Below are 70,470 nucleotides of genomic sequence, written 5' to 3'. Positions count from 1 at the left end.
CACTTGGTTTTCCCTTATCCTTATCACTTGATTCACTTTCTCAATTTCTTTCTTTAACAAAATGTCAAGAGCATAAAACTTGTCATGTGTAATCTTTACTTTAACATCATTTCTATACTTTTCTAGCAACTTGAAAACATGATAAAACCTTGGTATACATACATTTTTCTCTTGATTTCAAACCTTAGTTTGATTTTGTCTCTCCTTTAACTTGAACAAACATTTTCTTCACTTAAAATCACCTTGCTATGATGTTGTATTCTTGATTTCGCCAAGGATTTCTATGGAAATTTGGTGGTTTCTAACTTGGATTTGATGATTATGGTGGAAAAAGACCAAATTGAAAGAAAATGAAAACCTTTCCTTTCATGTATGATAGTGGTGTGAGATGGAGAAGAAGATGAATAAGTGTTCTACACATTTCCATCAAAATATCTATTAATTAAATAATTAAAATATCAAAATATAATAAAATAATCCCAGCATCATCATTATAACACCCTCACCCGGCCTAGTCGCCAGACCCGAGTTATGGGGTGCTACTATTATTATTGGAGAAATCATATGTAATTTTCAACAATAATTCATTCAACCATCAATTCTTATCATAAATGCATGCATGTTATAGTATACAATCAAAACCAAAACCCATTCGAGCTTATGAAAGCTCTTAAGTTAACCTAAGCATGAAGAATGATCAATCTGAAAACTTTGCAAAGTTTCAAAATAGGTATCGATGCCAATATTAGGTATCGATACCACTTTCAGCTTCATTATTTCATAAATCAAGTTAAATACACAAGTATCAATACTTGGAAGAAGGTGTCAATACCCTTATTATGAAGGTATCGATACTGTTTTGGCATTCTACCATTTTTAAAATTTTGAACAGAAGTCAATTTGTATCGATACCTTTATAAAGTATCGATTCTTGAGAAGTAAGTATCGATACTTTATATTGGCATCATTACCAAATTGGCATTCTGTCGTTTTAAAATCTTATTCATTTGGTAAAGTATCTGTAAGAGCTCGTTTTTGAGTCAAACTAGAACAGTGGTTTTGGAACCACTTAACTGAGTCAAAATATTTATTTTATAATTTTAATAAGTTCTACATCATGATAGATTAATTATGTGAAAGTTTCGTAAATGAATTTTATTGTTTAAATGCTTAATTCGGTAAAAAGGACTTAATCGCGTAACGCGTAAAACTTGTGCACTATTAATTAAAAGTGATTAGAAGCTATAGAACCTTAAAGTTTAAGTCCTTATGTGGTTATTAGTCCATTATTAAGTTAGTGGATTAGTTGGCTTGGTAGTTTTGTAAATAGAATTATTTTTAAAGCTCAAAATGGTAAATAGATTATTAAGTTAAATTAATAAAACCAAAATCATATTTTTGGCTATTCATCTTCTCCAAGCTGAATTTGAGAAAGAAAACCAACCATTTTAGGGCTAGACTTTCGGCCAAGCTCTCCTTGTCAATTAAGGTACGATTTTTGTCCCGTTTTTAATGATTTCTACGTTTTTGAGCTCTTGTAGCTTAATCTAGCTAGTCCATACCTTTATTTTTAAAACTGTTAAAGATTTTGAGATCTACCATTGTTGAATACTTAGGTATCTTGAATTTTCTTGTTAGATTATTGATGGTTGTTAATAGATATATAAGTTTTATAAAGTGATTTTTGACAAAAATGTAAAATAGGGATTTATCTGTGAAAATGTAAAATGTTGTGGTTAATAGTGAGAATATGATGAAATTATGGGCTGCTAGTGTTGTACAATAAATTCGGCTAGACATGGGTTTCATAAGAATTTATCGAATTTGCATTTTTACGAGCTGAGGACTAATTTGTAAACAATGTGAAAGTATAGGGTTAATTGTGTGATTTGCCAAAAATATGAATTATTAACTAATTTGAATAGATTGAATACTGATTATGTTGAATTTGATAATATATAGACCAAAATAAGCTGAGTTCGGGTTTAGATCAGGGAAAGGAAAAGATTAACGAGTAGCTGTTAGTTGATATCCAAGCAACTCGAGGTAAGTTCGTATAATTAGAATCGAAATTTAAACAAATTGTGTTTATTTGAAATAGATGAATAAGGATTGAATATATGTAATTAATGAAATTTGAATGCCTATATTAATGTTTACCGTGAAATATCGAGTCCCGTTTGAACCATAGAAAGTCGTAGGATACAAGTGACATGTCACTAGGGTTACCGTTTGGTCGAGCTCTAGCATTTGTTGTGGACTCACCATAGCTTATATGAGCTTACTGTTTCAGCTCTTCGGGGCTTACCGTTTAGCTCTTCGGAGCTTACTGTTTATCAGCTCAGGAGGAGCTTACTGATCATGGCTCGAAAGAGAGGAAATAATGATAAATTGACGGATTACCGATTTATACACTTAATGTGTATCACCCTAGTATCCCTTGATATTTCAGTAGGTTCAACGGGCATTATACCGATATGATTTATGAAGATTATATGATATAAGAGCTATATGATTTACATGAATTATAAGTTTCATGAATTACATAGATTTTATGATATATGAATACATAAATTATGTGAATAATATGATACATGAGATACTTATATAATTAGTATTTGATGTTATATGAATGTCATTTGTTTGGTTTCATCATTATGAAGGAATGAATATATGAATGTTAGATGACTAACTTGTGAATGGTGATGTGATTAGGCATTATGAGCAAATGGGTTGAATTTTAATTTGTTATAATGCTTATTGTCATTTGGTAAGTTTAATTCTATATTATACGTGCTTACTAAGCTTAATGCTTACTTTGTTTATTTTTTCATGTTTTATAGATTCGAAAGCTTGCTCGATTCGGATAAAGTCAGAGATTACTATCACACTATCCAAACAACTTTTTGGTACTTTTGGAACTCATGGAAGATATGTAAATATGGCATGTATAAGCTAGTTTATAGGTTGTGAAGTATGACCATCTTATGTTAATGACTTTAATGTGAACTTGGTATATGAACAAGCTATGTGATATGGCTTGAAGTAGTTATAGTTGTTTTGGTTGTATATATGTGATTCTATATGATATGTTTTGGTTTATAAAAGATGGAATGGAAAGATGCAAATGTTGTTTTGAGATGTGGTTTATACATGCTTGGTCCATGAATGCAAAATTGGTATATTTGAATGGTACCAAATGAGGTATGTGTGCATGAATATGTTTAGTAATAACTTGATATAGTAAGTTGATATGAATTGTTTGGAATGCCTATTATGATATTGAATTGGTTGAGATTTGGAGCATGTTTGGAATTGGTATTATAGGTTTATGTAATGTATATGAAATGGTTGCCTATTAAGGTGTAAATATGGTATAAATTGCTTATGTAAGGATGCTTAAATTGGGTGGCAAAAGTGGCTTGGTAAATAGCCTACTTCTGTCCACATGGCCTAGCACACGAGCATGTGGCTTGGCCGTGTAACACCTAGTTTTCACACAGGCTAATCACACGAGCATGTGGTTGGTCGTGTGTGCAAGTCAGTATGTATGCCCAGTTTTCACACGGCCTGAGACACAGGCATGTCTATGAGTCGTGTGTACCAAACGGGCGTGTGGTCTGGCCGTGTGAGCAAGTCAGATAGTTACACGAGGTTAGACACGGGCTGGGACAGGGCCATGTGATCCCATTTTGAATGTCCACACGGCCGGAGACACGGGCGTGTCACTTAGCTGTGCGAGGGACACGGTTGGGGCACGCGGGCGTCACAGATTTGAAAATTTTCTAAGTTTATGAAATTTGTATATGTTATCGATTTAGTCTCGAATGTATGTTTTAAGTATTGTATGCTCAATTTAAGTTTATATTGAATATGAATGAATGATATTTACCAAAATGATGTTATACTTGATTAATGATTGTTCTGAACTGATTTACAAGTCCGGTAATGCCTCTTAACCTATTCCGACGATGGTTACGGGTTAGGGGTGTTACATTTTATCGATACTTCAACCTATATAGTATTGATACTTTTTTCTAGAAGGTCTAAATATCACATTTTGATACCATTTTCATGCTTAAACCAAAAACTAATTCAAATAGTGCATTAAAGCATACTTAGAACCTGTTCAAAAATATTTTAAAGTATATTTCAACATCCATTAAGCAATCTTAATATCAACCGAACCAACATGTCACATTTTGGCATTATTTCTCATCAATACATACCAATTTTATAACAAAAGCACAACATCAACTTACTTTCCGTTCAACTAACCAATGTACCCTAATATGGTACCCAAATCATACCAAATCAATTTATGCCAATCCATTTAATACCATGACAATTACTTCTTACCATTAGCCAATTACTATTTAATCAATATCTATTTCATACATGGATACTTTATAACATCAAACATTACTATTTCTCAAAATTATGCATAACATATACTACAATTCATATATCATTCAAATAGACACAATCCGTCACACCTATATACATGCCACAAAATTAGAATTAAAACAATCAAAGTCTATCAAATCACTGATAGGATAGTGTGAGCTTTGTGGTGATCCAACCGACGTGTTCCCCAAATCGAAGATTTACAAGGAAAAGGAGACTACGAGTAAGCATTTTGAATGCTTAGTAAGTCCATAAATGCTTAGTAAGTTCATACGAAATTTACTTACCTTAACATTACAACAATTTATACAATTGTAATAGATTGATATTTAACATGGCATCTTTGGCAACCTTACACTTTCATAATCATTTCAACAAATATATCAAATGGGTTAGTTCGATTACAAGTCATGAACTCATAATACAATCATATAAACATTTAACATTCCATCATATGACATATACCACTAGTTCAATTTCAACTTATAACATATGCATATATTCATATATATATTTTCATTCCAACCATTTCGTTTTCATATAGTACCATTTCCATTTCTTTCTTTCACTTAGAGAACTGAAGTAGATTGTACTCGGATACTCGAGGTTCATTGGATTACATATGTGACAGCCCTAATTTGACCCTAGTCGGGAAGTGGTTTTGGGACCACAAAACCGAGTTATAAGAATAATTAATTGTTATATTCTATGCTTATTATATGTGTACATGCATATGTGAAAGTTTCATGCTCTAATTTTGTCATTTGTATGTGAAATTATTAAATAGGACTTATGTGAAATAATTGTGGAAGGTGATAGGTAATTTTAAAAAGGGGTCTATTAATGCATGTCACAAAAAGTTTGGACTTGCATGTCAAATATCCAATTTTTGATTATGGTGGCCGGCCATAATGATTGTTGATGGGCAAGATATATGTTTAATTAAATATTATAATAGGAATTTGCATTATTTTGAAATAAAAAAAATATTAATTGAAATAAGAAAAGAAGAACAAAAGGTTTGGTTCATCTTCTTCCTTGCTTAGCCGAACCTTAAAGAAGAAAGGGGAGATAGCCATTCGGTCACTTTTGAGCTAGAATTAAGGTATGAAATTTATGTTCATTTTTGAAATTATAGCATATATTAAGTTAGTTACTAAGTCCCTAACTTAGCCATGTCAAAATTTTGATTTTTTTAGTAGTGATATGAGTAATCGGCTATGTAAGATTTTTGAAGAGAAAAAGATTAAGGATGTCACCTGATTCTGGTTACTGTTAAATTTTGCATATCTTGTATTGTGGGTAAAATGCACAAAATAAATATGGTTAGAACTAACATGCATTGCTGTTCGGTTTATGCTTGAGGAGTTTAAAAATTTGGGAGCTTAAAACTGTTTAAATTGCTATTTATATTGCTGTCCAAAAGTTTCAATTTTAGTAATGTCCCATTATTAATAGTTGAAACTAAGAAACAAGTATTTGATGAAAGGATGTAGGTGGCTAAATTGTCTGAAAATTTAATTGTTGTTAGCTCGAAAAGTATTCGAATGCGTGCTGGAAATTAATATCTAAAGGCATGCTAGAGTTTAATATGCCGAATATGAACAATTATAAGTTAAATTAAGGATGAATTTGAGTTGGCTATTAGTGATTTGTGTGAATCATTTAGCTAAGTGAGGTATTCGGCTAGGTCCATTTGAACAAATGTTTTGGTGTTGGCTGTTTAAATGATATTATTTTTGTATTAAGTTGAATTGGAAGATTGATAAATGTGTTAAAGATGACTCAAGACTTATATAACCATACGGCAATAGCTAAGGAGTGAGAATTTTTTTTTAGTTGATGTATATGTGTAATGAGTAGTGTTATATATATGTGATTTATTTGGTAATAGAAAATTTGTTAAAATGCTTAGTAAATGGATATTTGGCTAATGTTGTGTATATAAATTACTTAAAATATTAACTTTAAATGAGTACTAAAGATTGTATATGAATTCGGCCTTGGGAGATATGTTAGTATATAAATGCTTGAAAGTTAAATAGGTGATTGCTTTAATGACCAAATGTGCCAAAGAATAATGCATGATCTAGTTGACCAATATGTGTTAAGGGAACATGAATAAATATATTTTGATGAGCTATACATTCGGTTATAGTATGAAATGCAATGTTAATACTTAGTTGCTAGTATGTATATGTGTGCTAGCCGAATTTGAACTTGAATAATGATTTGAACACGATGTATTGTATTGAGTTTAATTGGAAGATTGATAAATGTGTTAAAGATGATATTATTTTTGTATTAAGTTGAATTGGAAGATTGATAAATGTGTTAAAGATGACTCAAGACTTATATAACCATACGGCAATAGCTAAGGAGTGAGAATTTTTTTTTAGTTGATGTATATGTGTAATGAGTAGTGTTATATATATGTGATTTATTTGGTAATAGAAAATTTGTTAAAATGCTTAGTAAATGGATATTTGGCTAATGTTGTGTATATAAATTACTTAAAATATTAACTTTAAATGAGTACTAAAGATTGTATATGAATTCGGCCTTGGGAGATATGTTAGTATAAAAATGCTTGAAAGTTAAATAGGTGATTGCTTTAATGACCAAATGTGCCAAAGAATAATGCATGATCTAGTTGACCAATATGTGTTAAGGGAACATGAATAAATATATTTTGATGAGCTATACATTCGGTTATAGTATGAAATGCAATGTTAATACTTAGTTGCTAGTATGTATATGTGTGCTAGCCGAATTTGAACTTGAATAATGATTTGAACACGATGTATTGTATTGAGTTTAATTGGAAGATTGATAAATGTGTTAAAGATGATATTATTTTTGTATTAAGTTGAATTGGAAGATTGATAAATGTGTTAAAGATGACTCAAGACTTATATAACCATACGGCAATAGCTAAGGAGTGAGAATTTTTTTTTTAGTTGATGTATATGTGTAATGAGTAGTGTTATATATATGTGATTTATTTGGTAATAGAAAATTTGTTAAAATGCTTAGTAAATGGATATTTGGCTAATGTTGTGTATATAAATTACTTAAAATATTAACTTTAAATGAGTACTAAAGATTGTATATGAATTCGGCCTTGGGAGATATGTTAGTATAAAAATGCTTGAAAATTAAATAGGTGATTGCTTTAATGACCAAATGTGCCAAAGAATAATGCATGATCTAGTTGACCAATATGTGTTAAGGGAACATGAATAAATATATTTTGATGAGCTATACATTCGGTTATAGTATGAAATGCAATGTTAATACTTAGTTGCTAGTATGTATATGTGTGCTAGCCGAATTTGAACTTGAATAATGATTTGAACACGATGTATTGTATTGAGATTATGCTTAAGTGAAATTATAGAATTGTGATGAAATTGATTGGTGATATACATGTTTAAATAATATGAATGCAAAGAGTTGTGAAAGAGTAAATTGTAGTAAATCTGCTTGGGACAGCAGCTGTAACGTGAATTTGGAAAATCACCATAAATTGTGGGAGTGGAGTTAGAAGCTGAATAAATTATGTAATTAAATCTTAATGAGTCTAGTTTCTAATGAAATCAACGAGAACATATTTTGACTTCTGTACAATTAGAAATTTGATTCGTAGTAAAGGGTGGTCAGACTAGTCAAACAGTGAAACAGGGAAAACTTTAAGAAAAATCTGGTATTGATTGGCCAAACTAAAAATTCTGAAAATTTTATGGATAAAATATATATGAGTCTATTTTCAGGGAAATTTTACGGTAATTGATTTGGAGTTTCGTAGCTCCAATTATAAATAATTTAGCGACTGTTGCTTAGGAAGACAGCTTATTGTGAATTTGTGATTATGTGGTAATCATTGATAAACATTTGTTAAGGAGTTGCTTAATGTTTTCTTATAAACTTACTATGATCTATGTGTGTGAAAGTCGAATATATATATTATATTTCTAAAGAAATGCTTGAATAGTCAAATAATGACTAGTTTAAAATTTTTGAATTTAAGCTCAAGAGCAAATAGGGTCGAAGTTGGATAGGGGAAAAGAGAAAGTAATTGAGTAGCCTTTCCGCAACCGTTCAAGTATATCCGAGGTAAGTTTTGAGTAGTCACATTTAGTACGTAATTGATAATGTCTTGATATGTGTATGATAACTGTACTGTGATCTATTGATTATATTTGAATATAGTTGAGTGACAAATAATTTAGGTTTAAGGCTTAAAGCCGAATAGACATTAGAAGTTAAGCTTGGAAAGTAAAATGGACATATATTCTTATGTATGCTATTGAGCCAAAAGTTATATGAATGGTGCCCATGTTATGCTATTATTCGAATGGAATAAATGAACTATGATTGTGAGATGTTATGTGAATTGAATTTTCTTGCGAATAAGTATGCATGACATTCAGTGATGTATATCCGAACTTAGGGTCCGCAGGCTATGTGCTGGAATTATATCCGGACTTAGGGTCCGCAGGCTATGTGCTGGAATTATATCCGGACTTAAGGTCCGCAGGCTACGTGCTGGAAATATGTCTGGGCTAAAGTCCCGCAGGCTTCGAGCTAGTATTATACTGAGTTTAAATTCCCGCAGGCCTGTGCTGGTAATTGGTTTCAAGTCCTAAGACCTGACAGGCTTAAAGCCAGTATGTTGAGTAAGATTACGATATTGAATGTTCGCAGTAAACCATCGTAGAGTAAGGACTATACATTTAAAATGTTCAGGTACGTATTACTTACTCATCGGTGAATTGATTTCGAAGTGAATCATTAGCATCAAAGAAGAATATATATAAATATGATTGATGGTTATATTTGCGAATATGAGAATGATTTAATCGGACATGGTATATTTGTATATGAATTATATGTTAAAATTTCTTTATGTACTCATGTACATTCAGTCAATGATTTTGTGAATTATTAGTATTAAAGAATGATACTTAAGTGTGAATGATTGTTATATCTACGAGTAAAACAATGACCTATTCGGTCAAATGTTGTTAATATATGAGATTATTTAATTTAAATGCATCTTATGAATTTTAAGTAGAAGAAAAATATGTGCTGAGAAATCTATGTATATGTTTATGTGTATTCGGCCATGAAGCAATTTGAATTGAGAATAAGTCTGTTTAAATGAATGTTTCGATTTTCGATAAGTTTTTAATTGTTTGTGATGCTTAAAACTTACTAAGCTTTGAAAGCTTACTCTATTCTTTATTTCTCTGTTTTATAGATTGTTGATTTTGGCCACCGACTCGGGGATCGTTAGTAGTTCATCACACTATCGATCTTTTTGGTACAGTTATATTTTGCACTCGAAATGACATGTATAGGTTAGGCTGATGATAACTATGTTTTGAAATTGTAAATATTTTGGCCATACGAAAATGGCGTATAACTTAAATATCAGTATGTATTTCAGCTTGATCTCTGTTTATATTTATTGAAACTGTGAATGAGATAATTAAATGTTTAGTTCGGTAATACCTCTTAGCCTTAATCCGGCGATTGGATTTGGGTTAGGGGTGTTACAACATATGCTGACATTATCGGGCTGCTAACACTAGCTTCGGATCAAGGTTGCTAACACTATCTTGGTTCGATGCTGCTAATACTAGCTTTAGAGAACCCGCAACATATGCTGGGCTTCAAGCCATTGAATTAATCCCTGATCACAACACCTGTTTTCCTTTTTGGAACCCTAATGACATGTCATTCGTATCCCAATTGTTTATTAAGTTTACAAGGGCTTTAATACCATTTCCGTATCAATTCAATCTCTCCGTAACAGTTTATATATATCGTATAACCTATATCATCATATCTTTGCTATTCTATACCTCGTATAAATTCATGGTTGCCATATAATTCATACTTTACAATTTAGTCCTTTAGATGCCAAAATCGTCGATATTACCCATATTTATAAATTTTTTTGTATAATCATATAATTCAAACATAATATAAAAGAAAAATAGTAAGTTTCATATTAACTTATATGAGAAAACAACAACAAACAAGGTGCAGGGACTAATCCCCAATTTCTCCTTTTTTTTCAATTATTTTCTGGTTGATTCAAGTTCCAATTTATAATAATTCATTAAAATTTATCAATTCTAAACATCTTTTAACAACCTATTATAACCATGTATCATTTCAATTTCATTCCTCTACAACCCTATATTACCATAAAATATAGCTTATTATAACCAATTTAAACATCTTTTTCTTCAATTCTAAACACCTTTTTCTTCAATTATCTTCTAGTTGATTCAAGTTCCGATTTATAATAATTCATTACAATTTATCAATTTTAAACATCTTTTAACAACTTATTATAACCATATATCATTTCAGTTTCATCCCTCTAAAACCCTATATTACCATAAATTATAGAAATTTAACATCAATTTTGAAATTCATGCATTTTAGTCCCTATGTTCAAAAACTAGCAATTAAACTTACAAAGTAGTCATATTTCATATCTAAGCTTCAAATTTAACCAAATAATATCAATAACTTCAAGTATTCATCAATGACAACATTCTGAAAATTTGACAGTTTTGAAAGATAACACACGGGTTAGTTAAACTGAACTTCTACGATTTCAAAAACATAAAATTTACGAAAAACAAACTAATCTAAACTTACCATGCAAGTGGCCGAAAATTTTACTTTAAAAGAAATGACTTCTCTTGTTTTCTTGGTCTCTAAATGGTGAAGAAAAGAAAGAAAGATGAATATGACAACTTATTTATGTTCTATTCATTTATTATATTATAATATACTTAAAATTTAATAATACTATAACAAATTAATCATCAACCGTCCACTCGCTTTTGAAAATGGCTTATTTTTGATATTAGACCCTTAATTAAAACTCTTTTAGTCCTTTGACAAAGAAAAATCTATAGCGAATAAATTTTACCACTCTTATGATTTAGTCTTTATACCTTAATTAATCACTAATTCGGCAAAATTTCCTATCCAAAATTCAATTCACCTATACAATAACTCAGATTATTAAAACGAAGTCCCGATACCTCATTTTCCAACATCATTGATTTTAGAATGAAACACTTGTACTTAAACTAACTATTCAATTAACAAATTCGTTAGACCAAAATTCAATATAATATCATAATTAACTCAAAAATATTAAACAATAATATTTATAGACCCGATCATTAGAGAACGGGGTTCTAAAACTACCGTTTTCTGTACCACTCGGGTTGTTAGAATCATTATTATCTAATGGTCACCATTCTTTCTTAAATTCCAAATTCATCCTAGGGCTCAAAATTTTCCACCAACTTATGAAATTTTTTCTTATAAATATCTAATTATAAAATGACCATTTTACCGTTAAACTTTCTCTACAATTCCAGCCTTGATTCATTGTTCACTTTTAGTAAAATTGCACTTCTAATCCTTCTTCTTTCTCATTTTACTTCAATTTAATCGTTCTTATTTTTTAATTTTCACATTTTTTCCCCAGCACTTTTCACTTTCTTACAATTTAGTAATACCTTGGATTTATTTTTCTCAATACTTGAGTCTTTTTAGTTCCTCCCAATATCCAACTACCTACCTATTTAACATTGATAATTCCTATTTTAATTATTCTAAAAATTCTAACAGGTGTGGTCTCGTATAAACACTATTTTTGACTTAAGGGGTTTTAAGGATGGCACACAATAATTAAGACTCATGCTAAGTTAATCCCCTCGATAAATACTTCTTATCAACACCAGAACAAAAGACGTGAGATATATCCTACATAGCTAACATAGCCTATACTCTTTTCAAATATGATCTCAACACATTAAACCATCATTTTCAATTGCTTTTAGCACTGTGAATCACCTTTATTTTAATAATTGTGTACAATTTATGTAACTTAATTGTTATGATAAATATATATATCTTTGAAGAATCAGATGAGTTTATATCAATACTTATGATGCCTTCCGGGTCTAGTTTACAGCAAACACATTTATATGTAGTTCAGTATTTGAAGTTACACTTTCATATGTATATATTATCTATTCTTGGCATTTCTTGTTGTTTAATTAGGATTAGCTTTTATTTTGCTTATTTAAATTGGCATGTATTATAATCATATTTTTATTCGTTGTATAATATTATTGATGATTAAGTTTAATGTCTCAAATTAAAAACATTAATTTAGTTAAAGCCTATTATGAAAAAAGTCGATATTTCTAAATAAAATATAATAAAGAGTGCTTATGTCTTTTAATTTTTAATAACATCTACATATTGAAGATAACTACTCATTTAAAAACTACACTTTAAAATTTTATTTTTGTCCTAAAAAACTATTTATCTAACATTTAAATTCATTTTTAGTTAAATATACATATTAATATATATTTTTTATCACATAGACTTCAAGCTCTTAAATTGAAAATAATATATACTTAAATTTGTAAAAATCACATTTTCTCAATTATTGCAATAGCAACAACGTCACTAAAATTGAAGCAATAAATATAAATATATATTAAATTACAATTATTTTCACCCTAATTAAATTATAGTGTTTTATAGTGGTGCATCAAATTTAATAGCATTCCAAATAAAATCAAACTGTTCATGACTCTTAAAATATTTATGTAAGCTAATTTTTTTAGTGTTTCAAGGGCTGCAAAGTCTTTTTATCATTAAAATGGTTAAGTCTTAGAGAGATTGTTAGCTTGTTAGTAGGAATTGTTAGCTAGTTAGTAGGAGTAGGAAGTTAAGTTTGTTAGCTTGAGTTAGGTATATAAATATTAGCGGATATATCTGCCCCTAATTTTTTAGAAATTTATATAGCATCCCCTTTAAGATGAATTTTATTACATTAAACCCTTTAAAAATTTAAATTCTAAAAACCATCCCCTTTTAAAGTTTAAAAAATATATATATTTATCCAATTACAATGGAGCATTACTTTCGTGTAGATATATTTTATGCTACAATTGACTCTCAATTGCAAGAATTGAATGAGAAGTTTAAAGAAGATATGGTGGAATTACTTATACTTTGTTCAGCTTTGGATCCTCAGGATGACTACAAATCTTTCAATATTGATAAAATTTGTAAGCTTGCAGAGAGATTCTATCCTGAAGACTTTTCAAAACAAGAGAAGTTGCATTTGAGGTGTCAACTAGAACACTTTGATCTTAATATTCGTCAACATTCATCTTTGTGGAGTTATCCTCAATTCCTAAATTATGCCAAGAGTTGACTAAGATAGGAAAGTTAGTCATTTACTCGCTTGTTGATAAATTAATTCGACTTGTGTTGACTCTTCCTATTTCAATAGTTACTATTGAGCGTGCATTTTTTGCTATTAAAATTGTGAAGAAAAAAGATTGAAATAAAATGGAAGATTATTTAGGAAGTTACTTGTTCACATACATTGAAAAAGAAATTGCACAAACCTTTGACTATGATTTAATTATTGATGATTTCTGTGACATGAAAGAAAGGAAATTACAATTCAAAATGCCCAACTTGTTTAAATAGGTGAGTGATTTTTTTTTTTGTATTTTAGATCATATGATTTCTATATGTAAAAATTAAATTTTGATTTTGATTTTTTTTTCACAAATAGTAAAAGGTCATATTAAATTTTAAATTTTGATATGTTAGTATTACTTATTAGAAATTGGAAGTATAGTGTAATTATTAAAGTTAAAATGTTAAACTTTAATTTTTTTTCATATTTCAAATCATAAATATATATATATACTTTAATTATTGAATAATTATACACTAAAAATAATAGTAAAAAAATATATATAGTCAATAATATTAATATAGATTTACCCCTAAGTACTATATATAAGCATAGCTTATAGTTACTGAATTTGATCACCCTTCCCCATTTTTGCTTTCTGTGCTTCAATTAGTTGTCTGTTAAATTAACAAACCTCAATATTATAGTAGTTTGCACTTTGCAGGAATAAACTTGTTGCAATTTGATTTTGTCGTAGGTGTTTTAATCATTTTATTCATTTATTACAAATATGACACTGGGTTACGAAATAAGAAGAAATCTTCTTGTATCCCATAATTTCGAAACCTTCGAGATTCGTAGAGTTTTAAGCTCTTCTGTGTTTTTCAAAAAAAAAAAAGAAAAAAAAAGAACTAGAACAGGCTTCATTTGCCTTTGGATAAAGACAATTCCTGGGAATATTAATGGGAAAACAAAGCAAAAAACATATGCAACAATTTTATATATATGAACTAAACTTGTCTAAGGATTGGGGGTTATGAGCTCCTTAACAGCTTCACTGGTATCGTCGGGGTTGAGTACGAAAGCAGTAACGAAGTCAACAAATTTGAAGGCCTTGTAAATTGCAGGATTGCTTGCATTAACCAAATCTTTGGCCGGTTCTATGAGGCTCTCATCCCTTGGATACACGAAGAAACAAATTGTCGTCCTAGCATATCTCGAGTTCGTCACCACTCGATGTTCAGCTCCTTTTAGTTTCCCGTTGCTGATAATCTATCTCCTCCACCCAAATAAAAAATAGTATGAGAAAATTTTTAAAAAGTGAAAGTTTATGAGGAATGATATGATGGGGGGGGGGGTTACCTGTAAAAGGTAGCCTATATTAACGACCAAGGCATGAGGAAGAGGTTGGACGCCAATCCATCGGCCATCTTTGAAGACTTGGAGGCCATTTATTTGACCTTGAAGAAGAATGGTAATGATGGTAGGATCGCAATGTTTAGATAATCCCAGTGTTAAACTAGGTGCAGGGCATGGAGGGTAGTGATTAATCATGATTTTGGGAACTTGAGTGAGATCGTTGCTGAAATAATCGACGCTAAGCCCTAATCCTTCACATATAAACTCTAGGATCCTACAACTCAACTTCCACATTTCAACCGAATACGTCCCAACCACTTCTCTGAAATTAATTAATGAACCAAAAGACGAATGGAAGGGTCAAACTATGGAAAGTCAATAACCACGAATATTTCATGCAGATTACATTTAAAGCTGGAAGTTTAAGACATATCACATACTATATATAAAGTTTTGATTAGAAATGACGTGATAGTTTACCTGTATCTAGTTGGTTTTTCAGGCCAATATTGAATGCGTTCATCTAAAGGACGACAAGGGTGCGTCACGGCATCCCTCCAATAGTGAAAATCCTCCCTGGAATAAGCGTAGCTGCTCGTGTACAGTTTGCAGCTTCCGTTGGCGCCCTTGCCGCATTCCCTTTCTTTGTCCAGCCCAGGCATAGCATGGAATTCTTCTGCAACATTCATCGTTTCATCCATTAACTCCTCCGAAACTCCATGATTGATTACCTGATGTTTTCCAAAAATATATTACTGTATAAAAAAAAGGATGTTAATTAATCTTATATCATGTGATCATATACATATGTTTGTACCTGGAAAAATCCGTAATCTTGACTAGCTTTCAGGATTTGTTGAATGGTATCTTTTGGATCATGACACTGAAGATCAATCACGGGGATGGATTTTTCCAATGGAACAACGAGATTTCCGGGTCTTCTCTCTGGTGGCATCACATAACTTTCTGGTAAAGATCCATCATAACACCAGCTCGAAAGTAGTTCCATGGTTTCAATCTCAACGCCAAAGTTTCGAAACTATAGAAGATGTAGGTTGTTTTTCTTCGAAGCTGTGTAAGCCATAGAGGAAGTAAACGGGGGCATTAAAATCCTAGTCCCATAGAAAGTTGACCCATAAATAAACAAATAAAATCCCTTTCGCAAGTCATATGCACCGCATCATCCAATTTTCTAATTATATAGCAATGATAAAGATGCTGATGATATTGAATTGGCAAGTTGACATTATTTTTTTTCCCAGGAAATTAAATTAGTTCACATTGTTTTTCCACCTTTCTTTATTAATCCAAGGTGGTGGGATGATGTATGATTTGTTATTCAATTCTTGCTTGCGCTGAAATGCACGTAATTATGTAGTAAAAAAAAAATATTGGAGCCATAGTATAGTAGCATCTTAGGTAGTACTCCATGGCAGCCTTTAAACCAAGAAAGTTTGAATCATGGAAAAGATTTGTAGTTTTAATAAAAGGTTGAGATAAATTTTAAAATTACACATGAATTTTAATGATACATGAATTTTAATTTTATACAATTAGACATATCAAACTTTGATTATGGCTTAAATGTATACATATAAAATTAATTTTAATTTAATTGTACACATAAATAGATCAATTTATTTTTATATTAGATAAGTGTAATTGTTTGTGTATGCAATATATAAATGTAAAATGATATTATATCAATAATGGTGCTGGTCGTTTGTAAAAACTAAATTATGTCACATATAAAATTACACAAAATCAAAATTTATATAAAGTTAAAATTCATGTGACCGTAAAAAAAATAGAAAGGTTGTTGATTGATTGGCATGATATCATTTTTGGTTAGAAGGACACAGCAGTTGGGGGCAAAGAGAGTAATAAAGGAGTAGCTAGCCCACGGTGAAGCCGAACTTTTAACATTATTGCTAGCTGGGAATTCATGTTTAGTAATACGTAGGTAGTTTTAAGATGAATGAGAAATAAAAGGAGCAAATGGTGAAAGTGAGGGTTTACCCTCAAGTTGCAAAAGATGTGAGTCGGAAATGCAAGCATGGAGAGAATGATATTTTGTTTTGGGGGTATTGGAAAAAGATTAGAAAATGTCCAAGTTTTGTTGCTTACTTCACGGAATACAAAATAATAATAAAGGGAGGTTAGGTTAATAGGAAACAATAGATTTGTGTTATGGATAATAGTTTTTAATCATAGAATTCCCGACAATCACGTATTGGTAAACCACTACATGATGAAAATCAACATGGGTGATTGGAGCACGTAAAGTACTAAAGCAACCCTATCAACAAACGGAAGCAACTCAATCCAATGTTCTTCCACTTTCAAAAACAACTAAACCTTATCATTTTATAATTTTGTACCCTCAAATTTGAATTTTAAAGTTTTATTTTATGTTTAACCCCATTTTTTAAATTTAAATTTAATATTGGGTTAAAGTTCAATTTTAATATTAATTTTAAGTGATTGAAACATAATAAAAAAAATTTTAAAAAGTGTGTTTGGGTGAAGGATTTTAAATTTTTTGACATTTTTTAAATGCTAGTACTTTTAATTCTTTTGTTTTAATAAATAATTGATTTGAAAAAAAATAGGTTATTAGAATTTCACAAATTAAACAATAATTATATTAAAAATAAATAATATAAAATATTCAATATAAATATCGTTATATTTGTTTATATTTGTTTAAAAGTTATAAATAGTTTTAAATACAAAATTAAAAAATATATATTAAAATTAAATAAAATGATTTTTTAAAGAGATAAAAATGATTTTTGAAATTTAAGTTTTCTTTTATACTCGAATCATGTGAATTAAATCATATAAAATTTTGAGGAATTTTGAAAAACTAAATTGTAATTTGAAAAAAAAAATTGAGATATTGAAATTCCCTCTTAAAATTAATCACAAGTTTTAAAATTCTCCAATATATTTACTCAAAAAAATAATATCTTTTTAAGTTTTTTTTAAAAAATACAAATAAAATCCCTCTTACAAATTTCTTACCCAAATCTGCTGAGTCCACTTGCTTCAAAAATTTGCTTCAACTTCCTCTTCAACAAATTTTGAATCAATTACTAATCCACTATTGACACCACACCATTTTGTTATTGGGTTTTTTTTTTTAAATTGGGTTTATTTGCTTCTTAATTTTTATATTTTTTAATTATTTAAAATATGTTTCTAACAAATAAATTACTCTTTGACAGTATTAAAGCAATACATTTGAAAATTTGTAGAGATTAACTTAAGGTATTTAGAACTTTATTTTGAAATCATTCTTTTAATTTTGTATGTGATTGAACAAAGTAGTAAATTTGAATGGTGGCTCCCCAAATACCAAAGCTTTTAAAATATATATACAAACACTAAACCCTAAAACCTTAAAATCCAAAATCCTACATCCTAAACCCTAAACTCATAAACCCTACAACCCTAAATATTAAAAATTTAACCTATTTGGTATTGGAATGGTAGGAACTAGTATACTTGGCCCCTGATGTTTTATCCAAATATATTTCACTTATCCAGAAAGTTTAGGCCTCACCACTACAAAAACATTGACTTGAAGCAATAATGTTTGGAGTGTTTGGCATATGGTTACTTCATTTGTTTTTGAGAATTGATGAGTTATGGTAGAAAAACATCCACTCTCTTTTATTTACAAAAGAGTTGCTGACATTTGGGGAATATATGACTCTGGATCTCAGAACTTCAAATTTGTTAATTATACTCTGACTTTGAGGCTATATTTGTTTTCAGCAAATTGCTCTATACTTGTTGTTTCGTTGCTGAGAATAAATTACAGTTGACTTATAGCGGCATATCACCAATTGACATGGCTGATGGAAGAGTTGCACCAATCTCTTTTTCAGTATAGTAGTTCAATATTTATATATTTGCATTGAAGAAATGGAGAACAGGGATGATAGCGTGACCATTGAAACAAGGCAGTATGAAATCTTGGGACAGGTGAGCTGATGATATGATTGAAATGTTTAAGCACTATTGTACCTCTTTTTTAGGGCCAATCTTATTAAGACAACTGAACTTTCCATTATTATCTCACTAAGCTAGATAAGTCTTGTATTCATGCGGTATCTTTTATTTTCTCGTTATGCCATATAGATTTTGACATATTCATATTATTCGTATCGTGTTTTGTATACTTTTTCTCATCATCATGTATGTGTTTTACTATATTTGCATTCAAAATGTAGTCTAAGCCTTAGCTTCCCGGCTCCAGCATATTAATAGGTAGGCACATGTGTGCCTGTCCCAGCCTGCACTGAATTGGGTTCTTTTTTTAAGTAATCAAAATCTATGGCTTTGGCTCTTTAATCCCACCCCTCATTATCCCAGTATTATTTGGTATTTTCCTTCAAATCCCTTCTCTCTTCACTCTTTAATTCCTTCCCAGGATATTCTTTATGTGATATTCACCTTATACTTTGTCATTCAGCTCATGATCTAGTTTTCTGCATTTTTCAAACAGGTCAGTGAGACTTCGATCATATTTGCTTATGGCACCAGACCACAGCCTGAGATTTCAAGCTCTTTCCTTCATCAAATATCAGCAGAATCTAACTTATCAGCCTCCCTTGCCTACTTCAGACCCTGCATTTCCTATACTAACCATTGTTGTGCTAAGCATCATGGGTACAGCTTTCTTGCTAGTTGGCTATTTTATTTTTGTGAGTAAATGTTGCAGCTCTAACTGGTACCAACTTAATCTGCTAAGCCGAATATCTTTATTTCGAGGTAGACAAGAGGAAGATACGTTCATTGCCTTGTATCCGGTAATGTGGAATCGCGGTCTCGACGAGTCTGTCATTCGAGAAATTCCAACTTTTCAGTTCAAAAGAGAAGGCGATGATGAAACAAGTGTGTACGGTTGTGTGGTTTGTCTGAATGAGTTTCAACAGCATGACATGCTTAGAGTTCTTCCCAAATGCAGCCATGCTTTCCACTTGGATTGCATTGATATATGGCTCCAAAGCAACGCCAATTGTCCTCTTTGTAGAACAAGCATTTCAGGCGATACCCGCTATCCGATCAATCAAATCATTGCACCGAGCTCTTCACCTCAAGACCCACTGCCGTACACTGATAGCCTGATGGGTGGAGATGAGGACTTTGTAGTGATAGAACTTGGAGAAGACGATGGAGATGCTCTACTGCCGTATAGACAACAAGAAAGAGACAATTCGAGAGAGTCGTTGATGCAGTTTCAGCCTAGGGGTCAATCACCAAGAAAGGTGGAGCAGAAGCCTGGGAAACTAAAATCAAGAAGACGCCACCATCTCTCAGTTGTGGGAGATGAGTGCATTGATGTTAGACAGAAAGATGAAGACTTCTCAATTCAACCTATCAGGAGATCTTTCTCATTAGATTCTGCTGTAGATAGACAGCTTTACCAATCTGTTCAAGCCATTGTTCAACAAAACAGGCATCCTGGAGGGATTACCACTACTGAAGAATGCAGTAATAGAGGTCGTACATCTTTATTTCCATTTGAACATGGTCCAAGACCCAGAAAGGCGGTACTTCCTGTCTGAATTTTGATTATATAATTAGAGATTGCTTAAAGTTAGTTTTTGTTGTTTTGCTTGCTTTAAGATGGAAATTTTTGTGAGGCAAAAAAAGAGAGGAGAGATTTCAGACGAGTGTAGAGTGACTTTTCAGTGATATTGTACATAGTGAGAAAAACAAAATGAGTTCTTACCAAAAAAGAAAAAAAAATTGGAGGCATGGGTGTGGGAATCATTGCTTAAGGCACTTTGTGGGGATGAGATTGATTTCATTCTATTTTGCGGACTTAATTCTTTATGACTGACAATCATTGCAAACATGACATTCTAGCTTAGAGTTGCAGAGAGAGACAGAGGAGGTAAGAAGGGAATTTAATGGAGTCCAGAGAGAAGGGTACCCAACATTGAGTAACTACAACTCTACCAATTTAGAGAAACGGAGGTCCTTTAAGCAATGATCACCAACTTCTTTTGTCTTGTAGTAATTATTTGCTGCTGCTAAACAGCATAGGGAATGATTCTGTTCAATTGTAATTAATCTTAATTTGTTCTCACATCATCCATTATGCCATTATTTTGAGCTAAACAAAATGCTGCAAATGCTACCGGCGGGGGAGTGTGGCTATATGCTCCAACAGGATCATGCCGTTCTACTCGTGGCTAAAATGAGCTCACATTACTTGGACCGACTCCTTTTCTTAAAGTATTAATGTCTGACATCTATGTCAAATACATATTTAGATTTTGGACATATTCTCTGTCTAACGTATACTCTTATCCCATACTAAAACCCGAGCTTGAATAACATAACCATGATGACAGAGAAAACATATTACTGTGCTCCTTCTTACTTGCATTGAACTCAATATTGTAAAAGCAAGGATGAGAAAGTTCTAAAGGGCAATCATGGCATTAAGAATAATATATCTTCTCTGCTTGACCTAATTTTTTATAGCATAAAGAAGACATACTAGTACTCCTTTTCAGACAATCTCATTTGCAAAGAAAGCAAAAAGCTTATTTCATTAAAGAGAGAGCCTGCTGCTTTGGAGAAAAATGAAACACAAACATTACCTCACTTTCCTACACAAAACTTGTTTGTTAATTAGCAACAAATTCATGTCTAAACTTGTTTTCAAGGAGGGTGGGGGAAAGAAAGTAGTTCTATATGGGTGCTTAAAATGACCATCTGAACATGATGTATAATAATAAAGAACAAAAGTGTTCCTAACCATATCAATGACAAAGTCAAGCTCAATGAGACATTTCACAAACATTGTGATCACAAAACCTACTAATACTATAAGTCTACCGCATTGAGCTGGCTGAGTTCTGGTTAAAAGGAACATTAGGGTGCGAATTTCTGGAAGCAAGACTATGTTGTGGCAAAGGCAAGGCCTTTGTAGGAAACTGGTTGGTAGATGTACCACGGGCCTTTGTCTTTAACTCTTCAAGGATATGTTGAGCTTCTCGGAGTTCATCTTCTGCACTTGCTCCATGACCTTCCCATGCATCAACTACTCGCTGCTGGAATTCAATTGCAAGGGGGTAGCTGCAACATCCAAAAATTAAATTTTCAGATCCAATTTTAACCCTCAAAAGCTAATACACATTGTAAAGCAGATTCATTTCAGTTGATGTGTACTTGCAGCCCAGGCAAGGGCTATGCTTTTATGCATCTACATGAGCATAATTTCTAAAGTACTCAACAAGTATCAGTGCAGCAAGCATGGATGTTTTGTGAACGTACAGGAACACAGAATATCCTGTCGTCTTATTACAGTATGACCTTTGATAATTTCACCTTTAGACCACCTTCATATCTGTTTACCCTTAAAAGTTCCATTTCACTCTCTTTCTCTAATAGCCGAGAACAGATTTCACTTCAGCACTTCCCCCGGTTACCTAATGTCTTGGCACTCTTAATCGCAACTCCGAATAATTTCCATTTATTTATTTCAACTCACAAATCAAAAACTAATTAAAATGTGATCAAACATTAGAAAACAACATATCAACAAGATGGAACTATCTAGTCTTACGGTAAAATACTAAAATGCAATACTGGTGCTTTTACTCATTTAACAATCAGGGATGGTAAACCATTTTTTGATGCAAGAAGTTTAGGTGAATATGTTCAAAGAAAATACGTTGACTGGCCCAAAGATAAAGGCTTCAGAGTTCAGATAAGGACATAATTATTTACATAGCAGGAACTAAGTCATCACATTACTAGTGTAACAGAAGTATATTTGCAAAGCAACAGTAGTAAGAGCGTCATAAACAGAGAATAAAAAAGAAAAAGAAAAAGAGCAAAACATCTTACCTTCCCATTGCACTATATGCCTTAGAAAGATTCTGGCAAGTTTCTATTGAATCCACATGATGAGGACCAAGTGAGACATCCATGATGTCCTTTGCAACTGCAAACATCTGTGCTGCTGACTGAGGTCTATCTAATTCCAAATATGCTGCTCCCAAATTATTATAGATATAGCCGACCCCAAAATGCTTGGAACCAAAGCTCTCTTTCAATATCTCTGCTGCACTCTCCAAGTAAGGAATTGATTGTGGCACCTCACCTTTCAAAAGGAGTAACCACCCTATTCTAGCAGAAACACTTCCCTCAGAGTGCTGCTCTTGAGGTTGCTGCTCTAGTAAAGCCAATGATCTCTTTAACAACGAAATTGCAATCTCAAACTCGTTCATAGTCTCATATTGCATTGATATCTCTGAGTATGCTTCGGCAACTTCAATTGGAGAAACAGTCTCTTTCTTGTCAAGAATTCCACAAGCAATCTCCAAACACCTCTTTGAGTCTGCAAATCTTTCTTGATTGCAAAGAGCCTTTCCCATCGATATAAACACCAGAGCTCGGTTCTCACTATCTTTGTCTGTCTGTTGAACTATACCTTTCAAAGTATTAATAGCCTCATCATACTTCCCCAAAGCAATCTGCATATTAGCAGCATCAATTTCTGAACGGAGCAACTCCGAACTAAGACCCCAATTCTTCAAAATCTTTTGTGACAACTCATTTTGCTCCAATGCCTTCTCATGCTCCTCCATACCGGTATAAATAACCCCAAGGATCCTCCTATCATGAGCAACCTCCACTGAATTATTGCCCAGCTCCTTTCTATGAATCTCCAGCGCTTTCAAACCAAAAGGCAAAGCCTCCTTAAAATTTAGAACTGAAGCATAAGCTTCAGCCAAATCCCTATAAGCCAACCCCAATTCCTTACTATCCTTCTCCAATGTCATCTCCTTAATCTCCAAAGCCTTCTTAAGATTTCCAAGGGCCTCCTCTCTCCTCCCCATAGCTGTCTTCACATTTCCCAACTCAAGCTGCACCGCATGCATCACTGGCCTAATATCCTCGACACTAGCAACCCTATCTTCCTCTAACCTACCAAGCAACTTATTAGCCCTATTAAGATACCTTAAACTATCATTAAACCTTTTCAAACTATAATTAACAGAACCCATCAGTTGTAAAGCCATGGCAACTAGTATCGAGGGTTTACCATCTTGATCCAACGCTTTCAATGCTTTGTCAGCAAAAGATAGAGCCTTTTCAGGGTCTTCACCTTCTTGGTCTAGTTTGAGTCCAATTTTCAATGAAGCTAACCCCAGCTCTCTCTCATCAAAACAAGATTCCATATCTTTAAATGCTCTGAGCATTTCTTCAGAGGTTTTAGCGGACTCAAAAGCTTCCTCAAGATCAGATTTTTCTTTCAGTTTTCTCTGTCTAGAGGGCAATTGGTTCGGTTTTTCCACAAGGGTACCGAGGTTGCGACATGGGTAGACTAAGCCAGGGGTTTTGGCACAGAACTGGATACGACGGTCCATTGAGTGAAGCGGTGATGATGATGATGGAGAATTAACAGAAATGTAATATATGGATAGGAGAGGGGAAATTCCCCTGAATCTTTGGCGGTTGAACTTCGAAATAAGTGAAAGTGAAGCCTTCTTCATGGCGGAACTTTGATTAGTTTCGAGGGATTTTGGCAAGTTTGGAGTTTCTAAGGATTTATTTCTTCGGCTTTTTGTTAAACCCTTGCAAAAGCCCTAAACTGCATAGTGGTGACCTCTTCTTACTTGTAGTTTAAAGTGTAAACTCTAGCTTATTTAATTATTACTATTTCTTTCGTTTAATTATAAAAATAAAAAATATCATTTAACTATTTAATTTTATCTTTCTTTCTTATTATTATTTAACTGATATAGTTTTAAAAATGGATATAATAATAAAAACATTACATATTATAAAATTTAGGTGAAAATTTAGGTCACCGAAAAAGGATAAAATTGACTTACTAATAGTTGGGATTCGTTTCATTTCTAGAGTTCTAAAAAATTAATGATGCTTGATTAAGAATTCAAGACCAAAGTATGTACAAAGGAATACATGGAATTGATCAATGGCTAGTAATTGTTTGTTTATACACAGATCACAAAGTTAACAGTGAATCATTTTTCTGAGTATGGTCCTTGTAAATCAAGATTTGAGGCCTTAAAGAAATAACCTCATAACGAATCTATATACAACAAAGAATACAGGGTTTCTTCCATCGACACGATAAAACTTAGTCCAGCATTAGAAACCTCGTTTCAATTTCATTCATCTGAAGGAAACTACCACATCACAAACTAAGTGATTATAGATCAATTGAAGCTCGGGGGCCTTAAATTTAGAGTGGGAGTTTCTGGGGGTCCACTGTAAATATCATCAAAATGAAGATTTACATCCTCTCCGGCTTCAAGATCATCCAAGTAAGTCGTTCGGGATAACCTCCAAGAATCCCTCCAATCAAGAAATTGGTCTTCATCTTCCACATTCCTCTCAGAGAAGTTATCGTATGGGTGGTTTGAAGAATGACGGTTGAAATCAGGAGGCTCAAGAAAGCTTGTTTGAGGCTGTGCACCGTCTGAACCATCTCTAAGCCACCAACAGCTCCGTGTATGGTGCACCGATACATTTGTATCATGATGCTGAAGTACACTCTCATGGAAGAAAGGAGCTGATGTTGAAGCTTCAAGATGCGACAGGGACCCATCATCAAAATGGTGTGGCCGGTATTCTTTATCTCTTGCTTCATCATGCGTTGTGTTGATCGGACCCCAGTAATTCTTATGCTGCTCCTCAGCTGGTTCAAATGGCCTTGCTGCAGTGTCTCTTCTATAACTAGGCATCTGTTGCGCTCGAGAGGTATAGTACCAATCTAGAAGATATGGGTGATTCTTTTGATTAGCCTCAATTAGCCATAAAGAATCCATATTGTAGCCGCCTGGAATATTCTGCTGCATTTCCTTTGATAAAAAGTCATTTCTATCACTGTAAGCTCTCAGCGGGCTACCTCGCCACAGTCTATCAGAAGAATATACATGTCTAGCTCCCTGCCCTTGCAACATTTGATCCCGGAAAGTTCGAATATTTGACAAGAAATGCTTTCCTTGAGAATCTGGTTCCCATGAAGGATAGCTACTCTTGAAACTGCAATCGGAATAAAAAATTAGTCGAGCTGAAATTATACATCAGAAGAGATTCAACACAATATAAAAAGCAGAGATTAATCATGAATAATCGTAAGTTGTATGTAAATGAAATTTGTTACAAAGCATTAGCATATTATGCCTCATCAGATAGTATATTCAAAGGATGCTGTAAGCTTTTTATCGCATAGAATACTGTAACATTAGATTCCCAAACTATATTCAACAAGCAATGGAGTATACCACAAGAAAGATTTCTCCATTTTCCCCTGAGAACTCCTCTGTGCACAAGGTGCATTATGTGGAGAGCCATAATTACCATTGCCATGACTTTGGAAATCAAAGACACTAAAACTGCAAATGAGAAAGAGAATGATTAGACAAGTTATGTTGATTAACTGGTGCGTGAATTAGCTTGTAATAATCTGGTTTCAGAAAAAAGTCACTCTACCTGCAAATGTGACCAACACCTTCAACATCCACTGTAAAATCTGCAATGAACTGTAAAATGTCATCCACCCGCTGCAAAATGAACACGGCATTTTAGTTCAAAAACTAAGACATGGGGTATTTAAAAGAAATGAGAATAGAAATAATTTCAAAAGAAAATAAAAACCTTCGGTACAATAAATAGAAGCAAGAATGGAGTGAGGAAAATTGAGGCCATCTCCTCCAGCAACATCATTCCAGTATACTGCATCATAACAAAAAGAGAAGTACATTGAACCAAAAAAAAAAAATCAGAAGTCTAAGGAGAAAAGAGTACAAAACACTTCTCAAGTAAAAATGCCCAGAGAATTGATATATTATTACTAGAAAATCCATTGACTTTTGGGAGTTGCAAAACTAAATGCTAAAGCATCTCTGACATCATCCAAACTGAGCTTAAAAACACCTAGGAAAAGCGATAAATGAAAACTATCCATATAGTTATATGGAAGTTAAAACATCTTATCATGCAAGATTTTTACAATCAAACAAGCATGCTACTCCTAGATTACAGGTAAAACAAAGATAGGAACCAAGCAGGATTACCTGAAACAGAGTTTCAAACTCTATCCGGACTACTTCAGTATTTTCTTTACGACGCCATCTCTTTGGCATGTAATGTGTATGTTGCACCACCATAGACATTGCTCCTTCTGGATCAAGGACCAAAAGTTCATCTGTTATAGCAGCCCGGCTAATAGCTGTTATGGTTCCAAAAACAGCTGCATACCAAAACAAGTTCCGACCAAATATCTACAAATTTAAAAACAAATAATTAAATAATTAAAAGAAAATATAGAAGAAAGTGGAAGACTCTGAAAAGATGGAAGTTCAAAATCATTACATGGCCCTCTAACAATGATTCCTCCAGAAAGGCAATGATGATCAAGATAGCAGCAAAGCCACCAGATACAAAAGAGATAAACTTTGCAATGATAGAAATAATTGGTGAGGGGAATTGCTTTAGGTACTCAGAAGCATGCATTACACTGCTATTAATTCGATGCTTGAATAAATGGTCAACCTGTATGTCAAAGACAACCGCGTATTAAAAAAACAGTATTACAGAATGTAAAAACAAGAGAATCTGGAAGTGTAAAGTATCCAACAGAAGAAACAACTATTGTCATCTTATTTTCATGGTAGGTTCTAAACAACTTTTTCTTCTTTATGGTATATAGTTTTTGGATTTGTAAAAATTAAAGCTTTCACACAGAACACATGAATGTAACGTAAAGAAAAATTACAAACCCTAAAGAGTACTAGTTCATAATAACAAAAGCTTGTGAGGATATGTAGTGCATCAATACTCAGAAGTGGGGAGGACAATACCTCATTGAATTCCCTAAACATCCACTTTGCCAAATTTGACCATCTCCGGGATGAAGCTGTGCTTGGGTGATTATAGAATTGTTCAGCATGCTTTAAGAAAAGGTAAACCAGCATGAATATAACAAGGAATGGGGAGAGAAGAAGCATTGCAAGCCCGACAACCATGAGCCTCTTCTTCAATGTTCTAGGATTAGAAATGAAGTCCCTTCTAACACAGAAGTTTCTGCAAAAAAGAAATGCATTCCCCAAAAAGGTGGTCATAAACCCCTTTTAAATGTTTTTTGTTTTCTTCAAAAAGCAAAAAAGAAAAGAAAAAAACACTAATAGCAACTATTTTTGGCTATTAAAATCAACAAAACCTCATAAAACTTGCCAAGGTTAATTTCAGCGTTACATTTTGAAAGTTGAAGTACTTCATAAATATGTTTCTCCCTAAACATAGAAAGAAAATGAATCAATTAAAGCTTTTCAGAATTTTGACAAATTTCAAATAGGTGCAAGTCGAGGAATCAAAAAAGCAGCAATAAAAAAAACCAATGGAAAATTATTTTAACCAACTCTTTTCTAGCTACTTCATGAAATGATATCAACAACTAAAGACCCATCTAATCAGAACTACCAAAAGTTAAAAGACTTTCTAGGAAAAATGAAATCAGCCGTTAGCGGGAAAACCATGTAGATGAGGCAAAGAATAAAAATACTTCCTTGTCTGTAAAAGTTAATGTAAAACTGACATAGACTAAGACCATTTTACTTGGTCATATCCACAACAGCTCCTTTAAACACCAAAAACGCATCTTGTAAAACCTCTTTGCACAAAAAGGATTAAATAATATTCTTGAAAATGAAATATTACACGTTAAAAGAATCAACAAATAAGTCATTTCTCATTAGTCTGAAAATAGAAGTCATGATACTTCCATAGATTGCTTTGTAAAACAACAACTGTGAGAGGAAGTACCATAAAGCAGAAAATCAAATGCTCGTTAAAAGCTGGACATACCGGTCAAACATGCTCTGCAGTATACACCAATTTAAGGTCCATTCAAGTGTCTTTGTTAGTATTAGACAATGTTGCATTCCATCAGGCCCAAATTTGACAGTTGGACCAGCACCTGGAACCCAGGGTGAAAGAGGAAAGGCAAGCACTCCTTTATTAAGCATTCCAATCAAGTAGTTCTCCTTCCGCATCAATCGCATAACCACATCATGAGCAGAAAGATCCTTGACTACACAGAGTTGCTGTGAGATTTGTAAGCGGACAACCCTTTCAAGGATTTCTGCCCATGGCATTGTCTGAATTTCATTGTCAGTAACATGTAGGCTGCAAAATTAAAATTCAAAACATAATAAAATCATTAAGCATTTATAAGATGCCACTAATGTACCAAATGCAGAACTAAAACTTCCAGTGTATGTTTTTGACTTATCAAATATGAACTTACCTGTTATAATAGAAATGACGTATTCCAAGAGTATCCTTTAATTGTGCAAAAAACCTTAAAAAACAGAATATCCAATAGATGGAAAATAGCCCCAGATATCCAACAATAATAGCTTTTGAAAGTGTTAAAGGGGTTAATGGGTGCTGGTGAAGAGCTTCCTTAGAAAGATCACATTGCTTAGTTCCAGACTCAAACGCATCCATCCCACACTTTGCATTTCGGAGACCATTCCAATCAACAAACAATAAGAAAAACCCAGAGAAACATATGGTAAAGCCTAGGCTAAGAAGTTCAACTATCCATTTTATGATGATGCACCAAAGGCCTTTCTCACAATAGTAGCTATAGAGCCGTTCAAAGAACAAGTCCAAGTCAGCAATCGGTTCCGCATTCAGAGTCTCACCATTAAGAAGCCCTGAAGGGCTCTCACTACCAGGGCTTGGTGGTACTCTTCCATAGCCAGACAACTCAATTTCAGGAGGAACATCACCTAATAAGCCTGTTGACAAAGAGGATTCACCACCCCATCTCCACTTAAATATGCCAAGAGAATTTGCAGCCTTTTTCCCCGTGAACATCATTTATAAATCTTGATGGCAGGGAAAAACAGCCAGTCCATCCCCAAATTCAACTGTTTATTACAAACTTCTGTAAACAAGAAGAAAATCAGACAAGTTCCTTTTTACGCTGTATGTATGCATATGCTCAGATGCATTGAGAGTGGGGGAAATAGAAGAAAAACAGAAAGCTAATCCCCTGTAACGTCCATTGGAACTGTGAAGAGACTGACCAAACAACATTATGGACGTATCATTTCAATATAAGCTTCAATTATTGAAAAAAAAAAAAACCTAATTCTTACCGTAATCAATTAAGTTCAACTACCTGCAAATCATAAGATGCAGCAATTTGATCCAAGAAAATTAACTGCGATCCTGAACACAAATTGTAACGACTAAATACACAACCATTATAAATAAACCATAAAACATAAATAAATGAATAATATATGGAAGAAATACACCAAACTGAGATCAAATTTCACCAGATAAATTGGTTCTCATTCTTAGTTCAAATAAGTTTTATTAAATAACGCCCCACCCAAGAAGAAAACTTAGCAGGGGAAAAATGCTAAAAAGAACTTAGCAGGGGAAAAATGCTAAAAAGAAGGTAGTTCTTGGTGAATTTTAAGTCAAACAGAGACTCTAATATCAAATACAAAAAAAAAGGCTTAAAAAACAAAACTTCAACCAAATTATATCCATAAATTCTACAAAAGATAAGAAAGTAGACAAATACCAAGGCAAGATTATCCATTCATGAAAATAAACAACAAAAGGTATTGGAATTTACCTCCGACCCACCGACGAGCAGCTCCAATAACACCCGAAAGAACAAAAGAGGCCAACACCCGCTACGGATTATTCCGGAATAATCAAGAAAAAAAAGAAGCTTGACCGTTATCCGCAGCACTCAAATAAAATAAGAAAGAAAAAGAAGGGAAGGGAAGGGCTTGTTGCGTGGAAGAAAATAAAAAATTAAAAAAAAAGATTTAATTTGTGAGTTAATCAATTCAACAAGTTAAAGCAAAGGGGGTCCTTGAGCTTCTTCTTCTCCTGCTCTTCCTCCTCCTCGTCTGTGAAAATTAAAGAAAATAAATAAAAATGAAAGGAGACGTGAAGGTGAGTAATACCTCTTATTGTTTTGTTTGAGCAGCCGAAGGAAGGAAGGAAAAGGAGGACTTTTTGTTTTTCGTTTCTTTGTTTCGGTGATGGCAATAACTTTTTGCTGTAATGAATACAATCTCGGCCTGCAACAAAGTCCAAACATGTTTTAGTTGCTCTATTTCCCTTTTTGTTCTAAGTTGTAATTTGGTTTATACCGAATGTTAAGGTAACACAAAAGACCAAAGGCCCTTTCCAATAAATTTGGAACTCTTTTTAACTTGTTGGGCCTCTTTTGGTTACTGGATAATTTCCTTTTGGGTCCTATGGGCTGATTTTAATAAATGAAAACCGGTGCCGAATATCATATCCCTTCTTTACTTTACACCCGTTTACTCATCTAACCGTTTACGCTACTCGCCAAACAAGCCTTAAAGGAAGCCGCGGGACGCAACGAATCAATTTGGCGGGAATACACGTGTCAAGCTTCGGTAGGTGCTCCATCTATGGTTTCCCGCCAGGACAAAAACCCTCTTATATACTCCCATCTTCATTTCCTCCGCCGTAAAGTCCACTCTCAACGCTCCCCTCTTTTTTTTATTTCTCTGTAAATTTTCAGCTATGAGCTCCTCCGATTCTCTCAAATCCACGCCTCTGAAACCGAAAGCTTCTCTCAGTCTATCCTCGAAATCGCCCGTTTCCAGAACCCCGGAAAAGCACTCCTCCCAGCTCCCCAACCGTGCTTGTAACCGTGGGGTCGCCCTCTCCATCAAGGAGATCCGGCAAGTGGCTCAGAGCCGGCCTAAACCTCCGACCGACCAGATCAAATCTGCCCGAAAACAGATTTTATCCTGGCCCAACGAATCTCCTCCACCCAAAACCTCCGGTGGCCGTCCTGATAAACTCCCTGAAAAGTAAGTCAGTCTCTCACTACACCCTGTTTATTTCTTTTTAAAAGCATGATTATTGATTGACAAGTTTTGGAACAGGTACGAGATGTTGTGCGAATTTTTCAATAGCTTAGATTCTGCAATCCGGCTACTGAGATCGAAGGGGTCAATGCCAACTTTTACTAATATCAGCCCCAAAATAGAATGCTTAACTGATAGGTAAGTTCACCTAAATCATGTCAGTTAGTGCTGGTTAATGGCTTTGTCCTTTTCAAGTTCCGTGCGATTTGTTTTATTTGGGTCTTTATCTTTTGGGGTTTTATGTTGTTTAATAGGAGGTTTACATACTGTCACTTAGCCCAATTGAAGCATGTTTTGCCAGAGGCGATTGAGATAAAGAGGATGCTTGTCTTCGATGAGAAGACTAGTTGTATGAAACCAGATCTCCATGTTAGCATCATTATGGATGCGATTGACTGTGGGGATAACTCAAAATCTGAGACTAAGAATATGAAGTTAAGGAAGGTTTTTCGAGATCAGCTTGCAGACTATATCAAGGCTCATCCCGAGGTTGTTTTTTATTTTTTTTATTTTTTTTTCAGTTTAGTAATCTTTGATTGTGCATAGAAGTAGTTTGCTGTTATGCAAGCTTATATATCAATTGACTGTGTTAAAAAATTTGGAGCATAGAGTTGGTTTTAGTTCTGAAACATCTAGTTGGGTTTCAAACCTATAAGCCTGAGGTTTGCTAGCTATAAGATTAAGTTGTGGAACTTTATTGTTCCCTATGTGAAGCTTTACACTCTGTTGAGGATTGTGGGAAGCTCTTAATGAAAGGACCAATGATTGGTTCTAAGCAACTGCAAGTATTAATACCTGATTGTAATAGGCCTTAAATTGAAACAAACATATGTTGTCCTTTTGTTAGAAAGATTACCTGTCGAATCTGTTCTAGGGTTCTAGATCTTAAACTTACCCAATGATCTTCTTACTAAAAAGCACAAACTACCAGAAAAAAAAATGAAGAAAATTCAAGAAAGGTTAGGGATTATGAAGCTGTTCATTTAGAAATGTCAGAGATTGGTTCTAAGCAACTGCAAGTATTAATACCTGATTGTAATAGGCCTTAAATTGAAACAAACATATGTTGTCCTTTTGTTAGAAAGATTACCTGTCGAATCTGTTCTAGGCTTCTAGATCTTAAACTTACCCAATGATCTTCTTACTAAAAAGCACAAACTACCAGAAAAAAAATTGAAGAAAATTCAAGAAAGGTTAGGGATTATGAAGCTGTTCATTTAGAAATGTCAGAGACTGGTTTTTTTGTAGCAGTGACCACCTGTTAGGAATGGTGCTTAATCTGTGCATTTCTCTTTATTGGATGAAAGCCTTATTTGTATAGAGAAGTGAAGGCCTTTTTATCAGACTAGTCATTCTGAAGCTATTCATTTGTAGCATTGACTGCTTCCTAATTAGAATGAAACCTAAACCACTTTATGTTGCTCCCAGATGAAAGCTTTTACTTAAAAAATAAAAGCTCGTAGTAAAGTCCAACGGCTAGTTTTATTCAGCAATTTAACAAATTAATATGTTCACATAGACTTAAGTTAAAAGTAAACATGCAGTACCCTTGGGAACCCACATTTTAAATATCCGGTGCTCTGGAAGCTAAAAATCTAATGCTGTTCTAACCCCTCTTTTTTTCAATTATCGTGTTGGGTTGACTTAAATTATTGTGCTTCCAGGGTGATGAAATTCCAGAAGAAGATCTCCCAGAGCCATTCAATCGGTTGAAGAAGAATATACAAAAGAATATGATCAAAGGACCTATTTCATTGTCATCTGATGCGTCATTAACTGATACAATCATGGATCAACAATCTGTGGCTGCAAACAATGAAGTTGTTCAAGAGGAAGCACAGCCACAACCATCGAATCACACAAAACCCAATTCAAAACTAGCTTTGGAGACTTTACGTGGTTTAGTTAATGGTCTGCAGCCTGTGGTAGCATCTCATGTATCTCAGTCGTTTAGAAAGCGCTTCTCCCTGAAAACCACAAGCAAAGTTCAAGAAACTGTCCAAAAATGTTCAAATTTTCAAGGTCCGGAGATATGTGCCTACAGATCTGCCTCCAGTGATGAAACTACCTTTGCTCCAACTCCTTCACCAACTAAATTTATATCTAAACCAACTACCAGCAAGACACATCCTAAAAATTGCCTCCCTGCAACTCCAGTCAAAGAGTTTACTCCATTTAAAACGGAAGATGATTCCCCGATAAAATCTGGCTGTATTCAGTCCACTCCTGTGAAACTTGCTTCAACTCCTTCTAGGCTGATGACTGCCACACCTACCATACAACCACAGAAGAGATGTTATATGAGCCCAGATGAAGTTTCTGCTACTTCATCAAACAAGTTGGTACGCCGAACACCACGTACCAGGTCCTTGAAATTTGACACTCCTATGAAGGAAGAGATGGATGTTGATGAAGTGCAAGAGATGGCAGGCAAACCAGTTGATAATAACAAAGATGATATTCTTTCCATTTTGCCTGAAAGCCTTCGACATTCAGTAAGTCCACTATGAATTCTTTTTGCTATCATCATTTTTAGATCATGAATTCTGCATGCTTTAGTAACTACTCTCAAGTAAATAGTCACCTACTCATGACTTGCGGGATAAATGTCATTTAGCTATTTTCTACTAGATATAGTAATTCCATCTGAAATGAGCCATCAGCCTTGGTTGCAAGAGTAAAATGCTTAGGTAACCGTTTATTATCCTTGCAGATAAGGGAGAAAGAGAGGAAAGCATTGGAGGAGCAAGATCCAGCAATCTCACAAGCAAAGCGACGGCAGCGTATGATTGCTTGCCTACCTAAGCTCTTCAACATGATTCACTACCTATTCCAGTCCATAAAGCGCTCTGTTATAACTAAAGAGGAGCTTATGCACAAAATAATTGCTGGCCATTGTGATATTGTTGATAGAGGTAAGCCTTTTTACTATGATATTTGTCTGGATTATGAAACGTTAGCTGAATTATGTCTTGGCTATGCTTTCACAGGAGAAGTGGAAGCGCAGTTAAAACTGTTACAAGAGCTAGCTCCAGAATGGATATGTGAAAAGATGGCCTCTGCTGGGGATTTACTTGTTTGGTGAGTCTTGTAACTCATTTGACATGGTGATGATTGTTCACGTGTTTTATTACAAAAATCCATGATAAAAAATGCTTCTAATCCATCAAACTTGTGTTATCTAAATATTTGCAGCATCAATAAAGTATCAAGTCCCGAGTCAATACGAATGCGTATCCAGGAGGCAAAATGAGTGGAGAATCAGTGCTCTGTTTCATTAAATTATTCATATTGACAACTGGAGGTTGAAGTTCCTGTCTAGGTTTTTAGCTTTTTGTACACTAGTTATGTGTATGTATAACCGTATTTGTATTTGTAGAAAGATCAAAAGAAGCTACAAATTGACTTCGATCCACCGTGTCTATAACCAAGTTTATCCATTTCTTTTTTAATATAAAAATATTTAAAAATAATGAATGATATAAAATAAATTTCAAATATAAAAAATTCATGGGCTTCAATAATATTTTTATTATTTATTGTAATGATAAAATTTTTGAAATTTTATAATTTTCAAATGTAGCATATCTATCTATTATAGTGGAGACAAAACATGGTGAAATTGAAACAAAATAATTTTTTGTTGATTCCGTATGGACAACATATCTAAATAAATAAAATACTTGATTAGATTATGTTCTGTTATTATGTTTGAAATTGAAAAAAAACTAATCAGCTGATGTATATAATTGGAGTACAAAACCAACTAGATTGAAGAAAATGGCAATAAAACAGAGTGAAGTGCCTTGTGTTAAAAAAATGAAGTTGTTTGAATAAAATTGGACATATCTCTTAGCCAATCTTACACTGCCTCCTTTCCTCTTCCAATTCTGAAGCAGATTGCTGTTCCTGGCCTTGAGTCTTGATGTTAATCTGATCTCTTTCCTTTCCCCAAAATGGTATCTTGAGTGCTTCTGTAGACATTTGTGGTTGGGATGTAAGTATGAAAGGAACTATGGGTTATTTTTTTTACCTGCCCGCACTTAGATTTTCACCCAGAATAAAGTATGCTGAAAAAGCAACCATAACTTTGGAAAGGGGAATAAACAGTGACAAAGACTGGCTTTTGCTTTCATGCACCAAAACTGAAGGAAAATAAATATACCAGAGCATACAATACCCTGGAATATTCAAATTTCAAACTACCAGGCTCAGAACAATGTTTGGAACAAGTATACCAACACGTTTAAAATATTGGATTAGCCACGAAATCAAATTACATACAGAATATGTAACCGCCCACATCTTCATTTGTGCTGTAATAACAGTGCCCCTCCGATACGATTCATCCATGCTGTTGTGCAGGATATTTCTTCAAAGTAACTGCCTACAACGTTCACATGCTTTTTCTTTTGTTGAGGAGAATTTCCAACATCATCTTTTAAGTTTCTAGTCACTTCATTTTTGGGCTTCTTAAATTTCAAAATATTCTAATTACTCAAACTATATCACCCATCCTCACCTCACATGTCACATTTTAGTATTCTTTTTCCCACCCTTTTTTTATTCTTTCTTTCATTTTCTTTTCTTTTCTTTTTACAATAATAAATAACATAAACGTAAAAAAAAACAATTGATGTATTACCTTTTTTTTGTATTTACTAATAAATAGATAAAAAAGGAAAAAATATAAGAAATATAATATGAAAAATACGAAATATATATCATAAGTATTTTTATGAGCCAATAAAATTTATTTGTTTTTGTTTGTAGTTTAAAGAAGAAATTATTGCAAAAAAAAATAAAGAAGAAAGAAAAAAATATTATTAAAATATAAAATATAAATTAGTTCAATATTTTAAAAATATATATTTTTATTAAAATATTAGTTTAAATTATTATTCCTTTTTAAGTATTTATTCATATAAAATAAAAAGGGGAAAAGGACATTGTTGTGCAATTATTATTATTATTGTAAAACAACTTAATTTTTTTTTATTTGTATTACTTTTTTAAAAGTAAAAGAACAACAAAAAAATTAAAGTATAAAAAATACATATTACAGCTTAACTGACATCTAATAGAAAAATAGAAAGTTAACGAAATGGCCAGTGGCAGTGCATCAAACGGTAGAGATAATTCGAAGACTCAATTAGAATGTTGGAAAGTTTAGAGATGAATTTAAAATTTGATCATAGTTGAAGGACATATGGTGCAACTAATCCTTTTCTCCTACACAGTAAAAAGGAGCTACTAGTTTTCTTCCGGGCAAAGAAGAGGCCACTTAGAACTGGTTAAAAAGCGATCACCTGCATTATGTACCATAGAGCCCATGATATGCAGCTAGCAACAGTCAAAATTGACCCTTTAACCCAATTCTCATGAACAGAGGAAAGTCTTTTCAGGTGAAGCGGGGCAGACCACAAGCTGTGGAATGCAGATCCTTTATACAAAGTGATGATGGTGACCCCAGTCTACGATGACAGCTTCTTACATCGACTACCTCCATCCTGTGTCAAATACATGAAGAAATTTAAAATAATAATAATAATAATAATAAAGCATTGGTGATATGGAATAAAGAGTCTTATCTACCTGAGTATGATTGCAATCACAAAAGTCAAAGAAGACACAGTGTTGACCACAGATGCAACGAATGTTGGAGAACTGTATCTCAAACTTGCAAAGTAGATGTTCATGGTTAAGCCGACGCTGTCCTTCCAGCCAGGAGGGGAGGGGGAATAAGAACCAAATCCGTGAGTGTTTCTAGTTTTATGGAAATAAATCTCTTTAAGTCAATATTGGAATTATCAAAAAGCATAACAGCCTACTCTACCCTATGAGAGAGAGCAAAAATAACTCTAGAACCAGTGCTCGTGTCATCTTTGGCCTTGATTTTCTGGAGGACAAAAAGAAAGATATCAGTTTGACAATGAACAGTGAAGGAAAATGACAGATTTCATGGTGGAGGAATATTTTGCACCCTCCTTTCCAGGAAATAGGCAAAAGTAGACATGACCAAGTCGGCGATGATAAACCGATAAGTTACATAAAGATGAGAATTTAGGCCTTCACTGCACAATGAAGTAGGAGTTGTATAACTTATCTGAGCTGCAACCATACTCAGGTGAGGCATATATCTTGCAAACCTCAGCTTTAATGCCCAATATGCCATATTACTGTGTGTTAACTCAAAAACTCTCTTTTCTCCGTTCTCTTTGCTTATAGGTGGAACAGACATATACAATTGACCCAACCACCAAAGGTTTTATTCTTATAGAATTATAAGCTTATTATATCACATCAAGTTTCTGGGGGCCCGTTATGATATATATGTTTGAATATATGAGTGTGAGGGGTTTTTAATAGGATAAAACATAAAGTTTTTTAGCCCCAAACAAATAATAACTCAAATTGAGTATGAGTTTTACAAATTTGTAAAACTTTAATCTCGTATCAATAAACTCTAAAAATTGATTATGATACATATGTAAAAATCTAAATTCTTATTTATGAAATTTTTGAATCAAAACAGACAACATGTTAAATACGAGTCACTATATGTAACCCATGTGTGTAGAGCATCATGTTCTTATGAAATTCTTATATAGAAAACTAATAGTCGACTCAACAAAAGTGGAATGGAGAATATTGAAAGAGCATATATGTTTCTTTTTTATAAGACATTCGGGATTTCTTAGTATGTTTTCCTTTTTATATTATTAGGTCTCCATTTCGAATATTGTCAAAAGCTTTGAATATGAGGAATAATAAACCAAATTTACAAGTTGTAGAATGTGCATTGAAGTGTAAGCTGCCAAATTAAGTTATTTCAATTTAGGATTGTGACCCTAAACTCCATTGAAATAAACCAAACAAGGGAACATAGCATCTTAGCATCTTTTCATATATAGCTATGAGCACTGATATCTCATCTTAGTGTCAGAATAATTTTGTGTAGGAAAGTAAGAAAAAAAGGAATAAGTGAATGATTTTAGCAACTTGGAGAACTATATTAGTAAATGATAACCATTCTTTTTTAATAGGAATTGAAATGGTTTTACATAGATTGCTGTTGCCCTAAACCCCACAAAACACTAAATTCTAATTCAATTTGTGATTACTGAAAATGACAAATCAATTTATTTTTCTATGCCAATTCTAATATTCTCTGATGTCCTTCATGGTTCCTCTTTTACTGCCGAAGCTACCTCCTCCTTGTCGGCTACCTTTATCTCCTCTAGCTCTTGGCCCTTGATGTAAGATTCATCTTTTTCTTTGCCCCACAATAGCAAGTATAAGCCTATGATAACAGTGACTCCACCTAGTATGCTGAGCAATGAAGTCAAAGAGAATTAATGAGCATATGATCCATAGTGCTTTGCTTTTACAACCTTTAACTTGTTGAATTGCCATTTCTATTTTTTATTCACTTCTTACCTGCCTGTATACAGTTTTTCACCGAAAACAAAGTATGCTAGAACCGCCACTATAAGTGTTTGAAGAGGATTAAACATTGAGACAAAGACTGGCCCTTTCTCCTTCATGCACCATAGTTGAATGAAGATGACAAGCCCCGAGCCAATAATTCCCTGCCATATTCATTTTTATCCTAGCAGGCCTTAGACTTGAATTTGGAATATATATATATGTATGTATGTACATAAACTGTGGTAATGGCTATGAAGTTACTTACACAATATGTAATGGCCCAAAAATCAATTCCGAACATTTTGACAGACCAAACACCCGGTTCATGTTGTACTAAAAATGCAAAAACAGCTGATTGTGCTCCCCCGATGAAGCTAATCCATGCTGTGAGTGACATTTGTGCTGGATATTTCCTCATAGTAAATGTCTACAAGGAATAAATACAATTTTTTTTAAGATAAAAGTTAAGAGATAACTATTACAATCACCTTTTAGTTTTTAGAGAATATATAACCCGTTACCTGCATAATGTACCATGCAGACAATGTTATGCAGCTAGCAATAGTAAGGATTGACCCTTTAACCCAATTCTCATGAATAGAAAGTCTTTTCATGTGAATCGGAGTACCCCACAAGTTCTGCAGTGCAGGTCCTTTGTATAAAGTGATGATGGTGACCCCTACCAATGATATGAAGGTTCCAAGGATTTTGGCCATCCCACGATGACTCCTTACATCAACCACCTCCATCCTGCATCAAGATTATGAAGAATATTGTTCCATGAAATCTCCTTTTTTTCAACTGTTATAAACTTTTAAGAATACTTATGGATTCCTAGTCTCAAACCTGAACAAGATGGCAATTAGAAAAGTCAAAGATGAAACAGTGTTGAACACTGCTGCCACGAACGTTGGAGAAGTGCACCTCATGCTTATAAAGAACATGATGAAGGTTAAACATATCCTGTTTTCCATCATTACGAAAAATATGATAAGAAAAATTGTAGTGCTTTTAATTTTATGTACAAAACCTTTGAATTTCATTAGCATTACGTAAAAGTGAAAGAGTCGTGATATAGTGCCTACCCCATAAGAGAAACCAAAAATATCTCCAAAAACATTGCTACTGTCAGCTTTGGCCTGGATTTTCTGCACAAGAAAGTTAAATCAATTACGCAGTGTCTAACCGACTTGTTTAAAACAAGTGTGTTCATAACTTAAAAAGGTACAACAAGGTAAAATTATGGGTAAGTGTTTGCAAAGCCAACCTTTCAAGAAAATAGGCCAAAGGAAACATAAGCAAGCCGGCTAGTATAAATCGATAACTGACATAAACATAAGTGTTTAGCCCTTGATTGAAGGCAGCTTCTGTAATGAAATACACAATTGCAGACAAAATTTGCACTAGAACCATGCCTAGATGGTGCTTATAGCTAGCAAAATTTGTCATGAATGTGCCTGCCATATTTTTTGGTTGGGTTACGATGTCCATGCTGCTCCGTTCTCTTCGCTTATAAATAAAGCTCCAAAGGCATCTAGAAACTGTTGCTGAAAATGATATAAAATTCTGTTGCACTGCATATAGATATGCTCGGGATATATAATATACATATGCTTGGGTGTTTTATCTTGTAAGAATAATTTTTCTCCGTGAAATTTTGTGGTGCAGAACGCCATATGCAGTTTTTAATTAATGGCTGCGCCAATGTACAAGGATTAAAATTAATAATAGAGTATCCTTGTTTTTTTTTTAAAAAAAAAACTGGGATTTGTATTATTTTAGCTAACACTGAAAGGTACAAATATGTAAAGAAAAAAAACTTATGAACAAGCAAGAATTAACTTTCCCATTAGAGCAAGTGTAGTGAAAAGCATATCATAAAAAAACTTCCAAGAATTTGAGCTAAACCAAACAAAGTAAAAAAAAAAAAAAACAAACTGTTACATCAGGAGGATTAGTCTGTAGTAAAAGGGACACCAGAAGATGTTAGTATCATTCATTGTTATAGCCTTTTAGTCACACTCGTCATCTTGCAAAGTGAATTCTGAAGTGCTTAGAATAATACCGTGTACAGCAGGCCTTTTTTTTTGGTGGGTTTTTTTTTGACAATCTATGTATCCTCTTCAAAGGATTTGAAAAGTTAGAGCACTACTTAGGTAATGATTATTAAAATGTTAATAATGTTAATATTCTTCAAATCTCTTCCTTTTCTTCCCCACCATTTTTCTCTTTTTTAGGAGTAGAACTTCTCGGTGCTCTCTCAAACCTCAAATGTTGCTTTTGATTGTATTAGCAATTTTAATAAGTTGTATCTTTTGACTAGTTACGTTTGTCCATTTCTTTTCATTAAAGAATGAAATGGAAATCTAGGTCTAAAACATTATGCGATTGTGTAGTGAATTCTGTAATACCCTCTATTTGACCTTACTTGAATCGCTGAGTTTGAATATTGGATATTATGACATATAAACATTTAGTATAAAATTTAAGTAATCTACCTATGATCCTTTTTCAACATATTTATTTTTGTATTATTAAATATTTTCTAAATAAAATTAATAAAGAAAACATTTAAGAATACAATAGACTCTTAAAATAATGTAACACATTACAACACAAAAGTTCATTTAAGATAGACTATTCTTAGCGTAGTATACTATATATCTTACTCCTAAGATATCCTTTGTATGCATAAAAACTCAACTCGTCATTTCCTTGATGCATTCCTAACTTGGTCCCTCTAGGCAAACTCAATCTCACAACAGGACCTGAAACAAAAACAAACATTTTGTAAGTTTACGCGAACTTAGTGAGTTTTTAGCACAGAATACCTTGGAACCTTTCTAGTTGAATTCATATCTTAAAAATTCTGGATCACATCTCTGTCCTTGGCGGATACTTTCATAATATCTTATATATACCTATACGCCAGCTACCATACTTAACGTGCTAACTTCCGCTTCACCTATTGGCTAACTCTAGATCTTACCGGATGATACATATCTTATTCCTTCCTAGTACAACAAAAGTATCTTCCAGAAGAATATTTATACAAAGTCCACTTTCGACGGATTTATCTTCAAACAAACACTTAACATTTTTTCCAGAATGGTTATTCATAGATGCTACTCTTTGGCAGATAACTACAAACTGATCTTACATTTGGTGGATTCTCATACTGAATTTGATAACTATCAGATTATCAATTAGATTATATCTTGAATCAAACCCAAATCAAACTCATATTTATGATGAAACATTCCAGACCATCCAAACGAACTCCAAACATCTATGTTACATAACACAAGAACGCCTAAATTGACAAACAACTCAAGTTCCAGATAACCTTAGAACGAGACATGAAACTATTCAAATATGACGAATGCTAGATAACTCAGATTTCATCTCTACATAGTGTAGACAAACTTAGACCAACAAACACTTATACCTTTCATAACTATAGATATTGCAATACCTTATACTAACAGACTACTATGGTGGATTCTCTCTTTAGAAATATTGATACATACTTTCTTTCAAGAAATGCCTCTTTAAAACTTATTCAATTTCATCTCTAGACTAACCAACCAAGTTAGCTTTAGACATATCAGATCATTATCATAGAATTATCTATCGAAAAATCTTGAAACCTACTCGAATCTTGCCATAATGGCAGATAACCAGATTCTTTCATACAAACATCATTGAATAAGCCACTGCGTTATGGGATTGGCCATATAGGCAATACAGAATACGTCACTAAGGCTTAGCAAATCATGCCACACAGAGTCACATGTTTACTGTCCCGACGGATTTTCACAGAAGGTGTCATGATTTTCTCCCTCATGGACTTATACATATTTTCATGCCGTGATCTTCTAGTCCGGTTTACATTTCACCGAAGGCATCACCATGAATACTATCATTATTATATTATGTCATGGGTCTCAACCACATGGACTTACACATACTCGTGTCACAATCTGACAGTCCAATCTTCATTTCACTGGAGACATCACCGTGAGTGTTTTCGTAATCATACTATACCATAAGTCTCAACTACATGGACTTATACATATCTTTTTATCGTGATTTGCCAGTCTGGTTAACAATATGATTGCCATATTAGAAGAATCACAAACGGATGTTTTACTCAGAAGTTACTTAACTAGATTCGTTCACATACTTGACTGATTTTTACTTTCTCATATCAGATTTCAAATGCATTCTTACCATTTAACTTCTTATTCAAATAGTACTTCACAAATATCATCTTTACACATTCAAAATCTTTACAATACTTTCCATACACACTTACCAGTTATCCGAGATATTATTATCATATATATATCTACTTGAACAGTTTACATGCAAAAGTTAGGGTAGAAACTCACCTGATATTCACCTATACTATAGCTTGGAGTTCCAAACTTAAACATTCTTCTCGAACCAATAGCAGCAGCAACTGTTAAAAAGAATATGGATTCACTATTAAAAATCATTTTTAGATAATTTGTTATCATCTCATCTATAGACGACCCCATGCAAGGTCTCTTATTCATATCATTTTGTTTATATGCTTCTTAACAACATTATTCTTTCAAAAACTTAACATGAAGAGCTATCAGACTTACCATGAGGTGGAACACCCACTGAATAATTCAAAAACCTTAGCTTCGAGCTTAATAAGGAAGAGAGAACATTTAAGTTCAAGAAAAAGAACCAAATAATTATATTGAAGGAAGAAAAACCATCCAGACAAACTCTTCTCACCACATATATACACACTCAGTTCCCCTTAATGGAACTTGACAAGTGTCGATTGTATCCATAATTTATCCTAATAAATGGCCTACAAAATCTAAGAGAAATATAAATAAAAATCATGTATATATGCTATTTGAGCAGTCAAGTCAGTTGGCTCCTAATCAGATCACATTACAAAACCCAATTAGCAGCTGAGGCAAACTGGACCTATTATACATTTGGCAGTAATTCTCACCAGGCTCACTCTTCGTTTATCATACTCCTTTCTTAAATAGCAAAATACCCTAAAATAAAGTCTTTAATTACTTCTACGATGGATACTTTACACCAAACTCTAATCTGCCAGACTGTTTATTGGCGGATTATACTATGTCAAAGAAATAATTTCCACTCTACATGTCTTCTTCTCGGAGCCATCAGATTTAGGGTGTGACAAATCCGATTTTTGTGACTGTAATGAAGATGTGGTTTCACTCACATGTTTCAAACACCAGACCATATATTTTAATTTGTATAAGTTAGAAAGTGAGATAGTCTTGGATAAGAAAGTTCCAGATTATAAGATTCCCTTATTCTTAATACCAATCCACTAAAAGCGTAGGTTCTGTAGAAATCTCCCTTGTACCCACCTCCATGTTGGTTCCTTAAGGATTCCAAAGGGCAAGCGACAACTTGTTTTTGGGTGCAATCTTTAATGGACTCTTTGTTTAGTTATGAGTCCAAAAGAAAATAATAATAATAATAATAATAATAATAATAATAATAAGACAGGCTTTGGATTGTAGAAGTGTATTTGACCTTGATCATCATGTTTGATTACAACAATGCAAATTCCACATTAAATTATAGACAAACATAGATATAAGTTGGTTTTTTTTTTTTTAATACTTGACATTGCTCTCTGGGCTTAATTTACTTCTCCTGCAAGCTACTAAAAGTAAGTCAAATTCATTTGCTATGGCATGCCATCCTCTGTTGTCCGAAGCCATTTTTGTTTCCTTCACGGTTCATCTTTTTCCAGTGAAGCCAACTCCTCCATGTCAGATACCATTATCTCATTACAATGTGATTCTTGGCTCTTGTTGTAAGACTGCTCTCTATCCTTGCCCCACAACAGCAAGTATAGGCCAATGATAACGAGGAATCCACCTATAATGCTGAATGATCAAGTGAAAGTAAAGAGGTGTGTTTATATTTCTTTTTGCAAGTTTAAAATGTAAAATTGACTTTTACATTTTACCTGCCTGTGTATAGTCTTTCACCAAGAACTAAATATGCTAGAACCACCACCATAACTGTTTGAAGAGAGTTAAACATGGCGACAAACACCGGTCCTTTCTCTTTCATGCACCAAATTTGAAGGCAGACAAAAACAGCAGAGCATATTCCCTGGAATTTTTAGTTTTCATCCTACCAGGCTTAGGACATGAATTGTGAATGAATGCATTTAAACTGGTTTTAAGAGCCATGGAATTACTTACAGAATATGTAATGAACCAGAAATTAACACTGAACATTTTGATTGACCATGCTGATGCCTCGTGCTGTAAGCACACTGCAAAGACTGCCGATTGTGCTCCCCCGATACCGTTCATCCATGCTGCTAGTGACACTTGTGTTGGATATTTCTTCAAAGTAATTGCCTAAACATTTTCAGCGATCAACTCCTTAGTTATTTTGTACACTAACATTTTAGTACATGGCATCATTTAAAGTTACTACTAATTGATTACCTGAAGAATGTACCATATGGCCCATGTTATGCAACTCGCCACTGTCAGAATAGGTCCTTTCACCCAGTTCTCATGAACGGAACCCGAATGTCTGTTTATGTGAACTATAGCAGCTGACAACCTTTGCACTGCAGGCCCTTTGTACAAAGTGATGGTAGTTACCCCTGCAAGGGATATTAAGGTTCCAAGGATTTTAGCCATCCCACGAGGGTTCTTTACATTGACAACCTCCAACCTGCACCGCAAACATAAAGGACAGTGTTTATGAAAATCTCTTTTAAACTGTTCATTTATAAAGGTTTAACGAAAGAGGCACTGAGGCAGTGCATATATAGAGTTTTACACTCTACCTGAGTATGACAGCAATTATAAAAGTCCAGGAAGGAATCGTGTTGAACAGAGTTGCAACGAATGTCGGAGAAGTGTATTTCAAACTTGCAAAGTGCAGGTTAAGGGATGAACAGATTCTGTTTTTATCATCAAGGGGGCAAAACAAGGAACAAACGTTATAATTCAAACTCTTTGAATCAAATTGGCATTAACTAGAGGTCGATGGACGTTTATAATTTACTCTACCCTATGAGAGAAAGCAAAAGGAACTCCAAAAACAGTCGAAACGTAAGGTTTTGGCCTTGAATTTCTGCAAGACAGAAGAACCCGTAGAATTTACAGTCTCATAAACACAGTTTAAACCAGTGTTGGTATAACAAAACCTCTCAAGAAAATAGGCAAAAGGAAACATGAGGCAGGCAGATAGGCAAAATCGGTAAGTGACATATATATGTGGATTCAGCCCTTGACTGAAGGCAGCTTCAGTAAAGAAATACACAATTGCATAACTGATCTGAGTCAGAAACATGATTAGATGAGGCTTATATCTTTCCAAGGTTGCCATGAATGTGCAGGCCATGTATTCCCTTGCTTTCTGCAATGATAATTACAGTTTTTTTTTTTTTACTCTTTCTGTTAACTTGTGCTTAGTGCAGGAAATGCATCTATAATAATACCAAATGGAGTAGTAATCAGTGTTCTGTACCACGAAAAGATTTTGGGAAAAGACTGACCGAAGTGGAAAGTGTGTTTATTAAAACAATAGAGATTTATATCATTTTCACTATCTTTGTTATTACTCTTTTTTCCAAATTCACAAGCCCTTTTCATTACAGTTTTCAAGTTTGGGCCATGGTGACAAATATGCTCAACTTGTTACCCACGTTCTAATATGTGTCGGACACCAATACTTTAAATAAAATGAAAAGCGTGGTTGAGGGTGTGAAAATCTTGGAAAGCGAACTTTGCAAATGTTCCAGTGATACTGAATGTATAATTCGCTGGAGGGATTGGCGTTTGTGGAATCTGATTACCTGTTATCCTCAGATACTTAAACAAGAAAGTAGGAATAATTTTGCAAGTTGGAGCACCGATTAAGCGCAATAATAACTTGAAATTAAATATTCTTCTTGCTGTTTAGTCTTTTCTTCCCCTCCATTATTTTGGAGCAGAAAAGTGGGAGTGAGACAATCTTTGGTGCTTCCAATCACTGCCTTTTACTCTGTTTAAATTAGTTTCATCTTTTGATAATCGAACAATGTTTCTCAAATTTTATACACAAAAAAGGAGACCTGCATCAGAAAGTAATGCGATTATGCATCAGATTTAACTTTCTATAGGAATATGAGTTATATAAAACCCTTTTCATCACATTTCATTATACACCAAACCATAAATATTATAAATAGCAGAATCAGCATTGCGGTGCAATGAGCAAGCTCCAAATCCTTCCCTGAGTCATCTCCATGTTGGATTCCTCCAGGTTCTAGAAGAGGGTCCTAATGAAAGGCAATCCCAGTTTTTTTAGGTCTTTGCAGAGTGGGAGCATTACTTGCTATGTAGTCAGCCATGAAAGTTACCAATAAAATAAGCGAAAGGAAGCATCACAACGCCAGCTTATAGCCACTCATAATGTATTGATTAAGATTCGGACTTGGGTTGGAAATTAAAGACTAGTTGGAGATCAAATTTGATGCTCCGAGATACCAAAATACAAAGTAAAAAAAACATATTTTGATGCTTAGAAAATGCAACGAATCCTGTTTGTCTTTTGAAATAAAACAGGATGCATGTGTTAACGAGGCAAACAAATGCTTTCAGATAATGGGAAGAAGAAGTGTTAAAGCAGGTTTCAACTTGGCCATTCTGGCTTTGTTGTTTTTTCACTATGTTTGGCATCTGAACATAAATCTGTTTCCCCAAAATAAAATATAAGTGGATGTCTCCATCTTCCAGTTCTTGAAAGAATCGCATTCCTCTGTTTCCTGCGACTATATGAGTGATATTTCATGTTTCCATTTCTACCAATGAATATGATGATGATGATCATCATCATCATCATCATAATCATCATCATCAAAGATATTATATTCTTATACGCGGCTCGGCTGAATTCCATTATCAGTACATGGAACTCACACTGTCGCACATATCCTCCTTTTAGGAGTGCATTTGTAAATTGTATTAACCCTGATGTTGAACGGGATCTGTTTAAAAGAATATTTGAGCCCCAAATTTATATATTCATTTTTTTTTGAAAAGTCTAATTGATTTTGCAGCAAGTTGTTTCTAAGTGAATCAGTTCCTGGAAAACTATGAGAAATATTGTTTATTCCTACAGAAGTACGAAACCTTGAATAGAATTATTTGACTTTTATTTCTTTCAGTAATTTCGTAATTGTATTATTGATATTCTTTTTTTATAAATAGAATTATCATTGATTTATGATTATGAACTAAGCCCAGTTCTAGTGATGACCATAAACCATTACCTTCTGGACTTAGGCCTAAGTCTACACCTTGGTTCCCTAAAGCCATTAAATCAGCCTTATAACAGGTTAAAAGTAATCATAATCTCTTAGAAATTAAATGATATTTGTTAATTTTTTCATTTTACTCATATAAATAAAAAATTTACAATTTAAACACATCTTCATTAAAATGTTAAACGAGCGGGCTTATTCCATCTTTGTGTCCGCCCGCCCCAACGTTTATACAAAGGATTACGTATAGGAAATATTGAAACCGTCCTTTCCAGTAGTATAGCTGCTGTCTTTTTTGCAGCTTTTGTTGTTGCTGGAACTATGTGGTATGGTTCAGCAACTACCCCCATCGAATTATTTGGTCCTACTCGTTATCAATGGGATCAAGGATACTTCCAGCAAGAAATATATCGAAGGGTTAGTGCTGGGTTAGCCGAAAATCAAAGTTTATCAGAAGCTTGGTCTAAAATTCCTGAAAAATTAGCTTTTTATGATTACATTGGCAATAATCCGGCAAAAGGAGGATTATTCAGAGCGGGTTCAATGGACAACGGGGATGGAATAGCCGTTGGGTGGTTAGGGCACCCTATCTTTAGAGATAAAGACGGGCGTGAACTTTTTGTACGTCGTATGCCTACTTTTTTTGAAACATTTTCGGTTGTTTTGGTAGACGGAGACGGAATTGTTAGAGCGGATGTCCCTTTTAGAAGGGCAGAATCAAAGTAAAATCTCAAATGAATTTTAAAAATTAAATCTAGTATTTAAATATCTATTTCAACTTTTGTTTTTAAACCAAAACCAATAAAATTGAAACACATAGCTTTAGCTTTGGTTTCTTTGTTTCACCATCGTCGCCATCCTTCGTCATCTCTGCAACATCAGTTGAAACCCTATGTCCCCATCATTATCTTCAACACTAGCCTCCTCTAATAACCGTTTCTATATATGCTTCTCTAATCGCTTCTCCATTGTCAACCGCTACTCCCCCGTCTTTGTTGGTTTTTTTGAATAAAAAAGAAGAACTAAGTGCTTGTTTTAGGACCAAAACAAAAAAGAAAAATGGCTGAAAAAAATTCATCATACATAGATGCCAACCGAAGCTTACATATAAACAAGCAATCAACTTGATTAAAAAAAACTATCACTTAATACTTACCTAACACCACTAACACATCTTGAAACTCATAAAACTAAACTTGTACATGTAGATAAGCTGATTTAATCAAGTCAATCTGCACCCAATCACAACAAACATCTTACTAACTTAGGTCAAATGTAACTAAGTTACAAAAAAACAACTAAAGAAACCATGTTGTCGTGCTGCAACATGCATGCAACAAAAAAACAAACTTAGCCGCATGTAAGTCATTTCTTAACACTCCTTGGCATTCATGCTGCAAACTCCCAATTTGGCTCTTAAATTCTCGAACCTTGTTGTCCCAAAAGGTTTTGTCAAGATATCTGCCAATTGATCTTCAAAACTGCAATGAACCACATTGATCTTATGTGCTTGCTCCACTTCTCTGACAAAATGAAACTTAATCTTGAAATGCTTAATTTTATCATGAAACACTGGATTCTTTGCAATTGCAATAGCAGATTGATTGTCACATTTAATCTTTGTTGCTTCTCTTTGGTGCAAATTCAAATCAACCAAGAGTTTCCTCAGCCAAATAGCTTGATTAACAGCTGTAGCAGCTGCAACATATTCAACCTCAGCTATTGATTGAGCTACAATGGTTTGCTTTTTTGAACTCCAACAAAAAAAAAATTGATCCTAATGTGAACAGGCACCCTGAGGTACTTTTCATGTCATCAAAGGATCCAGCCCAATCACTATTGTAAAACCAACAAGTTTCATGTCATTAGCCTTGCTGAACTTGACTCCATAGCTTAGAGTCCCTTTGATATATTTCAGAACTCTTTTTGCTACTTAAAAGTAAGTCACATTGCAACAATGCATGAATCTGGACAAAAGACTGACAAGAAATACAATACTAGGTCTTGAGTCTGTTAAATAGAGTAAATACCCCACAGGGCTTAATCAGATTCATTTACCCTTTCAAAATCACCTTGGTTCATAAGTTTTTCACCAATAGCAACTGGAGCACTAGTTGTTTTGCAATTTTGCATGCAAAATTTGTTCAAGATCTTCAAGGCAAAAGCCTTCTGACTTATGAAAATGCCTTGCTGAGTTCGAGATACCTGCATACCAAAAAAGTAGGTCATTTCACCTAGATCAGACATTTCGAATACATTTTCTATTTGCCTTTTGAACTTAGCTAGCAATTCATCACTTCCACTAGTCTCTAGCATGTCATCCACATACAATTAGACTATTAGAATAGTTTCATCTCCAGTTTTCTTCACATATAAAATTGGCTCACTGATGCTTTTTCGAATCCCAAGCTTGGCAAATAACTGTCAATTATATCATACCAAGCCTTTGGTGCATGTTTTAAGCAATATAAAGCCTTTTTAAGCTTGTACACTTTTGTTTCTTCACCAACCACCTTGAAGCCATCTGGTTGTTCAACATATATCTCCTCCTTGAGGAATCCATTAAGAAAGGAAAACTTCACGTCAAGTTAATGTATCTTCTCCTTCCTTTGAGCTGTCAAGGAAAGCAAAAGTTTTATGGTATCTAATCTTGCCACAGGTGCAAAGGTCTCAAAGTAGCCAACACCATACATTTGGCTGTAACTCTTCACAACCAACATTGCCTTCAACTTTGATGCGTGATATTCGTAACAAGTTTTAAAGATTTATAAATGAAACGTTCTTGAGACTAACTTATTATCACGATTAAGGCAAGTGTACCTATCGAACAGTAGTATAGTTCAGCAAGACCGGATTATCAAACCCAAAGGAACTACGAGTACTAGTATTTACTACCTTTTTATTATCTAGCCTAAAATTTAAGAGGTTTGGTTGTCTAAACTAATTACTAACTAAGAATGCACAGAAAGAAAAACTTGGGAAAATACTTTTGGGAAAATTCGATTGATTGAGACAATACCTAAGGACAAATCCACCTAGACTTCACTTGTTATTTGACTTTGAATCAGACGATTTATTCATTTGACTTGATCCTTAGAAATCCCTAAGTTATATTATTATCTCTCTCGAGACTAATAACGTCTAACTCTAGGTTGAATAATTGAAATCTCTTTCTAATTAACACCCTAGAATTGCATTAACTCGATCTATGGATTCCCTTATTAGGTATCACCCTAATCCGACAAAATCTTGTCACCCTATCTCTAGGCGCGCAATCAACTCCGCTTAATTATGATTAATTTACTCTTAGACAGGGTCTATTCCTCCTCTGAATAAGAGCTTAACTTGAATCAATATCTTGGAATATCAAAACAAGAATTAAGAACACATAATTAAGAACAAGTCAAATATTTATCATACAATTCAGATAATAATAACAAGATCTGTCTTAGGTTTCATTCCCCTTAGGTATTTAGGGGTTTAGTTCATACTTATGAAAGAAAACATCTCAAAAGCATAAAGATAACAAAACATAAGAAAACCCAAAACTCCTGAAGGAACTTAAAGGGAGATCTCCAGTCTTGATGATGAATCTGGCTCTTGAGATAGATCAATCGGCTTTCCTTGAGTAATTCATTGCTTCCTACTCATATCCCCTTTCCTAAGTGCCTCATCAAGTGTTTAAATAGGCTTTGGAATGCCTAAGAGCCCTCAAAATTGGCCTTTTCCGAATTAGACTAAACTTGGCTTCGGCAGGGACACGCCCGTGTGACACGCTCGTGTGTGATTACTGAAGGCTATGGTCAAGGCTGTTAAATGGGCACAGGCGTGTGATCCACCTGTGTAAGTCATGCTTCAATCTTGCCAAATTGCCAGGCCCGTATGAGGAAGTCCAGGCCGTGTTGTTTTCCCATGTGGGTCTATTTTCTCTATTTTCGACCCGTTTCTCACTCTTTTTACTCTCTTATGATCTTCTAAGTATAAAACATGAAATTAAATGATTAGGAGCATCGAATTCACCAAATCTAAGGAGAAACCATCTATAAATGCGTTAGGCATGGGGTAAAAATATGTATAAATTACGATTTATCAAATACCCCCACACTTAAGCATTTGCTTATCCTCAAGCAAAACCCTCAACTCACAATCAAAATAAATACTTCTTAACTTATAATTCCTATTACTAATATCTCAAAATAATCCATAAGTAATCATACATTGAAAATTTGACTGAAAGAACATCAAAGTTCCAAAACATTCCAAGTTGAGTATTTTATCATGAAAGTATAGGTGTCTCCCCTCATCTAAGTAATTACCTTCGACTCAAAATATCATTGGGTTTCACATCCTCACTAAAGATTCACTGAAATCACTCGAGGTTTTTAAGGACAATACATGAAGCACTCAATAGTCAATAATGAAAAGTTATTATCATAGGCTTGCATGAAAATCAAATCTCCACCACTATATATTGAAATGAACATCAATCAAAAGGTCTTTAAAGGGTTGTAATGTGGCTTTGGTTAGGTGGTGTGGTTACAAGCTGAAAGAAAAGGTTAGAATCGAGATTGAATTGGAAAATTGCCTAACTAGAAAAAGTAATTAAACATCAATTGAGTACAAGTGAGCTTTTTCTCAGAAGGTGAAATTTAGATACTACGACTCAACAATACTGAATTACTACTAATATGTAAGTATAAATGTTTTTTTTAAGAACAAGTCAAATACATAGAAGAGCAAAGCATAGCTAAGCAATTAGTTTAAATCAAATCTCGACAAAAATAGGGATCAAATTAGAGGATTTCAACAATAATGGTTTATGGGTTAATATTGAGGGTAAATCAATTAATGGCTTGTTAGGCTCAAAGAGGTTTACTAAGGGTTAATTATGAAGGTAGGCTTTTGTGGAGTGAGTGGGTTAAACCTAAGTGCCTTTATCATTTTGACATATCAAATCAAATGGTGTGGTCTTGACATGCATAGTCAAGCAAGTTCTAGAATAACAATTCAATACTGACGCACTCAAAGCAACAATAAAAGTGAGCATGAAAGAAATAATAGGTGCTCTAAATGCTCAAAATATCACAAAAATTACGGCTTTTTGATGTTTAAACCTATGAATTTCAACTCAAGATAATACCTAAACTTGGGAGAAACAACCTATAAAATTTTAAATTCAAAAGTCAACTTATCATGCTTGATTCTTTAATATCTTAAAGTTTAAACAATCAATGCATGAATACCTAAGTTTTAATTCAAGACATATCAATAAAAATCATAAATTAATCAAAATTAATTCTAATCATGGCATGAGAAGATCACATGAGAATAAGACACAATTTAGGGATTTCTAATGACGATATGAAAGACCCCCCACACTTAAGATGTACATTGCCCTCAATGTACAAAGATAGATATATTGAAAAAGATAGATTGATAATCATAAGATAGGGAGAGAAGTGAAACTTCGTGAATGATGAATGAACTCCTTGAATTGGGGTTATAGAGAATAATCGACCAAAGCAAAGATGAGGGTGAAGGAGGATACTCCGGTGGTGGTAGAGGTTGGGTTCCACAAATGCTGTGCCAAAAGAATATTATATCTCAAGTTGACAATGGTCGTGGTCGAGCAGGGCATGGCAGTCGTGGAGAACCTTTCTTAGTGGAGTTTCAAGTTCTTGAGTAATAGTGAGCTTTGGAGCTCTTTATAACTGTGATAGAACTAGGAACTCTTTTAGGAAATATATAAGGAAGAATAAGTACTCATAATGAATTAGCCGAAATTAAAAATTATAAAATAATAATTATAAAACCTAATAAAAATAAGGTGAAAGAAAAATAAAAAGTAGTCTTAAATGAAAATAAAAGGAACAACATAAAATAATAAATAAAAGTTTTTAAACATCTTCATCGCCAGATGGTTCGCGAGGTGGGGGTGGCGATGAGATGTGGAAGTGCTGACAAATCTGCTGTAGAGTAGTATCAATGTTATCGAAGCGCCAAAAACACTGCTGCTCGAATCGAGTAAGGCGCTCAGAGATGTCAGTGTATGAAGCTGCCGCATGAACTGGACAATGAGGAGGTGGTGGCTAAGACGGTGGATCATCGTGACGTGGAGGGACATTATCAGTAATGTCCTCGGGGTCTTCCTCCTCAGTAGACTGGGCAAGGCGGTACTGAGGAGGGTGGGTTATTGGTGCTTCTCGATCATCCTCATATGTAACATGCTCGAGATGCTCTGTGGAGACATCTGGCCGATAAGAGTGAGTGAGAATGATTGGGCCACTGTGTTGAGAAGCCCGAAGTGTCGAGCCAACCGAGTTACGTAGGGTCCAATGGAGATGACCCCCCTCCAATGTCACTCCGTCTAGTGGCGAATGGCAAGGGCAATGAAGTAAGCGAGGTCGAAGATGTGCCCATTCGCCATACTCTATAGAAAGTAGGCATCGTGAGTGTTCACGACACTGGTGCTCTCTCGTCGGACTGTAAAGTGTGTGCCAAGATGGCGTGTAGGTACCTCAATGAGGGAGAGAGAGTCGATGCCTTGGAGTGGCTGGGATCGTAGGAAGCCGAGCTGGGGACCAAAGCATCCCAACACTTCGAAGGGGAGTAGTGGATGTGGAGAGGGAGGGTGTTGAGCTCGTTTTCTTCCATGAACTCCTCCATATAAAGGCCCAAAGTGATACCGAACTCGAGCACACTTAACTGGCGGACTAAACCGCTGAGACGGAACTGGACCGTTCCAGGGTCATCGAAGTTGGTCATGACATCTTGAACATGGAAGGTCGAGCAAAGTTCAAGTGTAAGCTCAAGTTACGTCGGCTTAATGATCACAAAGAAGAGTTCCCATGGATCGGTTGCCAGGAGGGCTCGGACATCTTCGGCCAACTGTGTAACACCCTTTACCCGTATCCAAGGCCGGAACAGGGTACGAGACATTACCAGACTTAACCATACACATAAACGAAAACCGGGCCATAAAATTTCATTTAATTCAAAACTTTTCGAACACATGCATAAACTCATATTTAAAGATATATAATGTGGCATAAATGAGCACTTGCACATCCATAATCATGCAATAACATGTCATTCACTTTAAACATATTTGTTTACCATCATGTATATAATATACATTCTTACATTAACTAGAACTAGACATGCTAAATCTTATTCTCATTATATGCCATCATAATGTAGTTACCAATTTGTCCATTAAACATCCATATTCAAGGCAACATTACTCATTTCCATTTAATTCATGATCCACTGGCCTGCATTTAACTTACCTGATGTATTACCAATCATGTATAACAAACAAAGCTAACTATATCATCACATCAAAACATAGGACGTGGCATGATTAATTAAACTTACAAACCATAATGGATAAGGACCACATCTCATGATCATATGCGATAACTCAATGCAGACCGATACGTATGGTCAAAGTCATAATAATAATACATATCACAAACCAACTTCCTATACATGCCACTCACTTGATATTTCTAATATTTGAATTAATTCTCCCAAAAATGACAGCTTAATAGTGTGATTTTGCCTCCGACGATCTCCAACCCCGAGCCGACCTGCCAAAACTGAAGAAGTAGAGAGGAGGGGTAAGCTTTACGCTTAGTAAGTCCATATGAAGTTAATAATCAATTACCCACATGTTTATTTTTTTTAAGGTAAAACATCATAATTGTACAATTTGCTCTTGTTCAGGTTAAGTTGTTTTACCGAGTTATAGTTACTAATTCATTTATATCTGGAGCTACGAGACTCCAAATTAAGTTTCGTTAATTTTTCTTGAAACTACACTCATATACCTTTCTCCCATAAAATTTTCAAAATTTTTGGTTCAGCCAATTAGTACAGTTTATTCATTAAAATTACCCCTATTTTGCTGTCTAATAGTTCTGACCTCTCTTCACTAAAAATTATTTTTCTCATAGTAAAAAATTAGGATAATCCTCTCATCTATCTTTCTAAAGAATAGACTCATTAAGGATTTTAATAATATAAATTACAACCCATAATTATTTTTATACAATTTTTAATGATTTTCTCAAATCAAAATAGGGGATTACGAATTCATTCAGACTCTGTCCCACAACAATTTAAATATCTCATAATATAAATTTTGATTGCATATACCATTTCTACTATGTAAAAATAGACTCATTGGGATTTAACCTCATATTTTATTCAGCCCCTAATTCAATTTCCAAAATTTATGGTAAATTTCCAAAGTTGTGCCACTGCAGTAATCCAAAACTGCCAAGGCTAAATTTACTCATTCATTACTATTATTCACAAAATCCATAAAATATCATTTCATTCATAATGGTAAGAACACATAATTATGGTTTATAAGCATAAATCCATAATCCCAATGTCATCAAGTATCAATGACTTATTCCAAATCATGTCATTTTCATAATATTCACCAAATACTATATACATCATAGATCATCACATGTCAAGGCATCACACATAAGTTTAGTGTACATACCTGTACAACTTGTAACATAACTCAAAGACATACTCATCAATGGCTTATCTCATTGGGATCATCAACGAATACTTCGCCAAATTACCCGTTGAACACTCGAAATATAATCGGATACATGGAATGTATGCACATAAGTGTCTTGCCCACAGCTAGACAAACTCAATAGCCTGCAGAATATATGTGTAGCCAAGCTACCATGTAACCCACCCATAGGTGAACTCGGACTCAACTAAATTAGCTCGGGTGTACCCATCCATAAGTGAACTCAGACTCAACTCAACGAGTTTGGATGCCTAGTTACATCTCACGAACTCGGACTCAACTCAACGAGTTCAGAATTCAAATATCCTAGTGACATGTCACTTGTATCCTAATCTATTCCCAAGGTTCAAACGGGATTTTCCTCAATCACACATCTTTGCCATTTTCCACGGAATGTTGGAACCGATACTTGGTAGCATTTCATATTTATCAAATAGCTCACATAATTTGCATATTACTAAATAATAATCCACAGCATAATATTTCATAATAATAATCATCATATCATATAAATAACATTAAATTACTTAAAATAACAATTATGTTACCACATTTACACGTGAACTTACATCTCATTTAATATCAAAGCAATAACATTAAATTGCACATTGCATTATTAAAAATCATATGAACTTACCTCGTATGCGAAAATGGCCATTTTTAACATTTTGTCCACAACCTGATATTTTCTGATTTTAGCCTGAATTTTGATTTTTTCCTTGCTCTATCATTTCAAATATAGCCTAATTAGGACTCACATTATTCAAATTAACCCAAAATCATATTTTTCCAAGATTACAATTTTGCCCCTAAACTTTGTCAAAATTACATTTTTACCCTTAGGCTCGTAAATTAAGCTTCATCCTATTTCCTTATGTTTTATGACATTTTGATCATTTTTCTCTTCTATAGCAACATCAAATTCGTACTCTAACATGTACTTATGAACATTAGGTATTTTTACCGATTATGTCGTTTTACTCGTTTTCACGTAAAATAGCTTAATAAAAGTTGTTTAACACAATTTCAAGCTTCATATTCTACCATAAAACGTCAAAATAAACATATTTCACCTATGGGTATTTTTCCAAATATAAACCCTAAGTTAAATTATTGCTAGAATAAGCTTAAACAAGTTACCGGGATTTCAAAAATGTAAATAACTTTAAAAACGGGGCTAGGGAGCACTTAAAATTGAGCTTGGGAGTTTGAACAAACCTTAACCATGGCTGCTGCTGGTAGAAATGGTTGAATGAAGAAGATGATAGCTAATTTGGATTATTTCCCTTTTTAATTCTTTTAATTATTAGTTTACCAAAATACCCCTAACTTAAAAATATTTTATTACACCCATTTCATGTCTATTTTTGTCCAGAAGTTAACCAATGGTCTAATTTCCATTTAAGGACCCTCAATTTAGTATTTCATAACAATTGGACACCTCTAGTATGTAGAACTCAACTTTTGAACTTTTTACTATTTAGTCCTTTTAACTAAATTAAGTGCCCGAACGTCAAAATTTTCGAACGAAATTTTCATGAAATTATTCTGTGAAATCGTAGACCATAAAAATATAATAAAAAACAAAATTTTCATCATCAGATTTGTGGTCCCGAAACCACTGTTCCAACTAGGCCCAAAATCAGGGTGTTACAAACTGAACTTGTTCCAGTGCGGTCCAGTCAATGCAGCGGCCCACACCTAAAGGTCGGGCCCGAAGTATCTGACAAAGTTCCTCCTGATTTCCTGGTGGAAACTGGAGGAAGGGGTGTCGATTTTTCGAGATGTGACCCGAGGATGACGCTACTCCTTTCCGCTTCTTCGAGGTAGGAACAGAAGTCTTCTTACCACGTGATGATGACATTGAACCTGCATTAAAAAATCGAAACTTAAACAATACATCCCAAAAATAGCACAGAAGCACAAAACTAAATGTGAAGATTTCATGAGACTTACATAGTGGATGAACTAAACAAAACTACTAAATGTATCAAGTTATAGTATTATTGGAATAATGTAACAAGAATATGAATGAATGTATATAGGAAGCATAAATTTCATGAAACTAGGAAAAATAAAAAGTAGAGCATAATAGAGTAACTAAAATGACAAAATTCTTATAAACAAGCAAAAGTATTCTATTGTTCTAACTATGAGAATTCATTTAAAATAGGAAAATAGAGCAGAGAAATCATGAAATAAACAAAATATTCAAAGGAGATAGAGAGAAAAGAGTAAACAAACAGAAAAAGAAAGAACTTGGGGCGTCAAAATTGGTGTTGTAGACGGCGCACGGGCGTGGGGGGTAGGGCGTGTGGAGTTACAGCGGCTAGGGTTAGGGATTTTTAGGGAAGGAGATGATGAATAGTGAGGGGTTTTTATAGATTTTGGGGCACACGACTGTGGGACATGCCCGTGTGCCCTAATTTTTGCTCGTATGTTTTGTGAATTTTGAATTTGGGCGCGTCTGACATTCGGCCCATGCCCGTGTTGCTCAGGCGTGTGAGTGCACATGGCCGTGTTGTACGGTCGTGTCTCGCTTCGTTCGCTTCTCCCACTCTCGTGTACATAAGTCCACGCCCTTGTTAACTTGACAGGTTCACCCACGGATGATGGGCACAGGCGTGCGACAGGTTCGTCCAGGGTTTCGAGGCACGGGCATGTCGAACGCCCATGTTGTTTTGGCAGGTTCTCCCACGGCCATGTCGCACGGCCGTGGCGACTTTATCGCTTCCCATGTTGGAAACATTTTGCCCTGTTTTAGCACGGCCTAAGGCATGCCCGTGTGCCTGGTCGTGTGGTATTTAGAGAGTCTGTGTACCATGATTTGGTTAGTATGTTAGATGTTAAAAACTCAAATTTAAAGAAATTAATATTGTTAGTGCTCAGGTTACCTCCCGAGAAGCGCTTATTTGTAGTCTAAGCTCGACTTACTTCTCTGGTGCATGATCATGGTGAATCGAAGAGTTTACACTCCTCATCCCTGCTATCAATTTTATCAACATAAGGTTTAATACGAGTATCATTTACCTTGAATGTGCCAAAGTTGGAGTTGTTTACCTCGACCGTACCGTATGAAAAAATACTAATAACCGTAAGAGAGGTTTCTTCATTTGGTTCAGAAGTGGCGATTCGAGGATCTACTGCATCGAGTAGTACTTTGTCTCCAACTTTAAGTTGATTTTTGGAGGAATTAAGCTCCTCATGGCGTGGTTTTAGTTTATTGTATTTTCTCGGTTTATGTGTCCGCCATTCATCTAGCTCATCAATTGGTAACCTTCATTCTTTATGGATAGTGATAAACCGCAATTTATACATATTTTTACCCCATGCTTAACACATTTTATGGATGATTTTTCCTTAGAATTGGTGAATTCGATGCTCCTAATGCCTTAATTTCATGATTTATACTTATGTGAGCATAGGAGAGCGAAAGGAACGAGAAACGAGCCAAAAACTGAGAAAATGGGCCAAAGTACGAATCAACATGGCCTGGACTTCCTCACATAGGCAGACCACAGGGCCGTGTCAATTTAGCAGAATCGAAGCACGACTCACACAGGTAGACCACATGCCCGTGCCTATTTAACAGGCTTGACCACAGCCTGGAGTAATCGCACACGGGCATGTCACACGGGAGTGTCCCTGCCGAACCCAAGTTGAGTACAATTCGGAAAAGGCTAATTTTGAGGGCTTTTAGGCATTCTAAAGCCTATAAATATACCCTGAAGGAAGAGGAAAAGGGATACAGAGAGAAGGAGGCAGGGAACTGCTCAAGGGAAGCCGATTGATCCATCTCAGAAGCTAGAGTCACCATCAAGACTAATGATCTCCCCTCAATTTCCCTTCAGGAGTTTTGGGTTTTCTTTATGTTTTGTATTCATTATTCTTCTGAGATGTTTTCCTTTTTAGTTATGAACTAAATCCCCTAAATGCCTAAGGGGAATGAAACCTAAGACGAATCTTGTTATTATTTTCTGAATTATATGATAAATATTTAGCTTGTTCTTAATTCTTTTTTTGATATCCCAGGATATTGATTCAAGATAAACTCTTATTCAGAGGAGGAATAAACCCTGTCTAAGAGTACATTTGTCATAATTAAGCAGAGTTGATTGCGCGCCTAGACATAGGGTGACAAGATTTTGCCGGATTAGGGTGAAACCTAATAAGGGGATCCATAGATCGAGTTAATGCAACCCTATGGTGTTAATTAGAGAAAGGTCTCAATTATTCAATCTAGGAATTAGACGTTGTTAGTCCTGAATAGGTATAATAACATAACTTAGGGATCTCTACGGGACAAGTTAAATGAATAAATCGTTCGATCCGGAGCCTGAATAACAAGTAAAGTCTAGGTGGACTTTTCCTTAGGTATTGTCTTAATTCAATCCTTTTCCAAAAGTAATCCCCCAATTCTACTTTCTACGAATTCTTAGTTTAGATAATTAGTTAGTTAAAACAAAACCCCCTTATTCTTAGACTAGATAATAGAAAGACAGTCATTACTAGTACTTTTAGTTCCTTTAGGTTCGACAATCCGGTCTTGCTAAAACTATACTACTGTTCGATAGGTACACTTGCCTACATCGTGATAATAGTTAGTTTCAAGAACGATTCTTTATAAATATTTAAAACTTGTCATACGAAAATCGCGATCAAGTTTTTAGCGCCGTTGTCGGGGAACTAAAATATTAGGAACGCTCAATTTTTATTACTTTAGCCATTTATTTTTCTTGCAATTTAATTTTTAATTTTAATTTTATTATTATTTATTAATTTAATTTTTCTTTCTCTTGGCAGGTTTTTATAGTTTATGACTAGAAAAAACCTGTTAGGACCACTACTTTTGAAGAAATCGATCGCACAGTTCGTAGAAACCAAAGAGAAATAAGGTGAAGCTTAAGATACACAGAGAACGAGCAAGAGGACGATACTCAAACCCCAACCGAAGAGATGGCTGAAAACCAAGACAGTCAGCTACCTCCTGCGATACATGTTGAACTAACGAATCAGAATCCTGCTCCTCGTATTATGTATGATTATGCTAAACCTACTTTAACAGTAACTAAGTCAAGTATAGTTAAGCCTGGTATTGCTGTAAATAATTTTGAACTAAAACCTAACACTATTCAAATGATACAGCAATTTGTTCAGTTTGATAGTTCGCAGGATGAGGATCCGAACACTCACTTGACAAATTTCCTGAAATTCTGTGATACATTCAAAATTAATGACGTTTCTGACTATGCCATTCGTCTTCAGTTATTCCCTTTTTCATTGAGAAACAAAGCTAAACAGTGAACTCGTTACCACGAGGGTCAATCACTACTTGGGAACAAATGACCGAAAAATTTCTATTAAAATGTTTTTCGCCGGCTAAAACGGCCAAATTACGTAATGATATCTCTTCGTATGTGCAGATGGACTTAGAAACTCTTTATGATGCATGGGAGAGATACAAGGACTTACTGAGAATGTGCCCTCATCATGGGTTACCGCTTTGGCTATAGGTTCAAACATTCTATAATGGCCTGAATCCTTCGACTCGACAAATGGTTGACGCAGCTGATAGCGGAACCATAAAAAATAAAACACTTGAAAATGCTTATGAGTTTATTAAAGATATGTCACTGAATAACTATCAGTGGCAAGTCATGAGGACTAAGCCAACTAAAACAGTAGGCGTTTATAACGTCGATTCGGTCACTATGCTGTCAAACCAGGCAGAACTTCTGAATAAAAAGATTGATGGTTTACTTGGTTCTACTCAGGTACATCCAGTAATGAGGTGCGAGACGAATGGAGGAGGAGCATGCACAGAGTATCAACCCTTCAACCCTAGCATCGAGGAGGAACAAGTTCAATATATGGGTAACAATAACTCTAGACCCCAAAATAACCCATATAGTAACACTTATAATGCAGGTTGGAGGAACCATCCCAATTTCTCGTGGGGCAGTCAAGGAAATCAAAGACCACAAAATCCTTCGGGTTTTCAACAACCACCCTATCAACAAGAAAAGAAATCGAACCTTAAAGAGATGTTGTCTAAATTTATCTCGATGTCAGAAACCCATTTCCAAAACACCGAGACAGTACTTAAAAATCAACAAGCGTCGATCCAAGGGCTCGAAACTTAGATCGGCCAGCTTTCCAAACTAATCTCCGAACGACCACAAGGTAGCTTGCAAGTAATACTGAACCCAACCCAAGGGAATAGCTCAACGTGATTAATGTTCAAGATGAAGAAGGATTTGTTGAGCCTGAGCCAGAACCGAGGCAAGAAACTGTGGTAAGCAGAGGTCAAGGTGAGGTAGATCATAATAAAAACAAAGTAGTGAATGTTGAATATAAACCTTGTGTGCCATACCCCAACGCGACAAGGAAAAACTGCTCAGATGCACAATTTGGTAAATTTCTTAAACTCTTAAAAAAATTACATATTAACTTACCGTTTATTGAAGCTATATCGCGGATGCCAAACACGATGAAATTTTTAAAGGAGCTTTTAGCAAATAAACAGAAGTTGGACGAGGCGTCGAATGTGGAGCTAAACGCAGTTTGCTCAGCTATTCTACAGAATAAACTACCCAACAAACTAAAAGATCCAGGGAGTTTTATGATTCCTTGCTTAATTGGGAGTTTAGATGTTAATAATGCATTAGCTGATTTAGGGGCTAGTATTAACGTCATGCCCTACAAAATGTTTAAACAATTAGGTCTTGGGAAACCCAAACAGACTAGGATGAGCATTCAATTAGCAGATAAAACTATAAGATTCTCTAGGGGTATTATTAAAGATGTGCTAGTTAAAGTCGATAAATTTATATTTCCCGTTGACTTCATTATTTTAGACATAGAGGAGGATAGCAACACTCATTTGATTTTGGAACGGCCCTTTTAGCAACTTCTAAAACGATTATTGATGTTGGCATAAGTGAGCTCACACTCCGTGTGGGAGACGAAACAATCACCCTTCAAGCTCACAATTCTGGCGCCATATCGAAAATTGAAGGTGATCGTTTAAACCATTCTACTAAAACTGACAATAAGGTGCAACCTACTTTGTAGGAAATGAGTCTGAAGGAAGTACATGAGCCATTCTCAAGCAATAGTAGAGGACTTATTCATGAAGATCAAAGGCTACAAATTGAGGAGCTAGATGAATGGCGGACGCATAAACCATGAACATACGATAAACCAAAACTATGCCAGAATGAGCTCAATCAACTTAAGGTTGGAGATAAAGTATTATTAGATGCCGCAGATCCTCACATTTTCACTACCAAATCGAATGAAGAAATCCCTCTTACGGTACTTAGCATTTTTCCATTCAGTACAATTGAGGTAAGTCATCCCAAGTTCGGCACTTTTAAGGTAAACAACACCCGTCTAAAACCTTATTTTGATGAGAATGATAGCAGGAATGAGGAGTATAAACTCTTCGAACCACCATGACCATTCAATGGAGAGGTAAGTCGAGCTTAGACTATAAATAAGCGCTTCTTGGGAGGCAACCCGAGCACTAACTGTATTAACTTCTTTAAATTTTAGTATTTACCACCTAACTTACTAACGGAGCTCTTGAACACAGGTTTCCCACACAGACACGGCTAGCACACGGGCGTGCCTTAGGTCGTGTGGAAATAGAGCAAAAATTTCCCCAAACACAGGCTACGATAAATCGCCACGGCCGTGGGCGAACCTGTTAAATTAACACGAGCGTGGGCCTACATACATAGGCGTGGGAGAAGCGAACGAAGCCAGGCACGGTCGTGCGACACGGCCGTGTGCACCCAAACGTCCAAGGAACACGGGCATAGGGAAATTATCAAACGCGTCCAAATTCAAAATTCGAGAATCACACGGGCAAAAATTAGGGAACACGGGCATGTTCCCTGGCTGTGTGCCCCAAAATCTATAAATAGGCTGCACTATTCATTGTCTTCTTCACCCAAAAAACCCTAACCCTAGCCGCTGTAAGTCCACACGCCCTCCCCACCACGCCCGTGCGCCGCTTCCAACTGCATTTTTGACACCCAACCTCTCTCCTTTAGCATTTGTTTACTCCTTTCTCTTTTATTTCACTAATTTATAATGTTATTTATCATAGTAATCTATATTGTTCATAATATTTTCATCTTTCTATCACTCAAATGTCATTTATAGAACAAGTTATCATCTTTTTCTTGTTCAAATTCTTATTCATTACGTGATTTCTCTACTCCACTTGATTAGTTAGAAGTGCATATTCATGGTTAGGATAGTTGAAATATTCATGCCTCTTGTGTTGACATTTATGTTCATTTATATAGTATGATACATTCCATTCTTTGCCATTTTTACTTATATCACCATGCTAATGCCACAAAATTAGGTCATTGAACTTATTGTTTTTGTTAAACTTAGTAATTGTGGTTGAACATATTTATGGATTTTCCTCTTCGAATTTATCTGCATTTTCCCCTGTCCACTCATCAAGATGAATTAATGTTTCCAATTGCAGACATACAATGTTGTCTTCACGTGGTAAAAAGGCAGTTGTCCCTGCTTCAAAGAAAAGGAAGGGAGCGTCATCTTCTTCGGGTCCTACAGCGGAAATTTACCACCCTTTCCTGTAATTCCCCATTTGGCCCCAAGAAGAACTTTTCCAATTACTCTGGGCCTGACCTTTAATTACGAGCTGTTGTATCGACTGGGCTGCAGTAGAACAAGTTCAGTTGGCTGATGCGATTTGGGCCCTCTTAACCACCAACCTTTGAGAGCTTTTCTTTGAGATCATCGAGCCAACGTATCTCGAGCTCACGATAGAATTATGCTCCACATTTCATCTTCAGACCGTGATGATGAACTACGATGATCCCGACACGGTGCAATTTTAGCCTAGGCAAATTAACCCGCCAGCTCAGTGTCCTAAAATTCGGTACGACACTAGGCTTATATACGGAGGAATTCATGGAGGAGAATGACTTAGATACTCTCAACTGCCATATCCATCATTCTCCTTCACGTTGTTGGGACATACTAGTACCAGGTGCAACCACCTATAATCCTAGCCGCTCCAAGGCATCGGCTCTCCTTCCATCTCTGAGCTCATACGATAACAAGAAGGCAAGAGAGAACTGGCGTCGTTAATACTCACGACGCCTACTTTCTATGGTGTATGTCGCACGGGCACGTCATCAACCTTGCCTATTTCATTGCCCTCGCCATTCAACACCAGATGGAGCGACATAAGAAGGGGGTCATCTCCATTGGCCCCTATGTGACGTGATTGGCTCGACACTACGGGCTCCTCAGCACCGCGGCCCAAGAATCATCCTTGACCTTCATTGGCCAGATGTCTCCACAAGCCATCTCGAGCATGCTTAGCATGAGGATGATTGAAAAGCGCCGAGGAACCTCCCTCCTCAATATCGTCTCGCCCAATCTACCGAGAAGGAGGCCCCCGAGGACATTACTGATAATGTCCCCCCACAGCACGAGGACCCACCGTCTCAGCCACCACCACCCTCTCGTCCAATTCATGCGGCGACTTCATATGCTGACATCTTTGAGTGCCTCACTCGATTCGAGCAGTAATGTTTTCAACGATTTGACAACATTGACTCTACTCTACAGCAGATTTTTCAGCACCTTCACATCTCATCGCCTCCCCCACCTCGCGAACCATTTAGCGATGAAGATGTTTAAAAATATTTATTTATTATTTTATGTTTTTACTTTTATTTTATTTTAAAACTACTTTTTATTTTTCTTTCACCTTATTTTTATTAGGACTTATAATTATTATTTTACAATTTTTAATTTTGGCTAATTCCTATTGAGTACTTACCCTTCCTTATATATTTCCTAAAAGAGTTCTTGATTCTATCACAGTTATAAAGAGCTCCATAGCTCATTATTCAGGAACTCGAAACTCCACTGGGAAAGGACTTATGGACTAATGAACCTCTACCACCACTGGAGTATCCTCCTCCAGCCTCACGCCGATTATTCTCTAAAACTCCAGTTCAAGGAAATTCACTCATCACTCAGGAAGTTTCACTCCTCTCCCTATCTTATTTCTATATTCTTATATCTATCTTTATACATTGAGGATAATGTACATCTTAAGTGTCGGGGTATTCATTTCATTATCAGAAAAATCCCTGAATGATTGCCTTGTTCTCTTGAAAAGCTCTCATATCATTTTTAGGATAAATTTTGATTGATTTGTGATTTTTTTATATACCTTGAATTAAAACATAGGCATTTATGCATTGATTGTTTAAACTTTAAGATATTAGAGAATCAAGCATGATAAGTTGATTTTTTAGAATTTAAAAATTTAGGTTGTTTCCCCAAAGTTTAGGTATTACTTTGAGTTGGAATTCACATGTTTTAAACATCAAAAAGCCATAATTTTTGTGAGATTTTTTAGCCTTTTGAGCATCTATCAATTCTTTCATGCTCACTTTTATTATTGCTTTGAGTACGTCAGTATTGAACTGTTATTCTAGAACTTGTTTGATTATGCATGTCAAGACCACACCATTTGATTTGATATGTCAAAATGATTAAGGCACTTAGGATTAACCCACTTATGCCATGAAAAACCTACCTCCAAAATTAACCCCTAGTGAACCCCTTTGAGCCTAACAACCCATTTTTTTGTATTACCCGTAATATTAACCTTTAACCCATTATTGTTGAAATCCCCTAAATTAAATTTGATCCCAATTTTTGTCGAGATTTGAATTGAAATAATTACTCAGCTACGTCTTGTTCTTAATAGTAGTCTATGTTATTTAACTTGTTCTTAAAAAAACTGTGTATTCACATTAGTAGTAATCTTTTGTTTTTGAGCTTAAGTATTTAAATTCAATATACTGAGAAGAAGCTCTGTTGTACGCAAGTGATGATTAAATCTTTTTCTAGTTAAGTGATTTTTCAATTCAATCTCTATTTTAACCATTTCTTTCAGCTTGTGACCACACCCCCTAACCAAAGCCACGTTACAACCCTCTAAAGACCTTTTGATTGATGGATCATCTCAATTTATAGTGGTGGAGATGTGATTTTCATGCAAGCCTATGGTAATAACTTTTCATATTGACTGATGAGTGCTACTTACATTGTCCTTAAACACTTTGAGTGATTTGAGTGAATCTTTAGTGAGAATGTTAAACTCCGTGAGATTTCAAATCGAGGTAACCACTTAGATAAGGAGAGATACTTAAAGTTTTGCATGATTAAATACTCAACTTGGATTGTTTGAAACTTTGATGTTCTTTCAGTTGAATTTTCAATGTATGATTTCCTATGGATTATTTTGAGATATTATAGATAGAAATTATAGGTTGAGAAGAATTTATTTTGATTATGAGTTGAGAATTTTTCTTGAGGACAAGCAAATGCTTAAGTGTGGGGGTATTTGATAAACCGTAATTTATATGTATTTTTACCCTATGCTTAATGCATTTTATGGATGATTTTTCCTTAAAATTGGTGAATTCGGTGCTCCTAATGCCTTAATTTCATGTTTTATACTTAGGTGAGCATAGGAGAGAGAAAAGAATGAGAAATGAGCCAAAAACTGAGAAAATGGGCCAAAGTATGAAATCAACACGGCCTGGACTTCCTCACACGGGCAGACTACACGGTCGTGTCAATTTGGCAGAATCGAAACACGACTCACATAGTCAGACCACACGCCCGTGCCTATTTAATAGGCTTGACTACAACTTGAAGTACTCGCACACGAGCGTGTGCGTGTCCCTGTCGAACCCAAGTTGATTCCAATTCGAAAAAAGCTAATTTTGAGGGCTTTTAGGCATTCTAAAGCCTATAAATACGCCCTAAAGGAAGAGGAAAAGGGACACAGAGAGAAGGAGGCAGGGAACTACTCAAGGGAAGCCGATTGATCCATTTCAGAAGCCAAAGTCACCATCAAGACTGAAGATCTCCCCTCAATTTCCCTTCAGGAGTTTTGGGTTTTCTTTATGTTTTGTATTCATTACTCTTCTGAGATGTTTTCCTTTTTAGTTATGAACTAAATCTCCTAAATACCTAAGGGGAATGAAACCTAAGATGAATTTTATTATTATTTTCTGAATTGTATGATAAATATTTAACTTGTTCTTAATTATATGTTCTTAATTCTTATTTTGATATCCCAGGATACTGATTCAAGATAAGCTCTTATTCAGAAGAGGAATAGACCCTGTCTAAGAGTACATTTGTCATAATTAAGCGGAGTTGATTGCGCGCCTAGACATAGGGTGACAAGATTTTGCCAGATTAGGGTGAAACCTAATAAAGGGATCCATAGATCGAGTTAATGTAACCCTAGGATGTTAATTAAAGAAAAGTCTCAATTATTCAATCTAGGGATTAGACGTTGTTAGTCCTGAATAGGGATAATAACATAACTTAGGGATCTCTATGGGACAAGTTAAATGAATAAATCGTCCAATTCGGAGCCAGAATAACAAGTAAAGTCTAGGTGGATTTTTCCTTAAGTATTGTCTTAATTCCATCATTTTCCAAAAGTAATCCCCCAATTCTACTTTCTACGAATTCTTAGTTTAGATAATTAGTTAGTTAAAATAAAACCCCCGTATTTTTAGGTTAGATAATAAAAAAGACAGTCATTACTAGTACTTTTAGTTCGTTTTGGTTTGACAATCCGGTCTTGCTAAAACTATACTACTGTTCGATAGGTATACTTGCCTACATCGTAATAATAGGTAGTTTCAATAACGATTCTTTATAAATATTTAAAACCTGTCACATAAAAATCGCGATCAGATAGGTTCTTTGTTGTTGCTTGGCTTATGTATGTTCTTCGAACTTGTTTTCTGCAAAGAAGGTTGCATTATATGGTTAGTTTTAGCCAAATGATTTGTACAGTCACCTTCGATTTTTGATGTGTTATTCGAATTACGGGCTTAAAGGGTGATTGTTTCATCTCGCACACGAAGTTTGAGTTCACCTGTGCGAATGTTAATAATTGTTCTGGCAGTTGCTAAAAAGGGCCTTCCTAAAATTAAGGGGACGTTGTTATCCTCCTCTATGTTTAGAACAACGAAATCAACTGGGAATATAATTTTTTTTATTTTAACGAGTACATCTTCAATAATACCCCTAGGAAATCTGATAGTTTTATCAACTAATTGAATGCTCATCCTAG

General features: G+C 34.6%; 8 protein-coding genes, 1 non-coding gene and 1 pseudogene across 12 annotated transcripts; 3 read left to right on the top strand and 7 right to left on the bottom strand.

The window, feature by feature from the left end:
• Window positions 1-14,575: 14,575 nt before the first annotated feature.
• Window positions 14,576-16,199, bottom strand: LOC107923261 (hyoscyamine 6-dioxygenase). The gene is made up of 4 exons (XM_016853476.2): window positions 15,858-16,199; window positions 15,521-15,771; window positions 15,044-15,362; window positions 14,576-14,953 (listed from the first exon to the last, which is right to left on the bottom strand). The coding sequence occupies exons 1-4, from the start codon at window positions 16,047-16,049 to the stop codon at window positions 14,702-14,704; spliced, it is 1,014 nt and encodes a 337-aa protein (XP_016708965.1). The 5' UTR covers window positions 16,050-16,199; the 3' UTR covers window positions 14,576-14,701.
• A 3,025-nt stretch (window positions 16,200-19,224) lies between these two features.
• Window positions 19,225-21,652, top strand: LOC107924536 (RING-H2 finger protein ATL16). Its single transcript, XM_016855030.2, has one exon. The coding sequence runs from the start codon at window positions 19,585-19,587 to the stop codon at window positions 20,617-20,619; it is 1,035 nt and encodes a 344-aa protein (XP_016710519.2). The 5' UTR covers window positions 19,225-19,584; the 3' UTR covers window positions 20,620-21,652.
• Window positions 21,653-21,676: 24 nt separating this feature from the next.
• Window positions 21,677-24,725, bottom strand: LOC107924535 (protein KINESIN LIGHT CHAIN-RELATED 1). The gene is made up of 2 exons (XM_016855029.2): window positions 22,919-24,725; window positions 21,677-22,144 (listed from the first exon to the last, which is right to left on the bottom strand). Exons 1-2 carry the CDS (start codon window positions 24,568-24,570, stop codon window positions 21,901-21,903), a joined length of 1,896 nt encoding a protein of 631 aa, XP_016710518.2. The 5' UTR covers window positions 24,571-24,725; the 3' UTR covers window positions 21,677-21,900.
• A 263-nt stretch (window positions 24,726-24,988) lies between these two features.
• LOC107924342 (autophagy-related protein 9) lies at window positions 24,989-31,198 on the bottom strand. 4 transcript variants are annotated; one of them, XM_041081153.1, is made up of 12 exons: window positions 31,048-31,198; window positions 30,708-30,768; window positions 30,217-30,289; window positions 29,355-30,002; window positions 28,913-29,233; window positions 27,910-28,132; window positions 27,422-27,601; window positions 27,124-27,330; window positions 26,705-26,782; window positions 26,540-26,610; window positions 26,332-26,442; window positions 24,989-26,089 (listed from the first exon to the last, which is right to left on the bottom strand). In XM_041081153.1, the coding sequence occupies exons 4-12, from the start codon at window positions 29,933-29,935 to the stop codon at window positions 25,261-25,263; spliced, it is 2,601 nt and encodes an 866-aa protein (XP_040937087.1). In that variant the 5' UTR covers window positions 29,936-30,002; window positions 30,217-30,289; window positions 30,708-30,768; window positions 31,048-31,198; the 3' UTR covers window positions 24,989-25,260. The 4 variants fall into 4 exon arrangements, with proteins under 4 accessions (XP_040937087.1, XP_016710229.2, XP_016710231.2 ...); XM_016854740.2 differs by having other exon boundaries at window positions 30,240-30,289; XM_016854742.2 differs by lacking the exon at window positions 30,217-30,289.
• A 373-nt stretch (window positions 31,199-31,571) lies between these two features.
• Window positions 31,572-35,398, top strand: LOC107922782 (CDT1-like protein a, chloroplastic). Its single transcript, XM_016852949.2, has 7 exons — window positions 31,572-31,932; window positions 32,008-32,127; window positions 32,244-32,478; window positions 33,654-34,484; window positions 34,703-34,904; window positions 34,980-35,070; window positions 35,185-35,398. Exons 1-7 carry the CDS (start codon window positions 31,640-31,642, stop codon window positions 35,240-35,242), a joined length of 1,830 nt encoding a protein of 609 aa, XP_016708438.2. The 5' UTR covers window positions 31,572-31,639; the 3' UTR covers window positions 35,243-35,398.
• A 1,568-nt stretch (window positions 35,399-36,966) lies between these two features.
• LOC121209772 (WAT1-related protein At3g56620) lies at window positions 36,967-38,279 on the bottom strand. The gene is made up of 3 exons (XM_041081152.1): window positions 37,826-38,279; window positions 37,585-37,701; window positions 36,967-37,499 (listed from the first exon to the last, which is right to left on the bottom strand). Exons 1-3 carry the CDS (start codon window positions 37,870-37,872, stop codon window positions 37,391-37,393), a joined length of 273 nt encoding a protein of 90 aa, XP_040937086.1. The 5' UTR covers window positions 37,873-38,279; the 3' UTR covers window positions 36,967-37,390.
• A 725-nt stretch (window positions 38,280-39,004) lies between these two features.
• On the bottom strand, window positions 39,005-40,915 carry LOC107923270 (WAT1-related protein At1g43650). The gene is made up of 7 exons (XM_016853483.2): window positions 40,688-40,915; window positions 40,506-40,568; window positions 40,267-40,383; window positions 39,942-40,170; window positions 39,686-39,847; window positions 39,430-39,581; window positions 39,005-39,321 (listed from the first exon to the last, which is right to left on the bottom strand). The coding sequence occupies exons 1-7, from the start codon at window positions 40,909-40,911 to the stop codon at window positions 39,171-39,173; spliced, it is 1,098 nt and encodes a 365-aa protein (XP_016708972.1). The 5' UTR covers window positions 40,912-40,915; the 3' UTR covers window positions 39,005-39,170.
• A 4,072-nt stretch (window positions 40,916-44,987) lies between these two features.
• On the bottom strand, window positions 44,988-46,830 carry LOC107923767 (WAT1-related protein At4g08300-like). The gene is made up of 7 exons (XM_041082024.1): window positions 46,634-46,830; window positions 46,497-46,560; window positions 46,271-46,440; window positions 45,921-46,155; window positions 45,669-45,830; window positions 45,428-45,576; window positions 44,988-45,344 (listed from the first exon to the last, which is right to left on the bottom strand). Exons 1-7 carry the CDS (start codon window positions 46,828-46,830, stop codon window positions 45,188-45,190), a joined length of 1,134 nt encoding a protein of 377 aa, XP_040937958.1. The 3' UTR covers window positions 44,988-45,187.
• A 1,244-nt stretch (window positions 46,831-48,074) lies between these two features.
• On the top strand, window positions 48,075-49,471 carry LOC121209974 (photosystem II CP47 reaction center protein-like; annotated as a pseudogene).
• A 13,212-nt stretch (window positions 49,472-62,683) lies between these two features.
• Window positions 62,684-62,790, bottom strand: LOC121210547 (small nucleolar RNA R71). The gene has a single exon (XR_005905664.1). It is a non-coding gene; the product is annotated as a small nucleolar RNA R71 (small nucleolar RNA).
• Window positions 62,791-70,470: the final 7,680 nt, after the last annotated feature.

This window comes from Gossypium hirsutum, chromosome A11, assembly GCF_007990345.1.
Source record: "Gossypium hirsutum isolate 1008001.06 chromosome A11, Gossypium_hirsutum_v2.1, whole genome shotgun sequence".
Taxonomy (NCBI): domain Eukaryota; kingdom Viridiplantae; phylum Streptophyta; class Magnoliopsida; order Malvales; family Malvaceae; genus Gossypium; species Gossypium hirsutum.
Note: the sequence above shows the minus strand (reverse complement) of the source record. Positions and strands in the feature narration are given on the sequence as shown.

Excerpts from the sequence above, each read along its gene's own strand:
- LOC107923261 (XM_016853476.2), bottom strand. The coding sequence starts at position 16,049 with ATGGAACTACTTTCGAGCTGGTGTTATGATGGATCTTTACCAGAAAGT. Across the intron at positions 15,772-15,857 it reads AAGATTACGGATTTTTCCAG|GTAATCAATCATGGAGTTTC; the intron begins GTACAAACATAT and ends GGAAAACATCAG. Across the intron at positions 14,954-15,043 it reads ATATAGGCTACCTTTTACAG|ATTATCAGCAACGGGAAACT; the intron begins GTAACCCCCCCC and ends TGGAGGAGATAG.
- LOC107924536 (XM_016855030.2), top strand. The coding sequence starts at position 19,585 with ATGGCACCAGACCACAGCCTGAGATTTCAAGCTCTTTCCTTCATCAAA.
- LOC107924535 (XM_016855029.2), bottom strand. The coding sequence starts at position 24,570 with ATGAAGAAGGCTTCACTTTCACTTATTTCGAAGTTCAACCGCCAAAGA. Across the intron at positions 22,145-22,918 it reads GCATATAGTGCAATGGGAAG|CTACCCCCTTGCAATTGAAT; the intron begins GTAAGATGTTTT and ends TGGATGTTGCAG.
- LOC107924342 (XM_041081153.1), bottom strand. The coding sequence starts at position 29,935 with ATGATGTTCACGGGGAAAAAGGCTGCAAATTCTCTTGGCATATTTAAG. Across the intron at positions 26,783-27,123 it reads AGTTTGAAACTCTGTTTCAG|TATACTGGAATGATGTTGCT; the intron begins GTAATCCTGCTT and ends GTTATGATGCAG. Across the intron at positions 26,443-26,539 it reads GGTGTTGGTCACATTTGCAG|TTTTAGTGTCTTTGATTTCC; the intron begins GTAGAGTGACTT and ends TCTCATTTGCAG.
- LOC107922782 (XM_016852949.2), top strand. The coding sequence starts at position 31,640 with ATGAGCTCCTCCGATTCTCTCAAATCCACGCCTCTGAAACCGAAAGCT. Across the intron at positions 34,485-34,702 it reads CTGAAAGCCTTCGACATTCA|ATAAGGGAGAAAGAGAGGAA; the intron begins GTAAGTCCACTA and ends TTATCCTTGCAG. Across the intron at positions 35,071-35,184 it reads GCTGGGGATTTACTTGTTTG|CATCAATAAAGTATCAAGTC; the intron begins GTGAGTCTTGTA and ends AAATATTTGCAG.
- LOC121209772 (XM_041081152.1), bottom strand. The coding sequence starts at position 37,872 with ATGACACGAGCACTGGTTCTAGAGTTATTTTTGCTCTCTCTCATAGG. Across the intron at positions 37,702-37,825 it reads TTTTTGCTCTCTCTCATAGG|CGTCGGCTTAACCATGAACA; the intron begins GTAGAGTAGGCT and ends CTGGAAGGACAG. Across the intron at positions 37,500-37,584 it reads GTGATTGCAATCATACTCAG|GATGGAGGTAGTCGATGTAA; the intron begins GTAGATAAGACT and ends TATTTGACACAG.
- LOC107923270 (XM_016853483.2), bottom strand. The coding sequence starts at position 40,911 with ATGGACATCGTAACCCAACCAAAAAATATGGCAGGCACATTCATGACA. Across the intron at positions 39,848-39,941 it reads CTGCATGGTACATTATGCAG|ACATTTACTATGAGGAAATA; the intron begins GTAACGGGTTAT and ends TATTCCTTGTAG. Across the intron at positions 39,582-39,685 it reads TTTGGGCCATTACATATTGT|GGAATTATTGGCTCGGGGCT; the intron begins GTAAGTAACTTC and ends TGAATATGGCAG.
- LOC107923767 (XM_041082024.1), bottom strand. The coding sequence starts at position 46,830 with ATGGCCTGCACATTCATGGCAACCTTGGAAAGATATAAGCCTCATCTA. Across the intron at positions 46,561-46,633 it reads TTTGCCTATTTTCTTGAGAG|AAATTCAAGGCCAAAACCTT; the intron begins GTTTTGTTATAC and ends TCTGTCTTGCAG. Across the intron at positions 45,345-45,427 it reads GAAAGACTATACACAGGCAG|CATTATAGGTGGATTCCTCG; the intron begins GTAAAATGTAAA and ends TTGATCATTCAG.